Source organism: Telmatherina bonti (genome assembly GCF_933228915.1).
Source record: "Telmatherina bonti genome assembly, chromosome: 22".
In the NCBI taxonomy this organism is placed as follows: Eukaryota; Metazoa; Chordata; class Actinopteri; order Atheriniformes; family Telmatherinidae; genus Telmatherina; species Telmatherina bonti.
Genome location: NC_136631.1, coordinates 25,509,540 through 25,581,628, shown reverse-complemented (window position 1 = coordinate 25,581,628; position 72,089 = coordinate 25,509,540). Strand labels below are relative to the sequence as shown.

At 39.6% G+C, this 72,089-nt stretch overlaps 3 protein-coding genes across 9 annotated transcripts; 1 reads left to right on the top strand and 2 right to left on the bottom strand.

The window, feature by feature from the left end:
• Nucleotides 1–171: 171 nt before the first annotated feature.
• On the top strand, nucleotides 172–7,416 carry LOC306772827 (lysophosphatidylserine lipase ABHD12-like). The gene is made up of 12 exons (XM_079262458.1): nucleotides 172–599; nucleotides 1,912–2,014; nucleotides 2,225–2,344; nucleotides 2,532–2,562; nucleotides 2,656–2,701; nucleotides 4,652–4,781; nucleotides 4,886–4,923; nucleotides 5,219–5,298; nucleotides 6,630–6,712; nucleotides 6,861–6,939; nucleotides 7,036–7,169; nucleotides 7,321–7,416. Exons 1-12 carry the CDS (start codon nucleotides 497–499, stop codon nucleotides 7,346–7,348), a joined length of 975 nt encoding a protein of 324 aa, XP_079118584.1. The 5' UTR covers nucleotides 172–496; the 3' UTR covers nucleotides 7,349–7,416.
• Nucleotides 7,417–7,870: 454 nt separating this feature from the next.
• Nucleotides 7,871–19,059, bottom strand: pygl (phosphorylase, glycogen, liver; the record flags this gene model as incomplete). The annotated part of the gene is made up of 20 exons (XM_079262746.1): nucleotides 7,871–8,059; nucleotides 8,167–8,233; nucleotides 8,314–8,448; nucleotides 8,522–8,729; nucleotides 9,395–9,536; nucleotides 9,637–9,695; nucleotides 10,077–10,224; nucleotides 12,491–12,592; nucleotides 12,794–12,908; nucleotides 13,506–13,669; nucleotides 13,786–13,932; nucleotides 14,210–14,302; nucleotides 15,380–15,517; nucleotides 15,593–15,675; nucleotides 15,857–15,968; nucleotides 16,117–16,248; nucleotides 17,613–17,716; nucleotides 18,167–18,245; nucleotides 18,337–18,438; nucleotides 18,817–19,059. The coding sequence occupies 20 exons, from the start codon at nucleotides 19,057–19,059 to the stop codon at nucleotides 7,871–7,873; spliced, it is 2,562 nt and encodes an 853-aa protein (XP_079118872.1).
• A 10,299-nt stretch (nucleotides 19,060–29,358) lies between these two features.
• On the bottom strand, nucleotides 29,359–65,817 carry trim9 (tripartite motif containing 9; the record flags this gene model as incomplete). 7 transcript variants are annotated; one of them, XM_079262358.1, is made up of 11 exons in its annotated part: nucleotides 29,359–29,436; nucleotides 29,790–29,952; nucleotides 31,108–31,411; nucleotides 32,497–32,535; nucleotides 34,347–34,485; nucleotides 36,862–37,007; nucleotides 37,483–37,636; nucleotides 38,733–38,843; nucleotides 47,137–47,259; nucleotides 48,227–48,322; nucleotides 64,981–65,817. In XM_079262358.1, 11 exons carry the CDS (start codon nucleotides 65,815–65,817, stop codon nucleotides 29,359–29,361), a joined length of 2,190 nt encoding a protein of 729 aa, XP_079118484.1. The 7 variants fall into 7 exon arrangements, with proteins under 7 accessions (XP_079118484.1, XP_079118482.1, XP_079118483.1 ...); XM_079262356.1 differs by lacking the exon at nucleotides 32,497–32,535 and having other exon boundaries at nucleotides 34,290–34,485; XM_079262357.1 differs by lacking the exon at nucleotides 32,497–32,535 and having other exon boundaries at nucleotides 31,108–31,435.
• Nucleotides 65,818–72,089: the final 6,272 nt, after the last annotated feature.

Below are 72,089 nucleotides of genomic sequence, written 5' to 3'. Positions count from 1 at the left end.
CAAAAACAAACAAACAAACAACAACAAGCTTTTGTTGTTTTAAAACAGGCCAAAATGCTCAACGTTACATAAAAAAGCATTGTTCTTAAAGAACTCCACTACCCAGAATACTTTGCAGCGTAACGTCAGTAGGGGTTCCGTTTGGGCGGCTAATGTGGCGGTGAGGGCGTTTGTGTCACGCACTGCCTGTTAATGTAAACATGGTTGTGGCTCCACATGATACCGTTTTTTCTCCGTTATCTCCGCTGTCCTTGGACTTTTCATTTACAAAATTTACATTTGTTTCTCCTTGAACGTCTCCCTCACTGTGTCAAGTGTGAACAAGCAGCAGCTGAGGGTTGGTCTCAGTTGAACATTGACCTAATTTAACTGCATTTCACAATGCTCATGTTGTCAGAGCAAGTGGATTTTCCCTCAGTCTACACAGACTGAAACAAGAGGAAAGGAACACACAGATTTGGATGAGCGGATAGAAACATCTTCACCTGTAGCAGACATGTGGAGACCCCTGTTGCACCTGTTAACTCTCTATGTGTCAGTACCTGTCATCCTCTACCTGTTCCCTTGGATACTGAGCTATGCTGTGTTTGCTCACTTGTGTAAGTAATATGCTTCCCGTCCTGAGTGTCTAATCAAACAGTCAGAGCATGTTAAGATTGTTTAAATATTTAAATATGAGTTAGAACAGGCCAGAGTTTAAACACTGCAATGATCTCAATATCTAAATTCTGTTTATATACCATATCGAGCAAAAATCTGAAAATATCCCTTCTTTCTTTAAGGATTGTTAGAAAATATAAAGTAATTTATTCAAATGCATGTAATAGAAATACAGTTTTTAGGCATAATGAGGTTTGTAAAAGTCTTATCATGCTTTATTGTCAAAATTTGGTGTAAGCGTCATATTCTTAAGCAAAGCCTGACCTTTAGGAGTCTTAAATTTTCTTATAATTTTAAGACTTGTTTTTTTTTTTAAAAAGACTTTGTTTTCCAGGCTTTTTGAAGGACCGTCCAAACTTCTTTGAGATGTTGGCTGCCTTTTGTTGTGTAGTTGTGTGAGGACCTCCAGAAAGGATTAATCCCTCCATACTGATTTTCAGTCCAGTTTTGTGTCATTTGGCCCACGGCAACCTTATATCAATGTTTTCCTTTCTTAAGACTGTCTAATATACTAACAAACTAGCCAAAGATACTGTTTAACCTTGGTTTGCTGGATATCTCAACTAGTTGAGCAGGCACCTTGTCTGTAGAATCAGAAGCTCATTGATGCAGCTTGATTCTGTTCGAGCCTTGGCCTTTCGCTTTACATCTACCCTCACTTCAATATAAAAGCCACTAGCACAGAAAAACCCTTATAAGTATTCTTTTCTATGTTGTGATATGAAGACACAACCCTGGTTCAAGTCTTTAGTTCGGTGTCTGATGAACCTTCTCCTAAAGACCTCTTTATTCGGTTACAAGAAAGTTTTCCTGCTTGGGAGAAGCGTGTGAAGACATTTGGTTCTCTGCACATACTTGCACATTTAGGACACAAGGTGCCTGAATGAATGAAGACATTTTCCCATATTTGATCTTTTCATTAATTTCCTGCATATTTGCACTGACCGATTGATTAACACCGACTGATTAACACTTTGCATGGGGTCATGATACAATATAGCACAACATCAATGTGTATTTGTATAAAAAACATAGAACAGAACCATATAAGCTGATACACCACTGGATGTATCTACTCAAAACATCATAATACTATGAAATACAATATTTCTATCAAGTATAATATAATATCCCCTAAATAGTCCAACGCATTTCCACATGCTAGATGCAATAAGAAGCACTACACTGTAATAAAATATCGTATGACAAAAACAACCCCATACTGACCTTGTGTGCTCTTATCTGCCACAGTGAGGTTTCCATACTTTGTGGATCTTGGCAGTCCTCAGGACGTACTGAACCACACCTGCAACTTCTACCTCAACATAGAGGAAGGCGTCTCAGTTGGAGTCTGGTAGGCCATTTGCAGCCATTTAAATGAATCAGCACTTGAACATACACCATGCTTAGCTAGCACAGGTGGCTCCTGAGTGAATGGAGCCACGCTTATTCAGCTGCACAAAAACCCACTCAAAAAACCTGCCCTATACCCTAAAACACAAACACATTTGTTTGTGCTCTTCACTCTTTCTTTTCTCTCCCTCTCTATCTGTGTGTCTCATAGGCATACACTCCCTGCCAGCCAATGGGAGGCGTCCGCTGGGAGAAAGCCTGACTGGTACCAGGAGACACTGGGAGATGGCAATCCTGTTATTATCTATCTCCATGGCAATGTAGGGACCAGGTGGGATAAGAGTAGCAGGGTAGAGGTCTTTAAATTGATCCTAATAGGGTCTAGTGGGTATTGCATAAGTACTCAGGCCCTTGGTTTTGTCCTCTGGAACAATGCACACAAGGCTTTTTTGGTTGGAGTAAATGTGTCTAAAAGCCACATGTTTGTTTATTAATGACTCTCATTTGTTTTTCTGCAGGGCAATAAATCACAGAGTAAAACTGGTGAAGGTGCGGATTCTGTACTTAAACACAACCAGCATATTTCTGATGGATGTTTTTGTCTTTAAGCTTTGATATTAAATACTAATTCTTTTTGTGTAGATCTTAAGTGCTGCAGGGTACCATGTCTTATCTTTAGACTACAGAGGTAAGATAGTTATTGTTACTCTCAAATCTTTTCTGCTCAATTCAAAATTACATCAATGGTTGGAAATATGCAGAAAAAAATGTAAATGGCTCACTGCACAAATGAATGAAAATGAAAGAATAAAAAAAATCCTACTGGAGTAATGCAGATGTAGATCTAAAGCTTTATCACAGTGGGGTGCAACTGGTGGCCCGTTGACAATAATATCTGGGCTACCAGATTCTATTGAAAAAAGCTTATTGCATCATTTATTTGTCAATGCACAGACATGGTTCTGTTTACAGCACTGTGTTAAAAGAATGGCATAGCCCCTGTAAGAATGGTTGGGCTAGAGAGAGGAGAGAGAAATGCACAACATAGCACCTGTATTGCCAGAGCAGAGGAAGTTAGCTGCGAAAGCTTCCTGTTCTTTCTAGTTCCAGCACAGTCTTGTGTCTGCTTCACTGCTGCTGGGTAAAGGGAAGCTAGTTTACCCCAAAGCTAGCTTCAGTTTCTCCTCCACTCAGCCTTCCAAGCTCGGTTTGGAAGCGTAAAGTTTACCAGCTGTTTTATCTGAGTTTTCTGATAGAAGAGGCAACAGGCCAGAGTAGCAGGGTTACTAAACCGTCAAAGAAATGTTGCATATCAGGACCAAAATAAACCCAGACAAAAAGATAAGTAAAAGAACTGGTTTTGTTGGGGCTGAATGCTCATGTAGGTGTTTAGTTCACCTGGTAACACAGCTGCTTCTTACACGCAACCAGGTGTAAGGTTCAATTCCTACATTTCCATGACCCACTTTCTCACCTATTGCTGAACAATAAAGGACACTACAGCCCACACAATGTCAGAAATATAACAACACACAGGGTATGCAATTAACTTGTTTTATAGTTTCCAATTGAATATAATGATAAAATATAAATGAATTTGTAAATACTGTGAAAGTGTCATTTTGCCCCACAATTCAGTTGGTCAGAAAACGTTTGGACCCAGGCCAAGTCTAGTTGCTGACTCCTGTTCTTATCAGATCATAGTACAGTATGTGAACATTACCTGTGCAAAGACCAACTCTGAAACAGAAAAAGAGAAGAGAAGCCTTAGTACAGACAGTACAGGTTCAGAATGGCCTTAATTTTTTCCATATTTTTTTTATAGTACCCCAAATGGGGCAACCTCAGATTTTATAAGGTTGATAAAGAATAGTATTTACTTGAGTTTCCAATTTTGCATCTGGAAAAAGTCACCAAACATCTGGAACAATGTCCTTTCAATAGACAAGACCAAAGTAGAGGTGTTTGGTTTAAGCAGATCAGCACAAAGACCTCATACCAACAATAAAGAACGGTGGCGGAGGAGTGATTATTTGGGCTTTCAGGGAAACACAAACACAGCAGCAAAATAACAGCTGATCAGCTGAAAAAAGATGTTGAACTGACCCAAAGTCCAGACCTCAGTCTAACGAAAAGGTGGGATGTTCAGAAAGCTGTAGATAAATAAATAGATGAATAAAATAAAACCTGTGCAAACCACAATGAAATGAAGCAATAATGTTAAGCCAAGTGGCCCAGAATTGGAAAGTGGATACTTACTATTATTGCTGTTAAAGTTGGATCTTAAAACCATTAATTTGGGTGTGTATTTAGTGACTCACAAACTGCTTAGTTTTGCTGGATAAATATAAACAAGGTGTAATATTTTAAGTTTTTTTTGTGCCTTTTATGTTATCGGTATGTTAAGACCTAGCCAACCTAAAATATCTTTTCAAATGAGTATGTTTTGAGTGATAACAGTTCTTTCTTGTCATAGTAGTTGGTGATCTCTTTGTATTCAAATGAGAAAAAAAGAGACTGAGCAGTTTTGTTCTTTTAAAAAATGCAGGTCCAAGAAAGATGATGGTGTTCATTTACAGTGCAGTGTTGTCTCATTGATATAATTTCTATTAAATTCTGTGACTTGTCTTGTTATGAGGTTTTGGAGATTCCACTGGGGAGCCCAGTGAGTCTGGATTGACCAGTGATGCCCTCTACCTGTACCAGTGGGTAAAGAAACAAAGCGGAAGTAGCGTTGTCTGTCTGTGGGGACACTCTCTGGGCTCTGGGTCAGTTTCCCTTTTATGATGTTTCAAACAGTTTTGGCCACTATTCTTCATGTCCAAAACAAAAATTTAAACAGACTTTTGAAAAATTCATTTTGTTTTTGTAGGGTGGCAACCAACGCTGCACGGAAACTACAAGAGCAAGGTGGGTTTGAATACAAATTCAGTCTTGACTTCTTTTAAGCTGATTTGCTGTCATTATTTGCAGAGATGGTTTTTTAAAAAAAATTTTCTTCACCTAAATAAAAAAAAAAAACCCCCAAACAATTCCAGTCAGTCAAAAATCTACTGTAATGAGAAAAAATTAAACAATTTAAACCACAGTAAAGCCTGTATTTTTTCCAGTTTGCCCATAAAAACCTTTAAATTAAATTCTGGCATGTATTTAAGTGTATTCATTATGTTTTTATAAGTTTGTAATTAAGTGTCTTTAACATCAGGGTCTCCTGTTGAAGCTTTAATCCTTGAAGCTCCATACACAAGAATTGGAAATGTGGCGGCCATCCATCCACTAGCTAAGGTGGGATGACTGCACTATTTTACATCTGCAGGCTCTTTGGCTGGTTGTTGCTTCGGAAAAAAACAGATTTTTGATTTCGTCTTATTTCAAAACCATGATTTGACTATGTAATGGGTCACAAGCCACAATATACAATATATAATACTTTTTCAGTCAGTCTTTGATAGACTGGCAGTCCAGGTTGTACCTTGCTTCTCGCTCAGTGATGCTTGGAGAGAATAATTTTTGTGCAGCAACACGCATATCAAAATTGGAAGAGAAAAAAGGGAAGGAAAACAGAAACGATTCTCCAACTATAAAATCAGCAGATGAGAGGTAAGGGTGTCAGGATTGGATATAAAAAGGGAATCCCCCAAAGTCCCAGGTAGGCTAAAGGCATGAGGCTGAAACCACTGTGACAATCCTTTAGTACTGCATAAAAAACATGTTCTACAAGAATGTGTTACCACAGGAGTACCTTGGAAAACCATTCAGACAAGGAAGAATTGCACAGATAAAATGCAGAGCATCAGGTCATGAGCTCATTCCACGTGAAAAAAAATGTGGGGATGTGTTATGTAGTCAGATGAGTCCATATTACAGCTGCTTCTGGAAAAAACAAAGTCTTCTGGCTCCATGTGCCAAAAATTAAGTCAGAAGAAAAAAATGCACAATTTGTGATGGGAAAGGACACATTATTAGTGTCTGTGACATGGAGGACTTGAATCTATGAAGGCACCACAAAGGCAGTGGTGTATATATCAGAATAAATAGAGATTAAATGCAATCATTAAGGTGAAATAATTCCACTGGAGGCTCTGTGTTTGTCTTAAAAGTAAAAACACCCACACAACCGCCTCCCCCGGCACCAATTAGTATATTTTGTAGCCAAAATACTTAAATGCATAAATAAATTTAATGATGTAAATATGGCAATTTCTTCTAAAGTGTTGCTGACATCAGATTTATTTCTATTTTGTAGACGTCCGAAGACACTATGACGGTTTTCAGTCAGAGGAATAACAATGAGGAATCCATTATTTTCCTTTTACTCTGTTTAACCAGAGAAAATAGCATAAAACAAGTTTCTGAAATCAATTTAACACCATCTACAACTGCAGTCCACTATATTTTCTCTTGCCATACTTCTTACCCTAATTTAATATAATTTCTTCTTGCTATTGAAGTGATCACATCCTAATTTTAACCCCTGCCGTTATGTAAGGACGGATTTATCATACTTAACTTTTTGTGGTATGTAAGCTGGTGTTTTAAATGGAGCCACATCTGTTATGCAAGTTTTTATGGTATTAAGGTGCACAGGATATTGCTGCATATTTCCCTTTTTCCAGATGTACATGTTCCTCCCAGGATTTGAGAGCTTGCTTTTGAACCTACTGGAGAGGATCAACATAGTATTTGCTAATGATAAAAAGTAAGTGAGGTCAAAAGCAGATATTCAGTCTCATCTTTTAATAATTACTAAGTGAAGAGCATACCAGAAAGTATAATCTTTACTGATTCAACATTCCTTTTTCCATGAAATTTTTCTCTGATCGTTTGAAACTTTAATAAATCTGCAGCTTGAGGACGCTGACGACTCCACTCCTCATTCTGCATGCAGAGGATGACAATATTGTTCCTTATCACATGGGTCAGAAGGTACAGTGGCTGCTACTCTTCCTCACCACTGCAACCATTTCCTGCAGTAAATGTTGCTGCATCTTTGCTGAAGTACTTTTTATTTATTGTATACAGCTGTACCAGATATCACTGCAGGCTCACAGGGAATTCAACACAGGCAAGCGGGTTGAAATGGTCTCCTACAACGCCAATCTCGGATTTTCCCACAGCAGTATCTACTTGGACCCCAACTTGTCAGACGTGGTTAGGTAAAGTAGGACTTGATGTATTGGAAAGTTTTAGAATTTCTGCTGGAAAAATTGACAATATTTTGTCTTTCAGTACTTTCGTGTGTGTGTGTGTGTGTGTGTGTTTTTTTTTTTTTTAAATACCATCTCAATAGTTTTTTTTGGGTTGCAGGAAATTTCTACAAAACCTGAGCCAGTAGAGCGTGTTTTCCTTCTCTGGATGACAGATTTTTTTAACCACAGTTTTCTGGAAAAATAAAAATAAAACCCTTTAAAACCAATTTACACAGTTTTGTTTTTTGTTTTTTATTTGAAATGTAAGCACAAATTGTGTCCATTTGTCCAAAGAAATTCTACAACTCGAAGTACAGACAAGTTTATCTCTTCGAACGTCCCCCATACAGTCACAAATGTAGTAATAAACATTTATTCATCAGCTGCTGTGAAACTCGGCTCTAAACTCCTGAAACCTCTGCTCATCCTGAACCTAACATGTTAGAAATGAATAAATCCCTTGAGCTTGCTCTTCCCCAGTGAGTCACGAATGTGGTGGAACCCAACAAGTAGAGCTTTGACTCGGATGCTAACAGGAAGTAAAGGCACGTGTGTTTCTAAAAGCACCTCAGGGCCTCAGAAGTTTAATTCCATGCAGGTTACAAGCAGTAAATGGAGGCAGTTGAATGCGTTGTAAACAAAGGCAGCCTTTCAGTTTCGGAACAGCTTCACATTTTCTTCAGAGCTCTGGCCGTTTCTTCGATGGCCTCTCTGGGCTCGCTCGGGGGTGGGATCTTCAAGTCGGTGGGCTTCACGCCCCACACCTCGGTGGCGTATTCTGCGATGGTCCTGTCGCTGGAGAACTTTCCAGTGGCGGCGATGTTTTTGATCACCATCCTCGTCCACTCCACTGGATCCTGTCACATAAAACAAAGACACTTTTGTGATTATAATCCAGCCATGATTGCAGAATTATTTCACTTTCTTTGCAGGGAATTAATGGGAGACAAAGATCAGCTGTTACCTTATAGAGCTTGCTGACTTTTTCTTGACATTTCACGTAGTCCTCAAAATCTGCAAACACTTTAAACCTTAAAAATTTAAAGAGAAAGGTCAGTTAATTCTGTGAAACCATTGAGCCCGACAAAGTTAAAAAAGAAATTATCTTCACCGGTCGTGCTTGAACAACATGTCAGTGAGGTCCTTGAAAAGTTTGGGATTTTTCGGGCTGAAATATCCAGACGAGATCTGATCCATTACTTGTTTCAGCTCAGGAATTTTCTGGTAGTACTCCATGGCATCATATCTAACAAAAGGAACAACATTTAGCAACATTTAACCTGCATCTTGTGTGAAACCTACAGATGAGACTCTTTTACCCCTTTCTGTCCATTTCTGCTACATCCTCCACTCTCATGCCAAAGATGAAGAGGTTCTCCTCCCCTGCTTCTTCGGCCATCTCCACGTTGGCTCCGTCCATGGTGCCGATGGTCAGAGCTCCGTTTAGCATGAACTTCATGTTGCCTGTTCCTGAAGCCTCGGTGCCAGCAGTGGAGATCTGCTCCGACAGATCTGTGGCAGGTATTACTGAGGAGGAGCACATTAAATAAACCAGTTAATGCAAAGTATGTTTCCCTGCATACTCAATCAGTCCAGTTCTGATGTCTTTACACTGGCTGCCTGCCAATCAGAGGATAGACTTTAAAGTTCTGTTGCAGGTCTACAAGAACCTGAAAGGTTTCGGACCAAAGTACATCAGGGACCTCCTGTCCCATTATGAACCTAACAGACTGGTTTTGGTCATCTGAATCCGGTCTTTTATCAGTTCCTTGAGTCAGAACGAGACACGGAGAAGCTGCATTCAGCTTCTATGCTCAACATATCTGGAACAAACTCCCAGAAAACCTCAGATCAGCTGAAACACTCAGTTTATTTAAATCCAGGTTAAAGACCCCCCCCCCCCGTCTTCAGCTGCACTTCAGTAGTTTTTATTCAAAACCTATTTTAAATCTATTTTAAGTCCAAATCTGCACGTTTCTTTAAAGTAGGAATTGATCATGACTTTAATAGTTCTTATTTGATTTCATTTCCTTTTCCTTGCTTTGTTGTTTTAATGTTAAATTACGCTTCTTATTTTCTAATGTTTTATTTTCTCTGTAAAGCACTTTGAATCACCCTGTTGTTGAATCGTGCTTAATGAATAAACATGCCTTGCCATAAAATAAAAAACACAAGTTTGGAATAAACGGTACCTTTCTCTGCAAGGGAGACTCTATAGTTCTCCAGATAGATGACTTTCAGTTTATTTCCCACCACAGGATCATTATTCACCACATCAGCCACTGAGGTGATGAGTTTGATGATCATTTTTGCCATGTGATATCCCGGTGCAGCCTGCAGAGGGTGACAACGCAATACTCATCACTTCACCAAACCTAAGCCCGGCTGGTTTACTGCACATCACTGTTCAGGTTCGGCTGGGCTGAAACTGCACCTTTCCACCGATGATCACAGTCCGTGGTACAAAAGGTGCCGTGGGGTTCTTTCTGATGTCTGGGGAGCAAAAATACAGAAGCAATTTCAACAAATAAATGTAAACATTCAAACACACACTCATGAAGCTGACTTTGTGGATCATAAAGGACAATTTTAGAACAGTCCTAACAATAAAAAAGGATAAAAGGTTTGACATGCAGGAAAGGGAAAAAAAAAAAAAAAAAAGAATGTTGTACTGGTGAAACTGCTGCTACTGGTTACTTCAACCTTTAGACCGCATGGAAAATTCCCACAGCTGATTCAGGAGACGACATTCCTCATGTCTGTTTTAACATGACACACGGCTGGGTGTGGAATCTTCCGCACCAAGACATGTCAGATTGTGTCACGTCACTTCTGGCTCAGGTGAGCCAAAGCATTACAGTGAGCTGCACCTACGGTTGTACATGACGATGATGTGCAGGCAGTTGAGCAGCTGCCGCTTGTACTCATGGATTCTCTTGACGTGGACGTCGAACATGGAGGACGGGTTAATTTTCACCCTGTACTCCTTCTCCAGGAACTGGGCAAACTTCAGCTTGTTGTCCTGTGGGAGAGACAAACAATGAAACATGTGACTTGGCAACTAAGGAGCCACTGAGGTGAAATTGTGCTGAATCAGAGGAGAGTCCTGTCTGGACCTGTGCAGAATGGGATGTTGTAATGCAGAAATTTAATTAAACAACAACGATTCTTCCTGCTGTGATTTGTGGAAATGATGCAAAAATAGAGATGGGGATTTCATAAAGGGTGAAATTCCTGGATTCAAGGTGCAACCATGTGACCACCGTTATGCCACCATTAACACAGATCTGTCAGAAGCAGTTTTTCTGCAAAAGGCTGGATGTGCTGAAATGTTCATCTGCAGAAAAACTATCAGAGCTGGTGGAACACCACCAACTCATCTCCACACATTTGTCTTTCTCATGTGTTATCAGAAAAAATGTGAACCAATAACTAAAGTTGCTGGCTCAGTGAGTTGCTGCTCAATATAAAAGATATTTTTTTAATGTTGCAAAGTGTTACTAGAAGTTTCTGAATTAAAAGTAGCACCTCATGTAGGAAACAAACAAAAAACAAACAATTATACCGGAATAAAATGTAAATATATACAGAGTGCAACAATATTCTAATTATTTAAAGCCCATAATTAAGTTAAATTAGTGCAAAACAACATCAGATGTTAAAATATGTTTGGATTTTTTTATGTTTGTTCATTCGAAATATGATGATGGCAACAATAGATTTCATAAAGAATGCAATAAAGTCAACAAAAGACTGGAAATATCTGAATGTGTACGTTTAAATGACTGATATTTCAAGATGCAAAACTGCAAAGACTTGAGAGTTAACACATAATACTAATAAATAAATGTTTAAAGAGAAAGATTAAAGCTGAAATTCTGTGATGAGCAAGATCTGAAAGCGAAATGCTTCCAACACAACAGTAGTTTGTCTGCAGAGTGTTGAGAAACAAAGACATGATGCAACAAAGCTGTGAACACAATCCTGTCCGTACTAGTTCAAACACACAGCTGGTGTCAAATTTAAAAGATGGTACAAAAAAAAATAAAAAAATAAAAGTCCAAGTTGCACCCCATGTTGTTTTAGCAAAACTCCCAGTAAAATGGTGGGAACTACAATCGAAGAGAAGTTTGATCATTATTATTAGGGAAAAAAATATATATGTATATATAAAAATATAAATGTCACAGATATGACAGAAAACATTAGTAAAATTAAAATATATATTTTTTACATTGTTTCAAAATTAAATAATCAAACATTTAATCATGACTCAAATTTATGAACCAGAAGCGCCGAGTGCAGACCGTCGCCAAGCTATTGTCTTTTTTTCCCCCCAAATTTCTGTTTAAAAGGTTTAATGGCAAAATTATTCCTCTCCATTGTCAAGAACTATGAAAAATCCAGATCAGACACAAAATTTAATCCCTTGCTCCCTTATTTCATTTGAGATTTCCTGAAAATTTAATCAAACCATGACTTGAGTTTATGCTGCAGACAGACAGAGACCTCTGCTTGCCGCTCTGGTTTTTACACCATCCTCTGCATGTGATGAGACACACTGACTAGATGTTCTGCAATCAGGTCCCAACCTTCTCATGTAGTAGTTGACACATCAACTTCACAGGATTTCAGCTTTACTATCGACTTTTTTTTTTTAAACTTTTCCTCCATTTCCATCACAAAGTTTCAATCAGATTAAGATCCAGACGTTTCCTGGTGGGTTGGTAGGTTTCAACGCACCTTTGTTTGTTCATTAACAAAATGAAGCATCCTGAGAAGTGATCTTAGCGCCACCAAAGCTCCTTCCAGCTGATAAAATTAGGAAAGTGTCTGCGTTTTCACTGCAGATGTGCATATTTACTGTAGAGGTAATGGCCATCACCTCCGCTGGTCTTTACCTGACGTCAACCCAGATCATCACAGACTAAGATTTGGGAAATCTAGAAGCTAAATACAGATTTCTATTTAATTTCTTAGTCTATGACTGCTTGCAACCCGAGTTGTTTCCTTATGTTTAGGAGTTAATGATGGCTCCGGTTTGGCTTTTCTGGATCTATGTTTTTAATTCTTTCGGAAATGAATTTTCTATTTTAAGTCGTATTGTTTCCTACCCTGCTTTTGCCACCTACCATGGTCTACCTGCATGTCTCCCCTTACATAACCCTTCCCTTTTTGTTTGTACTTGCTCCATATACCAGACACAGTGAAGTGGACACCAACTCTTTTTACAGCCAAGTTTCTTGCCAAGTGTTGAATTGTATAAAAGTCTGGATGCGTTTCTTTACCTGTTTTACTTTTGAGACGTCACGTACGAAGGCGTCATCTTCAACAAGGCCATTCAGCTTCTGCAGCTGACTGAGGTCCTTCACATAATCCTCCCCAATGACCTAAAAAAATACCATGTCAAAGGTTACAACACCGTCTAAATAACAAGCAGACAGCGGGGCAAAAACATTTACACGGAGCCGACAGAGCTGCAGAGTTCTGCCGAGGTTTGATCGCACTGCAGATGGAGAAGATTTCTCCAAAGATTTAGCGGTGTTCAGACACTGCAGTGTCTCCTGGCATTGACTCAGCAGCAAACAGACCTCGGCTATGAGCTCAGCCAGTCCGGGGTTGCAGAGGAGCAGCCAGCGTCTGGGAGTGATGCCGTTGGTTTTGTTCTGGAACTTTTCTGGCTCCAGCTCACTGAAATCACGAAATCTGCAGAAAAGAAAAGAGGAACATTCAGGTTGATATTAACAAAAAAAAAAAGCAGACCAATATATATAGTCTCTACCTAATTGGCATCATTTTTAAGATCTTAGTGTTTTGACTGGTTTGTTCTACAAGGGACTGAATGAACTGACGTATGCCTCATGATTAAATTTTAGTTTTGTTTTACCAGTTTTACACTTCTGCAGCACATTTATGTGGTTAAAGCATAAATGGCCTTGAAGAACCTGCACTAATTGTCTCATAATGGTGATGAAACACTGGTAAAACAAAACAGGAACTGGCTAGAAACAAAAGGGAACTGGAAAAGTAAGTTTGGCGTCTGCAAAATGATCATCGTTTGTTGTAAACACTAAAACACACAGTTCAGGTTTGTTAAGGCGAGTTGCAAACTTTCTGTGGTAATTTATGAGGCCACTGTAATTTAGCAAGTACTGCTCTGACATCTGTTTCCTAATTTTCTTCCTGAGAACGATGCAATCCTCATTTGTTGTGAGAATGTTTTAATATCTGGAATATCTTGAGTTTTCAACGATTGCACTTCATAACATTTTTATGCTTTCACCTTCATCAGTGAACGCTTACACTTCTGTCTTGATGATGTTGGAGTGTATCTCGGCAACTCCGTTGACGGCGTGGGACCCCACGATGCAGAGGTGTGCCATGTTCACCCTTTTACACCCGTCCTCCTCGATCAGAGACATCTTCCTCAGCTTGTCCATGTCTTTCGGGAAGAGAGCGGCAATATTCTGCATGGTTAAAAGAGACATAGAGGACTCGTTTTTAGGCTTGTGTAGCGTCACTTTTTTGAAAAAGAGAAACAGACAAGATGAGTCTGACAGCTGGATTATGTCCAGATTCTTACATCCAAGTGGGCCTGGTTGATCTGGTATATGATCTGCAGGTGTCGGGGCAGCAGGTTCTCCAGCAGCTCCACAGGCCAGCGCTCCAGAGCCTCAGGGAGGACTGTGTGGTTGGTGTAAGCAAACGTACGCTTAGTGAGGTCCCAAGCCTGCAGGAGGAGGAATGAGATTCTTATTGAGCATGTTTAAACAACACAACAATTTCAATACAATCCCTACTTCCCCTATCAAAATTAATTATTTGCCTCTTTGAAGCCTTATCACCTGCGACACAACTCTCACCATTGCACAAATACATTACGCAACATCTAAGTGTTGGTTTCATTGCTCTTGCTTCATGCTTTTAACTGCTTTTATGCTACTGCTCTTACAATTTCCTCATTATCTGCAAGCGGTTCTAAATGAGGGGAAATGTCTTAAGCCCACCGTGTCCCAGTCGAGTTTCTCAATGTCCACAAAGATTCTCATCAGCTCGGGGATGGCCATGGCGGGATGAGTGTCATTCAGCTGGATTGCGACCTGGAAAACATGACAACCGCATGAATCTCCCTCCTGCTAAAACTGAAACAATGTACATCAACAACCTGCAGCAAATGCCATATGACAAAGTGAATTTTCTGCCTGTTCCCACTGGTATTACTTAAGAAAATAGGCAAAGAGGTTTTTTTTTTGTTTTTTTTTTTTAAATGGCAAAGTAGCAGCCAGGTGCAGGAAGTTCAAGCACCTCTATAGAACATCAGCTGGGATTTTACAGAAGCAGCCATTACTGCCCATGAATCCAGGAAAAGCTGTGAAGCCATTTCAAAACTATTTATAGTGGACATCTTGGCAAATGAACCTCAAGGCCACACAGTGCAATGATCTGGCAACAGCTCAGTTTTGCAAAGCTGCATCTGAATCAACCAGACCTGCTTTTAGCAGACGAGGCAACAGTGGAGATGTTTCACCATAATGCATAGCAGCATGTTTGATGGGAACCAAACAACAGCCAGTCAGAACAAAGTGTCGGGCTGTTGTTTTGGGCTTCTTTAGCAGAAACTGGACCTGCTTTGCAGTCACCGAGTGAACCACGAACTCCTCTGTAAGAGTGGAAAGTGAGGCCATGTGTTTGAACAGCTAAATCGTGCAACAGGAAAAGGATCCCAAGCAGAAAAGCAAATCTTCAACATGATGACTGAAAAAGAAAAGAACCAAGCTGCTGCAGTGATCCAGTCAACGTTAAGACCATAACCGGATAGAAATGTGCATAAACAAAAACCTGCAAACCTCAATGTGCTAAAAAAAAAAATAATAATTTTTTTTTAAAATGTAAAAAGACCAGAATTTCTTCAGCAAGAAACCGATGACACCATGCAGGAAATTACTTCAGCTAAGAAAAAAAGTTTTTTTTTTTGTATTTTGGCTTTTTATTTTATAATAATGACACCTAATAATATAACATGTGTTCTCCACATCTGAGGTTGTAAGACCTGATAAAAGGACCAAATAATTATTTTAAAGTATATCATATTATGTAAAAACGAGAACTTCCTCTTACATAACTGCAGAACCAGTAAAACAGACGCCACCACTGCGCCTTTTTTTCAACCAGCTTACTTTGTCTGGGAAGCTCTCGAAGGAAACACGACCTAGGCTTCCCTTCTTAGTGGTTTTAAAGCGGCGGATGATGTCTTGGAGTGTAGCCGCCACTACGAAGTACTCCTGCTTCAGACGAAGTTCTTTTCCTTCGAAGAACTGCAACACAACAACACGTGTAGTCAGGCACAAGCGACATACTCAAAAACGTGACTGCTAGGAGTCCGAACTTACGTTGTCATTTGGGTAAAGAACACGCGAGATGTTTTCTGCCAGATTTCTGTCCAGAACAGCCTGTATGTAATCTCCAACGTTAACTGCACACAGATCACATCAACACAATAACAGCGGCTGAAACTTCAAACTGCAGATTCAATGCTGCGATTGCAACGACGGCTTTAAGTCCCACAACGATTTTCTGCTGAAAATTTGAAGGAAATACTGCGGCTGTGTTGCAAAAGTTGACTTTTGAATCAAAAGCTTTCCTTCGTCACTCACAGTCTCTCAAGTTGAAGTCGTTGGGTGCACGGGCCGACCACAACCTCATAGTGTTCACCGTGTTGTTCATGTAGCCAGGAATGGGCGTGTCGTAAGGCATCGCCAAGACAACCTGCGCGCAAAGGGAACACAAAACAACACTGATCTTGGAAAAATAATATGCTGGGGAAAAAAAAAAAGGAGGTTTTAAACAAAACATTTTAAGATAACCATGTTGATCTCGGTTGTGCTTGACGTGACCAATAGCTGAGTTCACATACCTGTGTGTTGATCCATTTGGGACCATCTTTAGTCTGCTCTACGTGGCCGTAGAAGTGAACTGGCAGCGTGTACTCGGGACGAGCTTTCTCCCAGGGGTTCCCATGCCTCAGCCAGTCATCTGCCTCCTCCACCTACAGCACACCAGGACAGGGAGATAAGTTGGGACTCCTGGACCAGAGGGTAAACCAACCTCTTTATGCTGCAGCTTTAGCTAGGAAAAGAGGAAATTCGCACATTTTGAGTGTTAGAAATATGGCAGCATGTTGTGGTAGTTCTAGTTCATGGGTGTCCAAAGTCAGTCCTGGAGGGCTGATGTCCCGCAGGTTTTCGATGCATCCCGCTTCCGACACTCCTGGGTCACAATAATCGGATTGAGTTTGGTGTGTTGGAACAGGGATACATGGAAAACCTACAGGCTTGCGGAGCTGGACACCCCTCTTCCATCTGTAATCCTTTCATTTCTGAAACATTGTCTTCGCTGATTCAGACACAAATCCACTCCAGATATTAATGCTAGTACTTCTGGCACTTCTCAATATCTGTTATGATGAGTAATCCTGCAAGGGGGAAAACTAGCAACGAGGAGAAACTGAGCTTTCCAAGCAAAGCACGAAATAAGACACATGTGTACAAGTCAAAGAGAAGTCAGATTTAAATGCAAGAAGGGGGAGGAAGTTAAAAAAAAAGTTTGTTTAATTGTCACTGGGGAAGTGGACAAACCTGGAGTACTGACGAGGAGCTGCAGGAACAGATTCCTGACAACATCTCTACCAGTTTTCAGACTGACTTTAATCCTGCACGTTACTGACAAGAAGCATCTCTGCACAGATATTTAATTGTGAGTCTGCAAAGCTCAGCTCAGTCTTTGCAAAGCTCCAAAACAAAAGAAAAAAAACAACAAAAAAAAAACAAAACCCTACAGCATTCACTCTTTGATATGTTTATATTTCCCTCTCAAATAAACAACACTGCAGCAACATGGCCTCTGTTTGGGAATGCATCAAATACTATTCAGTTTTATTCTATTCAAGCAAACAGCTTGGACTTGTAGCAGGGGTAAGATGTACAGGTTCATCCACCTGCCTGCAGAATCGCTGCGCGTGTGTGCAGTTCAGAGTTCAGAGGTACATGTTTACACTGCAAATAAACAGCAGAAGTCAAAAGAGCAAAAGCCTTCAGTTTTAGGAACCGTTATCACAAGACACACAACGTTGATGCTGTTTTGTCATCCTACTCCAGCTTCTGCAAGGAACTTGCACCACTTTGGTGGAGCTGAGCAAAGCAGGCCACAATCTAAGCTTCATTAATGATTAGCTCATGATGTTTTTCAACCTAATTTACTCCTACTTTGGCCTAAATCGACTTTGACATGGGAATCCTTTTATTTTTCTTCTTCTTTTTTTAAAATTTTTTTATAGAGAACGTTAAGCACTTTTATTGGAAACTGTGGTTGAGCCGTAGCTACATCTTTCCTAATAATCCTGGATTTTGTTACCTGCCAGCCATCTCTTATCTTCTGATTAAATATCCCATATTCATATCGGATGCCGTAACCGTAGGCTGCAAGACCCAGGGTGGCCATGGAATCCAAGAAGCAAGCTGTGAGGGTTAAAAGAAGAAGAAGAATTAGACATAAATGTAGAAAAACTAAACATGAAATGAGACCTAGAAGGAAGTTTGTGGTGCAGCTTTGGGGTTGTTGGGTTTTCATTTGCTGCGTCTGTTGCAACGTTTCCACGGCTGCTAGTTGCTTCACATGTTCAATGGGCTCACAAAGTTATTTGGTGGAGAACTGCCAATATAGCCAGGAGATAACAAAAGGACCAGTGTTGTAATGAAAATGAAGTGTTTACATGCAACACGAGTGGTCTCTCGTGGGTTTGGTTCAGGACAGTTTTCTTGTGTTTTAAATATACATTTTTAAAAACATGTAGATGTTTGTCTTTCTTACAAATCATCTCTTGTAACCTATGCAATAAAAATAATTCCTCTTTTGCTCTTTTTTTTTTTTTTTTTTTAAAGAATCCTTCACATTTTGCATAATTTTACCTGCCAGCCTCCCCAGACCTCCATTTCCCAGTCCTGCGTCCTCCTCCATCTCCTCCAGCTCCTCCATGTCCAGGCCGAGCTACAGCAGACCAAGTCAAAAAGAACACAGTCATTATGTCTGCAAAATGGTGCAACTGTGGTCAGAAGCCTCTGCAGAACCAGTGCCTGACCTGGTAAATGGCCTCATCGCAGGCGTTCTGCAGACCCAGGTTGATCATGGTGTTCTGGAGCGTCCTTCCCATGTAGAACTCCAGAGACAGATAATACACCCTCTGAAGTGGACAAAACAAAACGGATTCAGCGGACATTTGGCGTCTTTGCAGAAACTGCGTGCTTTTAAAAAACATTCATAAAGTTTAAGAGTGCAGAAAGCTGCACAGAGCTGAGCAGCCAATAAATGAAACTGGAGCAGGCAGCCTTTCCAAGCATAAAACAGCCAAACAAACAGGATGCAGTGACCTGAAAATACCAGGCTTTCTTGTCAGTTTTATGCAACACAAAAGTAGTTCATGTAAAAAGGGAGGACACATATGGCAATTACTCAGCTTTAAAATCAAGATTTAAATCTTGCCACAAACAGGAAACAACAGGACGATTTTTTTTTATGATGATGCATGAAAAGTCATGACTTTGCCATGTCTTAAACTTACTTTTGGGTCTGCTTCATAGTAAAACTGCTGAGTCCGGATCCATCTCCCCACCAGGTGGTCCCTCACGGTGTGGGCCAGGGCGAAGTAGTAGTCCCTGGGCGTCGCGATGTTCCTGTCTTTGACCAAGGTGAAGTGCAGGTGGCGATTGAAACCCTTCTTCAGCTCCGCTACGTTCTCCACCCCCACGATCCCCCTGATGCTGATCTCCTTCCGCTTCTCCTGGTCGGTGAGAGGAGTCGCCATTGCTGGGTGTGCAGGTAACCAGTCCGGTCCGGGGAAGCTCTGTCTGGTCTGACTGGGAGTGAAGTCGGGGAAGAAGTTGTAGGGTGGCAGATTTCATGCAGGAGTCTCCTCCTCAGGTTGTTTCTCATTGGTGAGAGCCGGGGGGAGGGTGTGCTTTTTCTGTCGGTAACGCGAGGAGAAGCTTCTTCTACAAGTTGTTTCTGATTTAATAAAAAGCACAATAAACGTCAAATCTCCTACTGAAGAGCTCGTGGGGAGAGAAAGTTATTTTTTCTTACAGGAAACTTTGGAAAAGAAAGAGATTTCATGGTTATTGCTAACAGTCAGGGCCGGATTAAAAATGTACAGGCCCCTGGGCCCAGTGTTCCAGGGACCCCCTTCCCCACCGCAACATTGTGAAAATTGTGAACGATACACTGTGAAACAACATTTCTAACATCTCTCAGCCAATGGTACCAATTGCAATGCACCAGAATTTGTGGTGTAACCATCTGGCTTTTATGTACATTTGGTTTCATGCTGATGCCTATCCTACGTGAGCCCCACGTGGGCCCCAAGTGCAAACATTATGGGCATAGGCCCATTGGATAATCCGACCTTGCTCACAGTAGGCTACTAATAGAAAAAGAGACAATTGCTCACACTTTTTTTTTTTTTTTTAAAAAGATCTATATTCGCAGCAAAAATTTGTTTACAGATATAAAAATATAAAATATATTCAGATATCAATTATAATTTAGTGTGATAAAAATATATCAAATCAAATCAACCCTTATTTCTATAGCACTTTTCGTGCTTAAAAACAATACAAAGTGCTTTACATAATAAAACAATTTGCATCAAAATAGACACAAACACATACACCCATAGTCCCCTTTCACCCACCCTCCCACCACCCTCACCCATGCCCTATTAGCCCCTATAACAGTTAAAAGAAGATGAATGGCCAGGTACATTTGTACCAGATGTATATAAAAAAATACACACAAATACTTTCATAATATTAGAAAAAATGTATGTAAAATGCATTTTCTTTATAATTTTATCCACTTTATTTCACACCCTGGTGAGGCAGAGTTGAAAGGGCTTTGAACCCTTCATAGATTGATGATATTTTGATCAGTCAGTTGGGAAACTAAGAAAAAAATTGGTGACACTGAATTGTGTGTTGTGAGGGTGTGATCTTAATCCACTTTCCCACAATGCTGTCTGGTTGTCCCATTACAAAAAGAGACTTGTTCATCTATAGAACACTTATTGGTTCACTGTCAAGAATGAAGACAATCATCACCTGAACCTAAACCATGTGTAGACCCTATCGGCATTTACTTTGGGTTCATCTTCAAGTAGCTTTGAATCAAATGAATGAATGTATGTCAGTTAAAATAGTTCAACATTAATTTAGTAAATTTTAAAGCTGATTTATGACTGACTAATAGTATGTCATGTTCTACACATAATAAATTCCCCCACTTGAGCCTCGACAGATCCAGTTAAGTAAAACAAAGAGATGGACCTGATGAGAAGTTTACATGCAGTGTGAAGACATGAGCATGTTTACCAGACATAAAAACTTGTTTTCTATTAGTATTGTAAAGACAAACAATATGTAGATGAGGTCTTGAGGTTTTTTCTTTCATCCATTCATTATCCTAACTGCTTAGTCCGATGAAGGGTCGCAGGGTCCCAGCAGTCTTTGGGCAAAAGGCAGGGTACAGCTTGCCAGTCCATCGCAGGGCCACACAGAGACAAACAACCACTCATGCTCACACTCACTCCTATGGGCAATTTAGAGTAACCAATTAATATGCAGGTCTTTGGACGGTGGGAGGAAGCCGGAGTACCCGGAGAGAACCCACATATACACGGGGAGAACATGCAAACTCCACACAGAAAGGCCACTGTCCAAACCTCGCACCAGCCAATGATCAAACCAGTGACCCTCTTGCTGTGTGGCCACAGTGCTAACCACTATGCCACCGTGCACCCCCTGGGTTGTTGTTTTGTTTTTTTTTTTGTTTTTTTTTTTAAACATTTGCAGATTTATTTTCAGTATGGCTTAAAGTGTTGTTGTAATATTGCAACCAGAGGTCTAAATGGTTCATTTTACCTGAAGTCACCCCACTCCTTTCCTTGGTCTTATACACATCTCACCACATTTCACACTTTATTCATTACAAATCACACCTATTGTTTTGAGTATTGCCATGAAAGAGTTACAAAGCTTTGGTCTTTTTTTATAGAAAAAAAAACAAAACAAACAGAGTTAGTCATTCTGATATTGTTGTGTACATCAATAATTCATTTTTCTTTAAAAAAAAAAAAAAAAGTCAAACATTTGTCTCTTTTTCTAAAAATGTTGTGAGCAGTTGTCTGCACACCGAGAGGCAGTCGTCTACCCCGGTGGCACTGAAAGGATGACTCCTAAGAGTAACAAATATACAGTTCAAGAGAGAGAAAAGATTAACAAACACTGGAATAAACATAATAGAGAGCAAAACACTGCTCTGCACATAAAGGACAGAAAGTTTAAGTTTAAAATACAATGTGATTGTCTTCATTGCACAAATCCCTTCAGTAACCTGGTCATAAGCTACACTTAGGCTCACGCTGGGCTGGATGCTCTTATATATGCAGTGTTGGAAACATTCCTCAGAGATCTTGAATCATATTTACACGATAAACCTCCACATCCATGATGAGAATCTCATGTTCCACCGCATTCCAAAGGTGACTGGTAACTGTGAAGGTCTTTGAAGTACAGTGAAGTTAATGTCATGTTGAAGACAGCAGATGGAGATGATTTGAGCTTTGTGACATGGTGCATCTTCCTGCTGGAAGTTTCCATCAGAAGATGCTACACTGTGCTCATAACAGGATGGACATGATCAGCAGCAATCCTCAGGTAGGCTGTGGTGTTGAAACCACATAATGCATCTCCTCCTCCTCACATCATTGTTCCACCAGCAGCCTAATCTGGGGGGGATGATCCATGTTTTTATGTTGTTTACATCAAATCCATCTGAATGTTGCAGCTGCAATGGAGACTCATTTGACCAGGTAACATTTTCTTTCTTCTATTATCCAGTTTTGGCGAGTGTTATGACATCAGTTTGCTGTTCATTGCTGACAGGACTGGCACCCGGTGTGGTCATCTGCTACTGCAGACCATCTTCTTCCAGGTTCAGAGATGTTATACTGCAAACCTTGGTAGTTGGTTGAAACCATAAGGCACTTGAGTTGCGGTTGTCTTTCTGTCATCTCCAACCAGTCCCAACAAGGTGTTTATTCCAGACAACTGTTGCACATTTTTTCTTTTTATGTCTTGCCTGCAATATAGACAGTATTTTCCAGAAAATCCCCCAAATTTATTGCCCAGATATTACGGACACGTAGAGGTAACGCAACGTTACAACAGTTATTTTGCCACTTCCTGTTGAGACAGGTCAGCCTTAAATTCAATAGAAAATGCCACTTTCAGTGACCACTGCAGACTTAAAATGATCCAACCCTTTCATGACAGGCATTTTTGTGCTTAGTAGAGAATGTCTTTTGCTTTTAGGACCTGCTGCTAACGTGATGCATACCCAGACACCAGCTTTCCTGTGGAATCTTAACCCATTCCTCATTGGCAAAGGTCTCTAGTTCACTCATGTCCACTGGTTTGTGCGATGCAACTGAATATGTTTCATATTCCACCAAATATTTACAGTGGCTTTGTAGACTTTGAGGTAAATTTGGGATCATTATCCGGTTGGAATAATGATCACAGACAGCATCACATTTTCTCTCAAGATTTCTTGATAATTGATTGCATCCATTTTGCCCTCCACATGCTGTAAATACTGTGATGGACTCGTGATCTGTCCAGGGTGTACCCCACCTTTTGCCTGCAGGCTGTTGGGATAGGCCCCAGCTACCCTGCGACCATTGATCGGATTAAGCGGTTCAGATAGTGAATGAATGAATGAATGCTGTAAATAGTTCATGCATTCACACACACACACACACACACACACACACACACACACACACACACACACACACACACACACATATCTATATATATATATATATATATATATTATAAACAATATTATATATTGTATATTATATATATATATTATAAACAATGTTTATAACTGCATAAGCACAGGCACGCACGCACACACACACACACACACACACACACACACACACATATATATATGTCTGTGTGTGTGTCTGTGTGTGTGTGTGTGTATGCGTGCCTGTGCTTATGCAGTTATAAACTGAATACAATCAATTAAAATAAACCCATTCCAGATCCAGCTTAATGAACCAAGTGAAACTGGCACGACTGTTCTGGCATCAGGACACTTTTAATGAGCCAACTGTGTTTTGGTAAAGGTTTCACTATTCATTCTGCGTCAGATGTTGGGATTTTGGTCATTTTGAGAACAGACATCCAACATTTAGCATTCAGAGTCACAGAAGAACATGCGCTGTGATTTGGGAAAGCTACAAGTTTGACCAAGTTTCAACACCTAAATGTGAGCAATGCTTTGTCAGGGCCAGGTTATTCCTTTGTGCTCCCTGGATATGATTCACTATAAGGAGCCAAACCCAGTACAGATCTGATACAAAGGTACTAAAACTCAACGTCAGCTTGCTATAACAGAAAATGACTGCAGTGATGCAAAAATACACTAGTAACCCTTTAGACCTGCAGCAGATGAAGCTGCTAATTTTAACCACATTTTATAGAGTTAGGTGTCACTAGTGTAACACACCCCTTGTGGTATTTTGCAGTGGCCTTATAGATTCTAGACTTGACCACCCAGTCTCAACAAAGAAAGAAAGAACTCACACAATGAGTGTGAGCTGAAAGCTTATTCAGAATCTAATGAAAACAGACAACAGCCATCCTCTTTCATCACAATCAACCAGCCAGAAGTTGGAAAGTGTGAAACTGAGGTGGCGATGAAGCAGGTTTATCTGTCATGCTCGTTAATAAGAGGAGATCCTGAGACGATTATTGGAGGAGACAAGTAACATGTCGCTTTTGAGTTCAGTACGTTTGATTTTCTGTCCTTTGTGTTTAGAACATTTTTGATGACTGATCGTCTCAATATTCCCATTTGTGTAAGTGAGTTTGTGTGTTGCAGCCTCATTTCTTTGATTCACATCAGCTCCTCTGTCTTCTATGTAAGTTTGTTTGTTTTCTCTGTAAATATTCTTGCAGCAGCTCTTAGTCACTGTTTCCATCCACGCTAGTCTCTTTATTGCTTCCTGTAGGTTTTTTGTATTAGTTTCTTTTGTGTATTTAACCTACTTAAACTGCATGTAAACATTTGTGTAATTTTCCTGGTTTGCTAACATTATGGAAACTAATAAAAAGTCACATTTAGTTAAAATAAATTATCTAGAATTTTAGATGAAAATTATACTTTTAAATAGTTGCAATTACATGTAACTGTAACTGGTGAACAAATATAGGAGAGGTAAGTATAATATCATAGGAGAAAAATGCTCAAGAGAACCACTAAAATGTCAAAAGTTGATCGAACATGAAAATACAGGAAAACATAACACCTTGTTGACACCTATTTATTGACTATACACACATACAGGAAACACAGAGGCTCAGTAAATACTTCAAATCATCATAATGATAGTAGTAATATGATAATAATAGACATAAAGTTGTGACAATCAGTAATCATATTGTATTAAAATTATTGTAGGAACAATGTTTGTCTCATATTCAAAAAATTCTCAGATATATTTCAGTATCACTGTACAGAAAACAAGCAATGACAATCCATCTCATATCAATCAGGGCAAAATGAATAACTTTGGAGTTACAAAGAGATTATTATGAAGGTAATGCACACACGCTTATACACTCACACACACACACACACACACACGTATGTATGTACATTTGGAGATATAACACCAAAAGTCGCCCAGCGACAGGGTGTAAATTTTCAGTAAGATGGAAAAGTTTAATAAAGCCGTAAATGTGGATGTAAATCACCTGATTAATTTGAACAAAATTAAAGAGGATTTGATACTAAAACAAAGAAACAAAAAATCCAAATGCTAATATCAGACTTTTTTATATGTCAGCACCTGGTTTGGCTGTTCAGAAACACACATTTAGGTTATTTTGTTCTTACTTACCAAGAATAATTGCTGGAAACTAAAAGAGGTTTGTGCCATCACAAAGAGAACATACAGAAAATTTAATAAAAAGTGCTGAATAAAATCCATGTTGTTCATTCATCCTGGAATCTGAGGTTGTGCAGTGCTTTGATAATAGCTGCACATGTCTGTGCATGAGTCTCACTGCTAAATAGGCTGCTTTGCAGATTTATAGTTACATCTGAACAAAAAGTTTGCCCTGAAAAATAGCCAGGTAAATGTTGCAAAGATTGAATTTGGCCTTGTAGCAAAGCTGAATGCTGCAGAATTTTTTTTTTTTTTTTTTTTTTTTAAATCTGCGTGTACGGGATGTGAGGCCATTTGAGCAAAGCCTTACATTTATAATCCCTATAATACCAGGAGATGAGAAAAATGAAAAAAAAAACCAAAAAAACATTCTTGTAATATTCTAATATTCATTGATATTGTGATTGTTACAGTACATCCATAGCAACATGACTGATGTTAAAATTTGCCCTTTAACGCTAGAAAAAGTATGTAGCAGCAGGTGAAGTCATCACAGATGTTACAGTTGACTCTGCTGAAGCAGTGAATCTATATATATTTATATATATTTTAGCAAAGTTTCATAAATCTTTTGAGTACTAAAGAGGGGGAAAGGCACACCCATGAAGCTCAAACACAGGATAGCACCTTATGAGTATGCTAGACATGTACTGTATGTCTCAGGGCTACGATGCTCTAGGAAATCTTTCAGGCAACATCTCCCTTGAATTGACCATTCAACATTTTGACTTCCGTTGCTGTCGGTTACAAAAAGAGAAGAATAAAAAGAGTGCACAGAAATGGAAATGTTATGTCAGTCTTGAATGAAACAGATCTTTCTCATGGATAAAAAAATGTTCCTGCAGCAGTGCTGATAAATTAAGCCTTAAAGGTTAATGCAACTACCTATAAGAAGTCTTTGTGTAAAAACCAGGTTGACACAAGTTACTATGCATTGTTAGGGGAACACTGGTTCATGGTGTGGTGCTGCATTGGTGGCAGTAGGTGAGAATTGATGATACTGCTTTAGCAGTTCATCATATAATGACCCAAAATATTGGGACAAAAGAGCTGTTGGTTGGGTTTCACTATGCATGGTGTCCAGAGTTTGACCCCATCTTTCTGGTTTTGGACGGACTAAAGAAAAAGAATAAAAGTAAACTAACCTATAAGTAGGAACTGAATTAGTGGATTGAATCCCAATTATTTTAGCTGCTGAATGTTTCTAAAAGTAAGAATAAAACAAACGTTTATTTGTTCAATGCCTAAAAAGAGCAGTGAGCATGATTAAATGAGGTAAAAATTGCTGAGGTGAAGTTTTAGATTGCAGCAAGCTAGATACTTCCCTGCTTTGTCTTCTCATTCCAGGCATATCGGAGAAACGTGCTTGGAATTTAAGGTTTTCTCTTGAGCCAGTATTTGCTTTTTCCATTTTGGGCCAGTGTGCAAGCATCATGCTGCAACATGTCACATGCCAAAGATGACTTATGCCATCTGTAGAGATATAAAAAGGATCTTCCTGAAAAAGCCTTTAAAATTTTTGAATAAACACAATAACAAACCTGGTAGTTATTGTGCCATGAAATAAGCTGTTAAATAAAATATTCTGTAAAAATGTTCTTAAAACTGTGATCTGTTTCCAGGACTTTGGCCTCAATTTGCAGCAGCCAACTACACATTTAGGGGTTGTGGTGGGGTGTAGGCTAGAAATAATTTAGTTCTTCCATGGGCTGCTGTAAAGAACTGCTGTAATAAACTTTCTCTTAATTCTATTTGCTAGGCAAGTATTAGCACTGTTAGAATAACTTGATTTATTTTTCAGAGTGTTAACATGTTAGTTTCACCAACACACACCTGCGAAACTAATTCTCCAATCATAACCTGCTGTGCTTTGTGTTTGTCGCTAATTAGCAAATGTTAGCATGCTAATTTAGCATTTAGTCAATGTCGTTTAATATATGTGTATGGAGATAAAATGTCACTTTTAGCTCGATTTAACATAGTTAGGTTTTATCCTGTCAGCATTTTGTCCTGTTACCATGCTAATAACAAGAAGTAATCTACTAACATGTTAGCATTGTGTCATGCTAGTGTTAGCATTCAGCATGGCATCTTAAACATCATCTTGTAAGACTGAAGCTGTTATCCAAATATGATGCCCAATGGAAAAAAAAAACATTTAGTGCCTCTTCTCCTCTTATGTTCATTTAGTAAGAAATAAAACGGAAATGCCTCTTTAACTTGAGTATTTGACTACAAACTACATTTTTAAAGCAACAAAAAATGTCATTCTTCTGTATTAACTTTACATCCGCAAAAGAAACAAGGATGAACTCTCATTGTAAAAACTCTTAACATCAATAACTTATTTTACTATACACTTCTTCGCAATAGATCTTTTCAATAACAATATTACAAAACTACCAGAATTCAGTCACCTACAGTAAAAAAGAAAAAAGAAAAGCCCAAACTATGCAAGCTTTTATAGCACCTTATTCAAACATCTTCACAGTCACAATTCATTTTCAATTGCTTCTCAAAAAAACATATTGAATCAATATCCCTCCCACCAGTTTTAAGAGCTGCATTGCGAGAAAGGCTGCATGAAGGCCTCACTTCCAGTTGCCTTTTATACGGCAATGCTGCAATTTTCAAAAACGACACATATGTTTCACTTGCGCTAAGCCACAAAGAAAAGCTTCTCATTTACATGGACGAGGATGTGACAGTGACGCGCGGCTGAGAGCCGGACTATTGCTCTGGTCCTAGGATCACTGCACCTGCTGACTAGTAACCCACTCATCTCATATTTTCACACAAATGGCCACAAAAAAATCATTCTCCTCTCTCCCCAATGAGCATCTTTATGACGAAAGTTTGAAAATGGGGGATGGACATAAGGATCTACTGAAACTGTATGAAAATGGTAGACAGAGCTCCTTTTTCTCGTGAGCTCATTTACAAAACTTCCTACAAAGGAAGAGTTTTGACATTCTGGGAAACATTAACCATCTTGCGGTGAGTTATAGGAGAGGACATAATTTAAGGATATCCATTAAAATTGTATTCTTTTGGTAAAGCTGAATTAACTGAAAATGTGGACATTATAGTGTACTGATCCTCTCTTTAAAATCTCAATTTTGCAGATGAGCATATTTTCCAAAATGTCAAGATGTTATTATAATTCTGTATTATAAAAATGGATTAAACAGGATGTTTTAATCATTCAGCTGGAAGTAAAGATAACTTTATCTTTCTATATCACATCAAATTACAAGTTGTGGGTAGTAAAACCCAAGCTACGTTTACATGGAGCCAAGCATACTGACTGCAATCGATTTGAAAGCTCTATGTATACGCCTCACTCTGAATGAAATGTGTCAACCCGAAAGGATTTTCATCCAGTTTCACAGGGGTAGAATATTCCTTTTCCCAAACCGATCGTGGCGTCATGTAAACACTGAATCAGAAAGTTGTCAGGTTGTGTTCTTATAGCGCATGGCTAGAAGTAAATGCGCAACGAGTGACGTTTCCTTACTAGGGCAGATGGCGACACACAAAGGGACTGACCAGACAGCAGCAGAAAGTTAGTTTTTAATGTAATATAATGTAAACTTTGTCTCTAAGCCTTTTCCTCTTTCTTGTTTGCAGTAGGAGCGCATGAGTATCACACAACTGTGACCACAAGTTTATAAACCTTTTCATTTTTGATAAATCTTTACTGTGTATTTCAGACAGGACTGTTCTGCTTTAATGTTAGCGCATGTACCTACCAAATCGGAATAGATTAGTTCCCATATAAACAGCTGCATTGAAATCTTAAATCGGGATGATTTCAAACCGAATGGGGTGAAAGCCTCCATGTAAACGTGGCTACTGTTAATGTGGAAAGTGTTTGGCACATGGTCCATGCGTCCAAAGTTGGCATGGCAAGTTATGAAAAAGGCATGGCTCAGGACTGGATGACGCCTCTCTCATGGTGTAATTCGATCAGGGAGCAGGAGGAGGTGAGAACAAGAAGGTGAGGGTTGTGAGTTGTTGATTGGCAGGATGAGAGGTGGGTAATCCTCGAGACGTTCCCTTGATTTGTGCAGCTGTGAGTGTCTAACACACAGAACTGTTTGGATCTGCTTCCCCAGGGGTGTAAAAATCAGGGATGGGTAGACCAGTGTGCAGTGTGACCTGGAGAGAGACACATTTAAACACAAGTTAAAATGCAAAAGGTTTTTTTTTTTCCCTCCTGCAGATGGAGCCATTGATCTATTCCTTCATTGACTGAAGCTTTTTATTTTCTTTTGTATTCATCCAAACACAAAACTAGGAACAACAAGAAACTGGCAAAAGCAGTAACTGCTGTATGGTCGCTTTAACTCAAATCTGATTGTAGGTGGGACACTAAAAAAGTTGATTTCATGCCTACCTAGCAAAAGCTTTCAGTTCAGTTGCAAGTCGCTATAAGTTACTTTTCCATGAAGATATTTAACCAGTTTGGTTGAAATGAATGGGCCCGGTTTGTTACCAGCGTAATTTCCTACCTGGACATTTCTATTGAGGCTGATAGCGGGGTAGTAGGTGCCTTCTAGGCCTTCGAAGGCAACTGGACCCTGCTGCTCGTCATTGATGAGGAAGATGAGGATCCCACGTGTGAAATCCAGCAGTACTCCTATTGTGGCTCCTTTAGTGATGCCACCATCCGTCCTGCACAATCACAGCAGAAAATGATCTGAAGGAATGAAGTGTTGCTTGTTGCAACATCATGCATCCTAATTAGGACTTCCCAGTAAAACTGTGCCAGAAAGCAGAAAATATTGTCTAAAAACGGACTAAAGTACCATCATTAACTTTTTTAAATTTGAAGTCCCACAACTTGGGAACATTGAGAATTTTGGAGACCTCGCCTAAGCTATCTTTACAAAAACGTTTCTATTTTGTTTTGCTTCACCTTTTTGTTTGCAGATATAATGCTTACATGCTGTAGTGCAAAATTAAAGAGGTTAAGAGCGACATCTAAATCATTCTATGAGGATATTCATTAAATTATTAGCCTTTTTTTAAAATTTTTTTTATTTTTTTAAGCAAGCCTGATTTTTTTTTTCCATTTGTGCCATCATCATTTTTTTTTTCTCCACAGTAAAATATAATCTTATATTTACTTAAATTTCACAATTCTCACTATGATTCCGACAGTCTCTAAATAGACCTTGTGGTTTTTAGTGATGTGCTTATTTTATTTTGGGTAATTATGGGTTGGTAATTTTTGAGCAGAGGCCTAAAAAAACAGGCAAAGGACAAGTATTTGTACTTGCTGCTTTACAACTGCAACAAACTACTTGTAATTAGATGTTTCCAATGCTTTACGTTTCAACCATTTATACACATAAAAAAACAACAGATTTGTCTTTGTGATGGCTCTTTGATGGACTAGTAAACTATCCAGGGTGTACCCCACCCCATGCTTAGTAGTAACTGGGTAACTAGGATAGGCTCCAGACCCCCTGTGACCCTGAATTGGATTAAGTGTGTATAGAAAGTGGATGCATGAATGCATAACCACAATGGCTTTAAAGTTTCTCAAAACTTTTTTTTTGGTCCTTTTTTGTCTTTTGGAGACGCAGCGTCTCATTGGGACTTTTTGTTCCTTTAAAAAACTCCAAGAGAAAATAAATGGGGGTTGGGAGGGGGTGGCAACATGTTGCTGCAATATTTCTTTTTAAGTCAAGAAGATAGAGCTAGTATTAAAAGTTATTTTAAAACACACAAATCTCAATACTTTACTATGTAGTCTTCCCAAAAACAACAAATAAAAATGTCTGCAATACGACTTGAACAATCATTTCCCTGTCTCTCTGTTACCTGTTGGTGTGTGAGTTGTTGTGCATGAACCAGGAGCGATTGTTGTCCACATACATCGCCCAGGCTTTGTCATCCTTCCCCAGCATCACATCCTTCAGGACGTCACCTCGAGCGATGCCGAAAGCTGGGTCTGGGTGGTTGTCATAGCGATCGACTGTCATTTCCCAGTAATGAACTCCACGGGAGAAAGCAGAGTTACCCATAACCACCCGGTCATCGTAGCTGTTGCACGACACAGTCAAGTTGTCGTTGGAGAAGACGATGTCGGGGTGAGCAGACGCTGGGTCGAAGGTGAACCAAGCAACTGTGCAGTTGAAAGGAAGAGCGGATAATCAATAATGACAGCATAAATGGCAAGAGATCATGCAATGATCATGACTTCACAAACATGACGTGAATCTGGAAGCTGACGGTTAGATGAGAGGAGCCACACCAGAAAAATATCTTAATGGAAGGAACAATAATAACAGAGATGAGAGGAAGATTATTTACCACTATCATGTTTAAACAAGGTTAGTAATCCTTATAATCACACTATCTTACTTTTTATACTTACTAATACACTATAATACTTATATTTATTATGCTTAACATTTTTACAATATTAAACAGAGTCAGACAGTCCACAAATTTAAACAGGCACCTGCTTAAAACAGCAAGTGTGGTTTTGATATTTACATACTGTATATTATACCTCTGCATAGATACTTTTAAGAACACAATTATGGTGTCTAGTAAAGTATCATTAATAAACAATGATATATAATAACATAATATAATAATATCATGAGATAATAGTATAATAAAATCTATAATAAAGTAAATTTTATTAAATTTAATGTCATTAAGGTTCAGCTAATCCAAAATGCAATTAGCAAAAAGGAGTCAGTTTGGTTGTGTAAATGCTGAAATCTCAGCAAATATAAAGCAAATTATCTGCAGTTTGATGCCTTTCTAAACTGGTTTATATGCTTTCATGTCATTTAAGTGTACTGTTTTGAGCTCTTTAATCCTATTACATCAAATGCTAAATTTGCAAAAACTGTTTGACTCTGTGTTGAAAAATACAGTAGTATTGTCTATCTATGCAGAAAAATGTGGGAGTTAAACAGGTGAGCTTTTGTGGTTTTTATGGGCTCCACTGGACTTTCTTGTCGGCCGCTTTTACTGGTGACACCATGTGCAGTGTCGTTTCATTACATGGTTTTATTTCCCAAAGGAAATAAAACAAAGAAAACCATTAGAGGCTTGCATTGAGTGTTTAATATGTGGAGCCCACAGAGCAGCAAACTGCCCCCCTGCTGGTTTGTGACGACTTTACTGATGAAACAGGCGATGGCCTGGAGGTGGGGATTCAAGTGGAAACTGTGCAATGAGAGCCGCCCATACCTGTGCCTATAGACTGAATATCGCATGGAGGAAGGCCAGCTGAAAGGTGAAGAAGAGGAGTAGAAAAGGGAGGAGGAAGAAGGGAGGTGAGGGGGACCAAGTGAAGCAGTGGAGCAGACAGTGTGGAGGGGTCAGGAGGGAAGGTGGGGAGGGCAAAAAGCAGATTTGATCAGGGAAGCTGGTTCACCTCAGTGGCCAAAAGACCAGAGGCAATCCCCAATAAATAAATCAAACGAGAACCTAGAAATAAAACATCCAAGACCTGAAAAGAATAATGATGAAAACAATTAAAAGGTCTGTTCAGACTGAGAAGTAAAACTGGCTGAATAAAGAGCGGTCTGGTCAGAGTGAAGGCTGCAAAAAAACAGAAAACATCTTAGAGGTTAGATCACTTTGTACAACCCCGACAGATGCTGAGAGCTCACAGTGGCAAGCTGGGAGGCGGTCTGGTCCTTTCAGCTCCACAGCTGGATGACAAGCTTCCCCATCTATGCAGAGCAGCATTTAACAAATGGGAAAGCAAGCTCATGAGTGGATTATATATAAACCAGCCACTGCTGGTTTATATATAATCCAAGGGTTTGAGCTCCTATTTGAAGCTCAAACCCATGAACAGAATTCATGTCCTGATGCAGCTGTTGGACTAAACTCTTGTATCATTCTTTTACTCTGTGACTTTAACAGATATTATTATGAAGAAAAAATAGAAATATGAAAGTCTTAAGATGAATAAACATCTTTGAACTTCCTCTGAGACTCATTGGTAAAAAAATATTAAATATGTTTTGTGTTGTAAAAACAGCAAAGAAAGCTGGTCTTTTTTGTGAAGATTTATAAAAAAAATCACTAAAGATACAAGACTTTAGTCTCCCACCAATGACATATTTTTTTTTATATATATCTGGGATTTGCTTGCTAGACAATTAGAACGTCAATCCCCAAAGTATAATGAAACTAAGCCAGGACTCTACTTTGCGATGGCATAAATTATATCACACCTATAATGAAGCATTTGCCAGTGTTTTTTGTCAAAACACACTCCTCAATAGTCACCAGCACAGTGCTGACTACTCTTATATGATCTAATATATTTTTGCAAAACTGTGTTTTCTAACGTATTTGTGAACTTTAACAATGTTAAAAGGCTACTAGGAGACAAAAAAACCAAACCATAGTCCACGTAAAATAATTATGCAAAAAATTCAAGCTAAATGTGTTTGTTTTTTCTTTTTATCTCAAATATTACCCTTCTTTATCATGGCTAAAACCAGCTCTTAACACAGTTATAAACTGCTACTGGTTTTATCTACCATGTTCAGCTGCACACTCTAGTCACTAGTATGCTACATTAGCATCATTTGCTTTCTTGCTTCTAGTCACACCTGATTCTGAATCCATTTGGAAATGTGAAAGTACATCTTTGAAGACAATCAGGCTTTAGTTCTGCCCTGTGGGAGAAAATGGTGACTCAACTTCCATATTTATTTCCAGACTATGGTAATTGTCTGCTCTCTGGTGGATAAATTATGCAATTAAGGCAGTACAGTTTGTTGTTCTCAGGCTAATAGTGGTTTTTGCATTAGCCCGAGCAATTAATGATATAGCATTCATTTAAAAAGTGCAATGTACTGAAAATAAAGTTAGCTTATTTAATTGCTTAATATGAAGGTGGTTAATCCATCTGAGTTCAGGACGGTGTGTCTTTTTGCCAGCACAAATATGAGTCTTGGCTCTTTCTGGGTTACAGCTTTGAGGGGCAAATCACTTGACTCACTATCCAGGATAAGAGAAATTTATAAGATTTAAATTTATATCTATTGAGAAGAAGTAGGAGACGATGGTCAACATACTCTCAGAGGTCTGCATGATCAACGTCTTGCTGTACTGGCCCACTCCGCTGGAATTGAAAGCCTTCACTCTGGACTTGTATGTGCTGTTGAAGTGGAGCCCGTCGACTGTGCAGATGGTCTCCGTCCCCACATACACCTCCTGCGAGGACACACAGCACTTCCCGTTAAGTTGCCAGAAACACTGAGTGCGTAATTATGACACTGAATTTCCTGCTCAGCCTCTCAAGGAGTGTCCCATTTGGATTTGATAGAGAAGGTAAGAAGGTTTGATTTAGTACAACTGAGCGTGGGTGAGGTAGCCCACGCTCAGTTGTATAAATAGACATGGGGACACCACACGCCAAGCTCAGCATGGTGCAGTGTTGTTGAGACTCAATGAGTCAGAGAGGAGAGGAGGATGAAAAAAAACTTCTTATAATATATAAGAAATATTTTTCTGACTTGAATTTCAATGATGGAAATGAGCTGATTGGCAAGCACTTAAAACACACAAGAAATGTGACTTGACAGTCATTTTAATTGTCATAGCAGCTGCAAAATATGCTCTAAGATGCTGTTTGTGACATATTTCTGCTGTAAATCACAGACGTGAAGTGAAAAATCTTGCAGGAACTCTCTAAGCAGTCACACAATCTGGCATTGACTGCCCACCAATTAGCAGCCAGCAGATAGTTAGTGAATCTGTTGGCAGATTGGATGTAAATGATCCTCTTCTTATGTAACACCAGTAATTAAGACAGAAGGAAGAAGCAGATAGAGAATGAAGGGCTTCAATGAGCTGGTTTTTGGCAGCAGGTTGCAGAGAAAATAGTGAGATTGGCTGACATAACACAAGAAGCCTAAGACAGAAGATTTCTTCAATGTGTTTAGAATCAGTTCAGTAAAATCTGCCACCTTTTATGAAACAAATTTGTGACTGTGGCATCATTAAGGTATCAAACTGGATCCTGAAGTCCTGATAACCACAAGATCATTGTTTGACACTGACAGCCGAAAAATGAATAAATATCATCGTGTTGTCAAACTAGTTAGCAAGTATTAGCATGTTCTTTGATCAGTATTAACAACACGGACATTTTACTGAACAAATGCACTGAAGTAAATGACTTTCTGATGAGTTTGCTCAAAATATTATGAAGTTTTTTAAAGTTTGTTTGGTTTTAGATAACAAAAATTAGCTGTTCTAGCAAAAGCTGTTAGCTTAGCTCGCCCATTAGCCATCCTTGTTGAGAGCACTTAGACTGCTGCGCCCTGCAGCAACAACACTGACTACTCATACGTACAAAACAGAACCATACTTTACCTGCATTTCTGCCAAATTAAAGTGTTCTTGATAAACAAGGTGGTATATTTCTTGACACTTTGTGTCTTCACAGGAAGATTTAACTATAGATGTTGGTTACAACTCTATGAAACCATTTTAAAAACACACCCACCCCCTTTAGGTGATAAGAGCTTTGTTAGATTAAGAGGTCTTTCATTGTGTACGTTTAAAAACATGAAATGTAAACTTTTCTTTTTATCTGTACAAAAAACCCTAGATGCCTTCTTTGAAGGCAAGAAGGATACAAAAAGTACCAGGTCAAATTTCCTTCCAGAGTTTGCTTTTAGCAAAGAAGAAAGCCATCAGATCTTGTAGCAGTATTGCTAAATTAGACAACATAAGACTTTTTCCTTCTTTACGGTGAAGCATTAATTTCGTCCTCCCTCTGCGTGAGTCTGTAAAGTCTCAGCCTCAGGGAATTTACTGGATTTGAAGACTAAAACCACATTTTCCCCAAAATACAAGGACATGACTCATTTGTTTCCCACTTAGCAAGTACTAATAAAAGATTATTTTCGATTCTTGGCTGGGGGCTTAATCCGAAATGTTAACATCACTTTTAGAAAGTGGAAAAACTTCAAACACAGATTGCTACAAGAGTCAGATAGCTAACTATCATATGGAGGTTAGACACTGGAGTTACGACACCGATACCACCGTCATTGTACTGGGCGAGTTTTTCAGGAGGTATAAGTTGCCACTGCAATAAAGCAGGGACCTCAGACTATAGAAAAGTGGGGCGTATTATGAGGATGGATTACATTGTGGACCTCCATGACGATACAGAGACTGCTTTGATCCCAGATCACACTTCCTGCAGGATCATTCAGCTGACAGCTGCACTACAGGCGCATTCTCCATACTGTGTGTTATTCAATGCTTTGTCACGCCATGTCACATGACCTTTGCGCTCAGCTTGAAGGCTATGGCCACCACTCAATCCTCAGGGGACTTTAACTACAAAATGTTTCTTTCAACATTCCTCTGGCTGAGCTGGTGTTCTTGCTGGCACCAAGTGAACGAGTCTTTGTTATCAAACAGGGAAGAAGTATCCTGTAAAGGTGAGTTATGACTCCAACTGGACCTGTTTTTTTATTTTCCTGTTCCCATTTAAAGGAAAAGTAATGCTATCGTCCATTAAAGTGCACAGATGAATCCCAGCAAAAAAGGTACCTGCAAAGGGTAGCCTACCCTGAAAGGTCCCCCGTTTCCATCGTCCAGCTCCAAGATGTATCCTTCCACAGCGATGGTGGAGAGCGGGGGCTGTTTCCATGACAACGTGGCGCTGTTGTTTTGAGTGCAGCATTCCTCTAGCTGGAGCATGGGAGCAGCTGGGACTGAGGAGAGGAGAAAAATCAGGCCAGATTATAGCCAACTGAGATATGTAAAGACATTCACACACACAAACCCAAACTGGGCATGACTGCAGTGCACAAAGATGCATTCAATAGTTACAAAACTATAACACGTTTATCAGTAGCTTGTCATTTATGATCCAAAAAAATTAAATATTCAGGACTTTTAGAGTATTTTTCAGAATGTTTTATCACATCTGGTGTGCAGTGGCACGGTGTGTGAAGCAGGTGCACACAGGCATCAAAAGCAAAACAGGACATATGCGGGGAAGAGCAGTATTTAAATCCAGGGCTCTGCTGTCACAGATAAAGTAGAACAATCTTTTACTGATCAGAACTTCAGATACTGCAGTGAACACATAAACATCATCATGCATGAGTCAGCAGAGCAGTGACAAACTCGCAGAGGGGCATGAGTTGACCTCTACGAGTCCTGATAGAGCCTCTCTGCCTTTACCTTTCATCTGAACAAAGTCCAGCTGGTGGATGGTCTGTAGGAGGGGTCCAGAGTCCAAAGTGAGGTCAAAGTCACTCGTCATCCTTGGGGTGAGGGTCCCCTTCCCCCACTGACCCTCTGTCATGTGGACCCTCCGGATCAAAGCATCGGATATCTGACAGAAGCACAAGACAAATGAGTCCATTGTTAAACCTGCAACTACAAACATCTAAAAGAAGCTAAAAGAAATACATTTTTCATATAACTGAGACCATTTTCAGAGGGGACATCTCTACTGAGAAATCCACAGTTTCATATCAAATCAGTATTCAGCACCATATTTTTGAAGTTCTAGTTTAAGAAGAGTGGTTTTCCAAAATGCACGCCTCTACCTGGACACTTCAAAGTGAACCATCATGAAATTTCAGACACTTCAAAGGATGAAAATAAACAGCAAAACTGGATTCACCCTCATGAATATTTCATGATAAAGTGTAAATAAATTTTGCACCTTGTTATATGAGACGTGTTGCTAAGTATAAATATATTCATGCAGGGCTGCACACACACAACACCTATCATGGTACAGCTCTACAGGTACCAAGCATAGGTAATGAGACGGTGGGCTTACTCTGTGGCTCATCTCCTTTCATACAAGGAGCATCACCAGAAAAATCACATCTCACCACACCCATTTCCCTCTACTTCATTTCCTTATCCACCCTTATGTCTGTTTATCCTTCGTCTTCGTCTGCATCCCTAACAGCCGCTCGTAATACCATTTTATTCTCAGATACCATTTAAACCAGGGGCGGGCAACTCCGGTCCTTGAGGGCCATAGTCCTGCAAGTGTTAGGAGTTTCCCTGCTGCAACACATCTGACTCAGATCAATGGCTTATTATCAGACTGGTGCAGAATTTGAAGTCAAGCTCTGCACCAGTCTGCAAATTTAGTCTGATGTGTGTCAGTTGTGTTGCAGCAGGGAAACTCCTAACACTTACAGGATGACTGGAGTTGCCCGCCCCTGATCTTAAACCTGAGTTGAAATCCTTGGATGGTTCTGCGACTTCTGGGACATAAGGTTCCCGAAAGAATGGGCAAGAAAAATTTGAGAACTTACCCATAAATCTTTAACATTTCTTTGTAAATTTAGACAATTTTTTTTAGTTATTCCGATATAACAAGAGTACAAATATTGGCCACTAAAGATAAACATATGCAAAGATGAGTAGTGTAAATATTGCTCCTCTTTATTATTTCATTATCATACCTGCAGGAAACCACTGGGGTCATTTTCCTTGATGACCTCCAGACAGTACTCCATCAGCCCTGTGGTCTGGCGCAGCTTCACCGTGCAGTGGGAGATCTGATCCCGAACCACCTGGAAGAACAGAGAATGCAGGATGATGCAGGATTACAGAAAAATTAAACAACAGGTGATGAAGTTTTACAAAACAAAAAGGATGCAGATCAAGTTGCCTTTTTCTCTGATCACAGTGGAGTGGAGCATGAATGAAAGGAAAGTGCATTTGATAAAGTGAGGAGGTGGGAGTTTAGATATAGAAGAACAGTGGAGAGAGGGAAGGTGAAAGACTGCGATGAAATGAAAATGGAGTACTTGGACAGGAGAGAAGCAAAACAGAGGATTGGTTTAAAAAAGAAAGGCCAGACGCAGAAGGAACAAGTGCAGAGGGGGAGGAGAAGGCCGCAAAAACAGATTAAACAAAGCTGTTAATGGACGAGGAGGAGATGAATGAGACGAGCAGGAGGAATACCAATAATGAGATTAGCAGCAGGGTTGTCCAAGTGATTGATTGAGTAATTTTTTTTTCTCATGGGACACAGAGTGAAGGAGGAAGAGGAGGCTGAAGAAACGCTGGCAGCAGATCCTGTTATTGACGTTAACAGAAGGAAAGTGACTTTTTTCACGCACATGCTGTGAGAACAGTCATCACCAGTTGCATCAGGGACCAGGACGACATAAAGACGCTCCAAAAAGTCTTTCTTAGTGACGGCATTTAACTCTAAAAAGCACAAGAATGATGACATTTAGAAGATTTGGATTTTTCTGCACATCCTCATAGATTTTTTTCCGTTAAAAAACTTAAATATTAGAGAAATCTCAACATAGATGGGAACCGTCTTCTGCTAATGACAGAGCCTCTTTTTATTCCATGCACAGCTGTTTGATGGGAATTTTTTGATAGATATAATGTGGGAGATTCCCCTGTCTCCCTGACAGTGCTGATGTCCTCAGCCTCTTTGCAACAGTGTGAAATAAATGGAGGTACTGGACTGAGGGTTGCTAGGAAACAGAAACTTCACTGCTGCTATCTGAGGAGCTCTGAGGTTGAATAAGAAGGAAAATCCTTCCTGCAGCTGCATGGAGACCGACAGTTTGCACTAAAATGATTTGCTGTATGCAAGTTCTGAATCAAAAGCTTCCAGTGAAGACGGTATCTTAATTATTTGGCCTCCCACTGAGTGAGTCCACTCGGGAGACAAACATTTGCATATTATTTATTGTGATCAGTTGAAGCAGATACTTTCCGCACTGCAAAATGTTACAGCTGTAATCTCTTCAAATTTTGTCCTCCAGTCACACCAAGAAGGTACAACACAGATAAAATCCAATGTTTTTCTGAAAATATGACATTTTATGGAAAACTCAACTACGGCTGGAGGCTTCGACCTCCATCACTCCTAAACAAGAGACCTGCCTGTTCGCCAATAATGATGATGGCGGGGATGGCGAAAGCATCAATACCATGTGAATAAATGGTAAATGGACTGTACTTATTTTACACTTTTCTAATCATCTTGACCACTCAAAGCACTTTGACTCTACATGTCACATTCACCCATACTCATACAGCACTTCTGCATTTTATGTACTAAGTGCTTTTCTCTATTACACACATTTATACCCCCATACACACATCTGGAAGCAACGTGGGGTTCAGTGTATGGCCAAAGGACACTTCGGCACGTAGTCGGAGGACGCCTAGAGTCAAACCACCAACTTTCAGGCTGGCAGACAACTGCTCTTTCTACTTTTCCTCCTGAGCTCCAGCCATCCAGAATATGAAAGAATCAAGTTTTTAAATTACTTCTCTTCCTTGTGGTTAATGATGGGACATATTAGCACATAGATAGAGGATCAATCAGAAACACAGTGAAAAGGTGTTTTATGGTACTGTGGTTATATCAAATCAATTCAGTGACTCATCATGACTCTTTATATGATGTGAAGATAAAAACAAGACAGTTACAGGTGGATACATCATCAACAAGGCCCATAGCTGCAGCTCTGGTGCCCTTATTTCATATTCAGCATGTAAATGCAGAAGAATAATAATTCTATTTTGACTAAATTGACTAAAAAAAAGGGCTTATTGCTTTAAATATGTGTTTTCTTTGGCTGCAAATACCAGGGAAGGTAAATTTCAGCAAAGTCTGCATTTAAGCCACACATGTTTAGCTGAAGTTACAGGCTGTTTTGCATCCCTCCATGGAGATGTAACACAAAAAGAACTGAACTTTCATTTCTTTTATTTGTGTGAATATAAATAATCCACATAAAAACATTTTACAATTTTATTGTCTGAGCTTTAAGCAAATGAAGTCTGTCTGGTAGTAATTTATTTGAGTAAATTAATATCCACGGTCGTGCCTCTAATCATGTTAAAATAACTCCTCCTTTTATTGCTGAAATCAATCAGCTAGAGGAGGTTTAACCCTTTTCTAACCCTTCACATCTATTTCTGCACATCATTTATTCCAAACTTTGCTCATAAAATCTAATATAAGATGTCAACCATTTTAAATGCGTCCTCTCCCTGTTTTGTCAGATTTGACCCAAACTGCTTACTGAACAGCTACTCTTAGCATTCTGGTCATTCCTCCAAAAATCTGGTTTAAATCTGCTTTCCAATAAGATAAGAAAAAAAAAAGCCCCTGGCCGCTCTGCCAGATGATCGCTGGAAAATCAGCGTGAGGAAGACTAATTCATCTGAATTTAAGTGAGAATGCAGCAGCTCAAGGTGCAGCGATGTGCAGGAAATTCGGCATCTTGATGAGACTTGTGAGAAATTATTTGAGAAACTTCAGAGAGCAGAGCGACAGCGGATGGAGGGACATAAATAACGGGCGAAACAAACTCCATCAGCTGTTGTCTCTGGCTGTCATGGTGACGGAGCACAGAGTCGCAGCAGATCAGCACAGCTGCTAAAAGAAAGGAGGGGTAGAAATAAAAGAGGCTGATAACTACAGACACACACAGCAACATGTCCTCTCATTCTTACCATTCATGCTCACTGTTGCAGGTTTACCTGTCTTAACAGCAGAATCCTTGTGAGAACCTCACTCCTTTTACACAGCCTCATGGAAAAACAGCAAAGTCAGAACATATTGACCGCTATTGTTGCTTCACATCTACATCCAGGAATCTAATGAGGCAAATGTTGCTTCACTTTCCCACCAACTCTTCACACCACAGCATCTCTCATGCGTAGCTCACTCTACGGCTCTTTCTGCCTCGTTCTTCTAGATGTAATTACTAGGCCACTGCGGCACTTTTGGCCTTAGAAGATACCCTGGCTGCAGCCAAGATGATGCAGATATACAGTCAAATGCTCTGAGAGCAGTTTGAAATGAACATTTAGAGAAGATGGAGAAGGGGTTTGAGAGACTGTAGGAAGGCGGGTCATTAAAAAAACAAACCATGGAAATGTGAAACTGTGAAAGGATGAATGGATAATTATCCTGACATGCTGCACGGTGAAGTGATGGTCAGAGAAAGTGACAGATATAATTTCCTCTGACACTCAGCTGTCAGTAAAGACCTACTTCTTATCACGGCAATTACGTTAACAGATGTAAGGCAAGTGTAACGTGAGGTTAAAAGGCAGATGTTAAAAGGAAGAGGTAGGTCCATATTGTTTTTATTTATCTGTTTATTATTCCAACATATCTCCCCACTTGAGAAGCTGGAACAAAGGACGTGAAATGATTTAGCAAAACTGATCTATTTGCATATCACCAGTGACAGCCTCTGAACGATGATTATTTCATGTTTTTCTACATTTTATATAATTTCAAATGAAGACATTGTGTAATATTGGTCTACAAACACAGAATACTGGCCATATTTATTCCTATGTTTTAGTTAAAAAGTCTAAAAACTTTAACAAAAGTAACAAAACTGACAGTGAATTCAGCAGAAGTCTTAATAATTAATGTTCTTTTTTCCCAAAATCTCATCGAAATTCAGCTTCTGCTGCAAATCCCACAATAAAAAGCTTTTGTTCAGTGTAAGAGAATTTATTATTATTTATTATTCATATCTGTTCCTACTGTGCTTTATATTTCCTTAGTTCTTCCCTTGGCCTCTTTTTAATCTAAACTTACTTAGTCCTGTTTGAAAAAAATATCCTCCTGTGCCATCCTTCACAAACCAACACAAACTGGGTGGCCAGTGGATGAGGCAATGGTGACAAACGTTACAGTGAGCAGGAGATGCAGACTGACATAGTTACTGATTCACTTTGCTTTAGTCAGACATCATCTGTCGTCTGCTGAGTCTGTGAACTCGCGCATTCATGCAGTGAAAGAGACTTGCAGCGTGCCTCCGTGTGTTCATACTGAAGACATGTTCAGACACATTTAGCATGAAAACTTTCAAAGTAATAGACTTCCTTTCATTCCAACAGCACAGACGATAGATGTTGGCGTGATAAACTTCAAGTTTCAACCCCAATCTTTGCTTCACACAGAGATTGAAAAAACTCACTCGTCCAAAGTTTATGTTAACAGTTTAAAAAAAAAGTCTTGTCACTGTGATGCCAGCGGTCAACAAATAGAGATAGAAGAGAATAAACTCACCAGGTAATAAATTAAACAACTATATATATATATATATATATATATATATATATATATATATATATATATATATATATATATATATATATATATATATATATATATATATATATATACACATATGTATATATATATATATACATATGTATATATATATATATATATGTTAACAAATAGTCATTTTTGAAAGCTGAACCAACAGTTTACAGACTAAAGCGCTGCAAGTCATGATGATAAATCAGATCATAATATTGATCAGGGGTTTGCCTTGTTGATGCATTTAAGATCTTAGACTCAGATGTGTGAGACTTTATAGTCACCAATTTGATCTATTTATCCATTTTCTGTGTCAGTTTATTCCAATGAGTGAGCTGGAGTCAATCCCGCCTGCTACCAGGCGAGATGCAGGGTTAAAAAACAGTCCAGCTCAGCCCTGTTGGCTGTCTATTGATCTTATATCCATGTCTTTTTAATTACAGAGCTTGAGAATCATCTGTTAATGTGAAATTGACGAAGAAAAAATTTAATACATGTATCATGTTAGATTTTTAGCAAATAAGAAAATTTGTGTTTGCTTGGTTATTTCTTCTCTTTAATAACACCAACTGGTTTTGTATTATAGAAAGTTAGAAAGCCCAATTTATCATCTTTACAACAATGTATAACTTGTAATGATTCTTCCTTTGTAGGGTGAACCAACACAGAACCTCACATGGTACACAGGGGATCCCATGTCAGAGAAATAACAGTTCCTAAATTTGGGAGTGTAAAGCAGCAACAGTCCTGGTCCTCAAAGAACCGGAGTCCTGCAGGTTTTCCAAGTGTCCCTGCTGCACCACATCTGATTCAAATCAATCAGCATTTAGCAGACATGTGCAGAGCTTGTCTGAGTCTGAGTCAGGTGTTTTCCAGCGGGAACACTTGGAAAACCTGCAGGACACCGGTCCAGGGTTGGGAATCCCTGGTGTAAAGGATGGAACAGCCTCCTGTGAGTCCAGACCTCGACTCAGCTGAACATATACGAGATCCGTTTGGTTTGCTTGAGGTGCCGGTGGACCAACACAACCACACTGGTTTGAGGCTGACCTTTAACAACTCCTGGTTGAGGAATGGGATGCCATCTCACTGCAAAATGTGACCAGGCTGGTGACTAATGAGGTCCCTGACAGTGTAAAATGAATAAAGTGTAAAAATGGTCAAAATGTGTTGTTTTTCTTTCTCATTGCTGTGTGGGAGTGCAATCATACAATCCACCAAGGAACTCAGATTTAACCAGATAGAACCTCCTGAAATCATAGCCAGCAACACATGAAACAATAAACAGCTAAATGAATGTATAATTCGTAAGTATTGATAATTAGCAGACAAAAGAAACATTATTATTAAGTTAAAATCACAGGAATGAATATGAGAGTATACCAAAATGAGAATACTGCAGGGGATAATGGCATGTTTAGCTGTGTTGCTCATTTAACAGATGTATGTTCCTTATAAATTATATCTTGTTAGAAATATGATGAATCAGGCTTGTCAATCATTTACAACATAACACTAGATAATATTATTAAAGGGGAGAAATAACTAACAAAATACTCATTTTCTTGTATTCTGTGTGAAGTTGAAGTCTGAGAAAAATGGAGGAAGCATGAAAACCAACAATGCAACTCTTAATGGTATGAAGACCATCTGCTCACATCCTTATTGTATTTGGGAATTTGGGGTTTCAGGACCAGAACAGGAGTTTGCACCACTGTTCCGGTTGACTGATGCTCTTGACGCTATGTGCATTTTAAAAGGACCCCTTAGAACTATGCATGGCTGGTAAACATCTATATTTTCATGAGCTGCACTAAATCCTTGGAGAGTTTCTTTTTCATTTCATGGCAAATCCAAGCAATGAGGCAGCAACACATGAGTGTGTGGGTGTGTGAGATTCAGTTGAAGAGCTTTTGTAACCTCTCCATGTGACAAACCTTCATGAAACAACCCTCCGCCTCTGCTGTCTCTCTAAACAAACACATGGGTCAATCTGCCTGATGTGCAGCAACAGATAAAAAAAAAAAAAAAGAAAAAAGGGTCTGACTAATGCAATGAAGGACTACTTTTCGCCTCCTAGGCTTGCAACAACAAGCTTAACATGCCCCGGTCTCCATGGTGACAAGTGGGCTTTATTGTTAGCAGCCATGACCACAGGAGAGCGGCAGGAAGCTGTGTCACAGATGCAATGTCATCTGCAGGAGCATCCTTGGTTTAGACAGGCTTTATGTTTTCTAAGCTTTTGAGGACTTTTTTTTAAACGTTGAGCTTCATGTGACTTGATCGGCACAATGGCGTTTTCCCAGGACTACATTGTCATTGGCAAACCATTGGGTGGAACATGTCTCATTCAATTACAGCTACAGGCTGACCTTCGTCAGATGCTAATGAAGCAGAAAACATCCCGTTGACAGCCGGTATGTTTGTGTTGAACACACACACTGCAGAAAAGCTGCCATTTTTCCTTTAAACCCTTCTTTATGGCGCCTGGTGTCTACCTGAAGCGCTCCTACAGGACAAAATAACTAATAAAAATCTCTCAAACACAAAGCTTTCTGGCATCAGGGAATGGAGACGACACATGTAAATACACCGGAAACAGAATATTAATGACAATTCCTGTAAAACATTTTATTTTTCCAAAGTGCTGCATCATCCCAGTCAAAAAAATCTTCTATTTTTCTCATGTCAGGAAGGTATACCTGGAAGAAAAATGTGTGCTTGTCAGTGCAGCGTGTGAGTATGCTCACATGCCGCCGTGCACCGGCTGTGCTCCTCAGCCCACCTACACGTGTGAAACTTTGATTCTACACAGCAACCAAGCATAAAATTGGATGCTGTACAGCACCGATGCATCTCCCTCCTCTCCTCTCGCTAATATCCCACATCCAATGTTTAGTAAACGCTTTTAAAAATGAAGCCATTTATATGTTTCAAATCAACATAACTGAGTTTGAGTTTAATGAATCTATATAAAATCTAGGGGTGGGAAAATCGAAACGAAAAATTGAAAATCGGGATTTTTTTGCTTCACAATTTTAAAATCGTGAAAAAAATCTTTTTCTTTTTCAAATAAATAAATATAATCCATTGCAAAATTTTTGTCATTTTTATTGTTTTTATTGATCTTTCAACTAATTTAATTGCTGCATTATAGCAGCAGAATGATGGTCTGGCCACTCCGTTGTTTTTTCCTAACTGAAATCATGAAAATAGATGAGCAAAAAAAAAAAAGTTTTACACATTTTTTTTTATTTAATCTACAAAAATTAGCAATATCAGAGAATTGTGAGAATCGCAATTTAAATCAAATCGGCCCCCCAAAAATTCAGAATTGAATCGGGACAAAAGTATATCGTCACAGCCCTAATAAAATCCATTTGATCACTTTTTAGAAGAAAAAAATATTTCTTCTGAGTTAAACTCTTCCAGATAAAAAGAAACATTTAAAATAATCTGTCCATTTTATTTTATACAGCCGAATAAGACCTAAGCATTGTGTAGTGGAGCCGAGATTGATCAGCCTATTTTTAAGGAAGGTATGGCTCCAGTTTTTGTCAGCGTAATCAGATTTTCTGACCCATGTGGGATGCTCCAGTTCCAGTTTGTCCACTAGATCCATCAGTCACAATCACATCCTCCATTTAGCTCCAAAACAGTAACTTTAAATGGAGAAACAACATTTCTGTTGCTTTCTTTTTGCACTTATGCTCACTTCTAGGTCTGCAGAAAGGATTCTGGTCATGCTCACTGACCTTCAGCTTGTGTTCGTGCTCCTTGTTTACTTGCGCCAGCAGCTGGGCCTTGCGTCGATTCAGGGCATCTATGAGAGCGTCACACTGCGCCACCAAGCAGGCTTCAAACTCCACGCCATTTTCCTACAGGGTGAGCAAATGCACATAGAGACTCACAGGGCGGGTACAGTAAAAAGCATCAGAAGATGAGAAATATCCAGTTGTTTTTAGCTGCAGATCGTAAGGACAGGGAGGAACACAGGATGCATAGTTATTAGCCAGGTGTTTAGAATAAAACGCGTTAAAGATTTATAGTTAAAATGAAAAAGGGAAATGTCAGCCTGAATGCAGATGTTTTTTCCATTTTATCATCAATCAGACATAATGTTTAAGTGACAAAATCATGAAAAATCAGTGTAATTTTCCTACAGCACCATCATGTACTTTTCATTTTTACACATCTGACATATTTCCTCCTCTTTGGCACCTCTTCTAACAGTGTTTTCCACCCTCATGTCTCCAGGTCTGTATGATGATGATCAACAGGGCTATTTAATCTCACCTTCCTCCTCTAATCGCCCCCATTACGCTGACCACAGCTTTGTGTCCACACAAGCGTCTAAATTTAGTCCGGGTGTTTGCGGTATATTAGATCTTAGTAGATTATATTGCTGCGTGTGGATGAAGTGTCAGTTCCACTTAAATCAGCTCCACAGGTACAGCAGGGAAGCATTCTGCTACCAGGCATCAGGTTGGGTGGCCAGAACTCTCATCACTGATTTCAGCCTCTCTTGCAAGATGGGAGTTTTTATGTGTAGTGAGATGAATATGTCTGGATGCATCGATTAGTACTGTGTAGCTTAGCTTTAATGTGTGATAAAATCCTCTGTGGGAGGACAAAGGAGGCAAGAGGGGAGCTGTGGAGCTAAGAGGGGCCAGGGAGTGATCACTTTATAGTCCAAACCAGGGATTACAGAACGTGTCCAGTAACAGGACTGGGATCTCACAGGGTGGAGAATGAGGACAAACAAAATGCAGACACAGATAAGAATTTGAGTGCTTGAAATAAAAAGAAAGTATAATTTCTGTATTCTGTGGTGTGTTTAGGTACCTGGATGTGCTGCACCATGTTTCTCAGCTGGACCAGGAACTCCTTGGCCTCAGTGGCTCGGTCTGACAGGCCGTTTAGAGCCTGGGACAGCTGACCCTGTGGAGAGAGAAGACATTAAGTACACCAAAGCAGGAGTACTAATACACTATTCACAAAAAGTTAGGGATATTCAGCTTTTGGGTGAAATTTCACAACAAGCCTAAAATGCATTCAAACCTGTACAGGTGAACTTAATGTGATCTTCTCTAAGCTTTTAAATGCACATGTCCAACTGTTAAATGTTTCAATAAATTTTGCACAAGTTGCTGTTCTCTAACAAGGAGCTTAACGGCAAAAATCACGGCAGGTGTGTGATCCTTGAATTGACCAATAAATGTCCTGGTTCAATTAGAGCTGGTGTTTAAACAGTTGTCCTCATCATGCTGTTCACATTTTGACATCATGAGACCAAGACGACACCTAACAATGGAACAACAGTCCCTTGCCATTGCGATGCTTCAAACAGGACGTTCTCAGACAGAAGTGGCCACTGAGCTTGGAGTGTCACAGAGTGTCATCAGCAGGTTGCAACAGAGATATGGAGAGACTGAAAGAGTCACAGAAAGGCCTAGAAGTGGACGTCCTTTGGCCACATCCCGTGCTGATGACCGCTACATTGTGAACACTGCCCTGAGAAACCAGATGATGAATGCCACTCAACTCCAGGCACGTTTAAGAGAGGTGAGAGGCACCCAAGTGTCACGTCAGACCATTCGAAACCGTTTCCATCAGCGTGGTCTGCGTGCTAGACGACCTGCACGGGTACCTGACCACACCACCAGGCACAGACATCATCGTCTTGCATGGGCCAGGGAGCATTTACGCTGGACGAGGAACCAGCGGGCCTCAGTGCTGTTCTCTGATGAAAGTCGATTCACACTGAGCAGAAACGATGGCCGGCAACGATGTTGGAGACGTCAGGGAGAGCGCTATGCATCAGCCACTGTTGTCACCAGGCCAGCTTTTGGTGGTGGCGGTGTTACAGTGTGGGCAGGGGTGTCCACTTGGTACAGAACTGCCCTACACTTTGTGAATGGTACAGTGACAAGCCCATACTACCTGAATAACATCATTAATCCAGTGATTGTGCCCCTACATGAACAGCACAGGCCTAATTTCATCTTCATGGACGACAATGCTCCTGCTCATCGAGGCCGCATCATCAGGGAACGGCTGTTGGAGACTGGTGTACCTCAAATGGAACGGCCTGCACTCTCTCCAGACCTGAATCCCATTGAAAACCTGTGGGATCAGCTGAGGCGTCGTGTAGAGGCTCGAGACCCTGCACCCCAGAACCTCAATGACCTGAGGGCTGCCCTTCAAGAAGAGTGGGATGCCATGCCTCAGCAGACAATAAGTTGCCTTGTGAACAGCATGAGACGTCGTTGTCAAGCTGTAATTGATGCTCAAGGGCACATGACCAGATATTGAGACGTTCAAATTTTTTGTTGTGGTGTAACTACCATTGTTGTTACCTTTTGTGTTGAATGAATTTTTTGAGATGAGGAAATCAGTAGTGCATCCTTCTACTTAAATGTCTTACTTTTATGATATTATATCACTGTAGCATGAACATATTGCATTTTCCATCAATTTCACCTGAAAGCCAAATATCCCTAACTTTTTGTGAGTAGTGTATGAGTTTATATTGCACTAAAATGACAACAGACTCCAGTATTTATACTTAGAGAACATGCTTATCCAGCTGGTGTGACTGTGGAACTAATAAAAGTAAGTTTTTACCAACTTTATTTACAGTATTGATCCCAAATTTACAGTATTCAGGTTCAATACATCAACACAAGAACACAAATGCATCATTGTGCAGGAAACAAACTAAAATAAATCTTTACATATAACTTTTCTATGTTTTATGCTCAATTTGGTTTAGTTCTTTTAATGTTCATAGGGGTTTAAAAAGGACGACATGGGCAATAAGCTTAAAGTGTCACGATAAATTGATCAGCTTACCTTGATTATAATTAGTATGATTTTATCTTTATCTCACTGATACGTTTTGTAGCAAATGTTTTCATAATAGAAGAGCAAATATTGATAATAAGTGTTAATAATAATAATAAGCAGTTTAATATCCACTACCAGTTTAAAGTTTGGAGACACTTTCCTGTTAAATCCACTGGGAATGTGTCCAAACGTTTGACTGATATTGTATAAGGTAATTTAATGAATATTTTTTACATACATTTAATAGAAATTCAAATGTCCAAACAACTTAAATGATTGACATGAGCAAGATTACATTACTGGTATTGAATGTTGGTTTTGATTAATTGCCCAGTTCTTGTTATTATTAATAATAATAATAATAATAATAATATTATTATTAATAATAATAATAATAATAACAACAACAATAATAATAATAATAATAATAATAATAATAATAATAATAATGATGATGATGATGATGATGATGATGATGATGATGATGATGATGATGATGATAATAATAATAATAATGATGATGATGATGATGATGATAATAATAATAATGATGATGATAATAATAATAATAATAATGATAATAATAATAATAATAATAATAATAATAATAATAATAATAATAATAATAATAATAATAATAATAATAATAATAATAATAATAACAGTGGATTGGGTGTATACAGCACTTTTAAAGGCACCCAGGACTGTTTTACACTGAATGCATTGTTCATTCACTGCACAGTCTCACACTGGTGTTGTTAAGCTGTGCATGAAGACGCAGCTGCGCTGGGACTCATGGCTGCCAGTCTGTGCCAATGACCTTTTCGACTACACTTATCGCATTTTTATAGTCACATTCACAGTGATAAACCAGGGATGCAGACAAATAAATATCTGCTTTTGTACATCTTCTGGAACCACGCAGCTTGCACAGAATGCAGCCCTGATTCAGCTGAGATGAGCATCATCCAGCAATGACATTGCACATCACATGCTCTCATAATATTAAGCAGCCCTAAGCTCATTTTTTCATGCTGGGAAATTAGTCATTACATAAAATGACATACTTATTGTCATTTTTTAACCAAAGATTTGTAAGACATTGTGCCAACTTCAAAATTAGTTCCTGCTGTTCTTTGTCTTGCCTGCCAGTAAACTCAACTATCTGGATTGTTGTATTTCTGGTGAAGAAGCTACAACTGTGCAGGCTTGTGGGTTTGCATCCTATAATTAAACTCTCCTGTTTGCAGATCAATAAAAGTCACAAGTTATGCAGGTTTCACAATTTATCTCCAATTCGACTTTTCTACAAGTTTTCCGTCACTGTTTATGGAGAAGCTAAAGACTGAAGCAACATCATGAGAACTGCACATTAACAGGAAATACGCGTGGAGGCAGCTCAACGTGAGTCATCCTACACGCGGATTCTCATCCATGTGTCGCTCAACATCCGCTACACGAAAGTTCAGCATCCAAAGTCATTGTGTGCTGCTGTTATCCCGTGATGGCGTTTGGAGACTCAGAAAGGCTCCAAACAAAAAACAAAGCAGCTTTTCAATGCTGCTGAGAATCTGACATTTTCAAGTGTCAAAGTTTCACCCCTGAGACAAAATGCACTGTCAGCATAAATCTACACACAAAATGCCGTTTCCAGCGCAAACTGCGGGGATGGAGACATACGCAGGCACTTAGCAGTGTTATTATTGGATTATAGGTCCTATGTATGAAGAGCTGAGGGCAGCACATGTGACAGGAAATGCCATCGTTGTGGATATGTGCGATGACACAGAAGGTTCCTGTTTGGACAGCAGGAGAAGAGACCAGTAGTTCATGTGTGTGAAGCGAGGACTATGTGAACAAGGAGGTGACAAAGGGGAATAAGACGAGGGCCTGACCCTGTGGGAAACCCGTTCAGCTGAATGAACAAGTGCCAAGATGGGGGTCATGTTGTCTTCTGGGTTTTTTTTTTTGGATGTAATCCAACTGAAGAAAGAAAAATAATCATCTTTTTAGCTGCGGAAGAGAGCAATAAAAACAGCAGCTCACTGATAAGAGGAAAACGCTGTGAAAACAACCCATCGCATACAGAGCGCTCCTCTGCGTCAGCCCAGGTTCTGGTATGCTAGTAAACCAAATGGGAATCAGTCTGCGGGGGTTGACAGCTGACCTCTGACCTCAGCGTTTGGGAAACCATGGCAGCTGCCACTAACACGAGTCCGCAGCGATGAGGACTGTCTGAGCTGGCGGCAGCTGAGCAAAGAGCTAAATGTAAACTTTCCAGGAGTGTTTAAGACTTCTTTTTGTTAACTAGGGCCTCATATTTCAGTCTCTGCAGAGGGTCAGCATGACAGCCAGGAATTCCGTGTAAGATTAAAACTGAACCATGAAAAACACTTAAACTTTTAGTAAATGCTACATGTACTGTAACCTGCTTACACCTTTGGTATCTGAAACATCAATGTGAACACTAAACTATAAGTTCTAGACTATTTTAGTTGAGCTAAGCCAGAAGTCCATTTTATGCAGTTTGTTTGGTGCATAATTGCAAAAACAAGATGAGCCTTAGAGGTGCTGGTGGGCAGATTTCTTCTTTTAAATGCAGCATTAAAGGTGGAATATGTAAGATTTTCAATATTTTCAAAATAAATTAACTAAAAAAATAACTACAATCATAAATACTTTTTTTTTCTTTTAAACATGTAGGTTCCAGTCTGTCCATATTTGTTATTAAATTACAAGTTTAATTAATGACAAAGACCCTTCTTAAATGTTTGCCTACCAGTAAAAAAAAAAAAGTGCTTTTTGTCATTTGTCATTAATTAAACTTGTAATTTAATAACACATCAAATATGGACAGACTGGAACCTACATGTTCAAAAAAACTATCTAATTATGATTGTAGTTATTTTATTAGTTAATTTATTTTGAAAATCTTGAAAATCTTACATACGCCACCTTTAAGCTAACTCTTCTGGCTCCACTTTCATTAACAGACTTCTGAGTAAACTTAGAGTTCAACTGAAATCTACAGGACAAAGCTGACATGTTGCCTCCTGGCGTTAGAGGACGAACACTGCTCCCATCAGCCTGACTCCCTCAGCTGCCTCCATCATTTCAAGATCCTGTCAATCACACTCAAGCTGTCCGAAGTTTTCATTCACACTCTGCTGGTTTCGTTCCAGATCAACCAGGTCAGTCACACCTGACCGTCCTTTCATCTGTTCTCAATTGAAGTAACTTTTCTTGTCCAGCTTTCTCATTTTCTCTGCTTGACACAATGATGGACGCTGAGGGAGCGCCTGCCTCGCCCAGTTTACAGTCAGAGTGCGTTCAGTGACTGAGCACACGAAATGAAAAGCACTCGATTGTCTGGAGGTGGTTTTTTCTTTCTTTGTGCACTGTCTGTTCCAGAGCCTGCAGAGCTCAGTCCTAAAAAGCAGGTCAAAGCAAAGTGGGGACGGTTTTATTTCTGCATAGCTCACGGCTACTTCCTGCTCTGCAACGATCACGCTGCCAAGGCCGGCAGGTCGGCATATGGGAGGACAGACTTCAGCAACAAATAGGTTGGAAAGCAAGATGGGATTTAGATTCAGACTTCAAAGATTAAGACTGTTGAAAGAAAAGGGAAAAAAAAAATAGATTTTATTGCACTTTGTTGCACCATTTCTAAAAGGGCTTAAAAAAGTTGCCCAGATCAAATGTGAGAAACATGATCAGGTTTCCGCCGTTCTTATGATGATTGATGAGAACTATTAGAGATAACTTATGCATGATATTTACATCTCATCATCCCTGCATTTGCATTTTCATTTCATGCCAAGGCAATAGATTTCCCTGTCACGGCTTCAGCTGTGGCTTTTAGAAATGGCGGGTGGTGGCCGCCTTTTTGAGCAGAAAATGCTTTTTCAAGTTTTCAGGGAGAACAATTCTCCACTTACATCGATGCAAAGCGACACGAAGCTGTCCCCGAGGTTAAAATACATCTTGTTCAGTCACAGTCCAAGCAGAAGCATCATGCAACCACACAGCAGTGAAGGTGGTACTTTGGATTTGGTTCGGGCGGTTTGCAGAGGCAGCTGGAGGGGAAGGTGGGGGGGGGGGGAGTTAAAACTATCCCTGCATTTTGGGATTAATAAGCATTTCAGTAATTAAATAGAGTGGGACCACGTGTATGGCATGAATTATTAATTCAGTGGCTCTGGGACCATTTTGTCACAGTCTGTCACAGGGAAGCATGACTGTCGGAGGGGCTTCAGAAGCAGTTTGGATTAAAGCTCCCACTTAGAAGTGGGAAGTGCAAAGACAGGACGGGGTAGGTATAATGTCACCGTTAAGCTCTTAAAGTCGCAGAAGCAGAAAAGTAACGACACACCTCTTTAAGTTAATTAAAAAAAAACACAGTTATTACTTCAACAGCTTCAGATTTTCCAAAACCTGATTTCATACATTTTAAGCATCCGACTCGTTCTTCATGCTTAAGGTTAAATACTTTGTTAAACAGTTTCTTCACCTCCACTGACTGTCATCGTCAGCTGGTTGCTTGCTGTAGACCAGGGGTGTCCAGCTCTAGTCCTCGAGGGCCACAAACCTGCAGGTTTTCCATGCATCTCTGCTCCAACACCTGACTCAAACTAAACAGTCTGTTGGAGCCATTTAATGGAAGCAAGGTGTGTTGGAACCAGGATACATGGAAAACCAGCAGGACAGGGGTCCTCGAGGACAGACTTTGGACACCCCTGCTCTAGACCTTTCCATCAGAAGCTGATAGAAAGGTCAATATTTGATCAAAGAAAATACCAAAGAAGCTAAGATAAAGGCATTTTCTCCCTTTAGATGAAAGAAAACAGAAATTAAAGTTATTTTGAACAACTTGATTAATGATTAAACCCCTTCTGCAGAGTAACGAGAGGCGATAACATGGTTGTTTATTAGAGCTGCTGCAGTCTTTAGAGAATCCTGTCTGAAATATTAAGCAGGCGACTTCATTATATTCACTGTCTCGGGAACGTTTGTAGTTAAAAATTAAGATTTAAGATTTGGCCAGACTGTGAATCGGATTTTTCGTGTTCAACATGATCCCATATGAGACAATCTTCCAGGAGCAGCACCTAAGTGGCTGGTGCATAATTCAAGACTTATCTGCCATCATCAATAATGCACAAGAAGTCGTTAACAATCCACACAGAAATAAAGATGGAGCTTCAGTGATCATTACACTGATAAAGGGTTTAGAAAGTTGCCATACTTACTTCATGTCAGAAATAAAACCTACATTTTGCTGCCGAGGAAACGCTTTTTTCTTTTTTGTAGTTTTAAAAAAATACTTGTTCACACTTTCTAAAAGTCTAACAATGATTTTTTTTTTTTTTTTTACATTATTCCCCCGTTTAAGCTCATTAACCCAAGTATCATTCAAGCTAAAAAGAAGTTAACTTAAGGGATGTACCAACAACTTAGCAAAACAAATCACTTTGCCCTGCAAATGACAGGTGGTTCAATATCTTTGGATAGAAGAGTGTGTGATATTAAGCAATTATAAACCATTAAATAACATGAGTTCTTTGTTAATTATTGTATGTTTAATATGAACATTATTATCAGGCCATTACTGTGGAACATGAGCAATGGATTAAACCAGTGCAAATAAGCTTTTCATAGCTGTTTTAATAAAAAAAAAAAAAAAATGCTGCATGACACAAAAATGCCCACAAGACAGTGTTACCGCCACATCTTTATAATTCAGGAAAAAAATGGAAAAATTAGAATCACCTAAATTACTAATTAAGTTTTTAATTAGGCACTTAAAAGGTTTAATGTAATTACTATTTGCTTGTCAGTTTTTGTGTTGCTTTTCCCTTTTTTTTTATTTGCTCTGTCATGCGATCCCTCTTTAACCTCTTTATTTGGGTTTTCTATTACACTTTAGAGCTTATTTTACAGGTAAAATTAGGTGAAATTATGCATATGAGCCAAAATCAAAGTGCAGAAATGGTGACGATGATGAAATCAGGGTTACTTCAGGTTTTAACCTTCCCTCAGCTTCTCCAGATTTCAGCTTTAGCTCACTTTCTTATGCAACAGCTGTCCTCATTTCTGGGTTGAAATAAGTTCAAACATCTGACTGGATTTAGGTAAGGACTTCTCTTTTTTGCTTTCCCAGTTCAACCTCAAAGGAGCACCAGCCCAGTGGAGATTTCAGGCATTTATCTGTCTTGAGTTTGTTGCCCAGATGCTACAATATGTCCGATTTCCCATCTCACAGTTGCTGCAACATCTGCTGTTTTCTGTGTGGACTAAAAAGGAAGACTCATTGCCACCATAATGAATCATCTTTTCAGTCAATGCTTCATCTCCTCTCTCCAGGCATTTAAGGGTCACTCAGTCATTTTCATTTTCCTGTTCTTTATCTCCCTCTTTCATTAACATTTGCACAGTTAATCTCTTTACATGCAGCTGGAGGGGTGAGTGTTACCTCCTGTAATGGAGCGGCGTCAAACTAAACAACGACTGGGAAATTTTCTTTGTCTAGAAGCTTCTGTCCTGATTTAGTCCCCTTGTCTCATGGCATTGGTGCGCCTGATATCACAAACAGCTCAGCGACCTGCATCTTGTATCTGTACAGCATCACTTCTAACAGTGATGACACACTTGATGATTTAATCCATGTTATCACAACAAGTTGATGGACCTCTTTTGATTTGCCATTAAAGACTAAGCCATGGACAAAAATAATCAGATAAGCCCTTTTTTTCTTTTTTTAATGAGGTCTTCATTTGTCTCCATGTGTAAAATAAAAAAGAACCAAAGATTTTTAGGGATATTTACCATTAATCACCATGTGAAAGTTCAAAACTTTAACAGTGTAATTTTCTGCTTTCTGGTGTCCATTAAGGGGCAGAGGCAAGCGGTGGAAAAAAAGTGAAGCCTATGCGGAAGTGCATAAAACTGCAGTTCCCCCCTCATCCACTAGGGGCTGGCTCCAAAACAGAGCAAATCTCTGTGACTCCCATGTTATAACCAACTTTACAGCAGAAATAAACATGTTTACACCCTGGTACAAAAATCCATCTTCAGTTTAATAGGTCAGGTTTAACTTCATGACAACTGTGGGGGGAGTGAATTTTTTTCTGACGCCTCAGTTTAAAAGTAATTTAATCCCAAAATTTGGCATCTTTAGGGATGTGTCCTTTTGATTTACAGGTACCAATCTCCCGCTTTAAGTAAGAAGAACGCAGAAAAACCACTGTTTTTAGTCAGTTAACAATGTGACTTAGCTTTAGCCCATTTACCCCCATTTGCTGGTTAGCTCATGTTATCTCTAAGTTATCATGGTTAGCTCTTAACTACAGGCAGGTCGGAGTTTACTGATGTCAATCATCCAACCCCACGCTCACAGCCCCCCCTCTCAGCTCCATCTTTTTGCCCATTTTTGTATTTTCTGAGATGACACGCATGACCCTACTAAGATGGCGATGGTAGGAACCGCTGACCGAGCTTCAATTCAGCTCTTCAGAAACCTATTGGTGAAGTCACGGAGGTTACGTCCATCTTTTTATATACAGTCTATGGGCAGAACAATAAAATCAGATCGTGTTTGACAGAATTTTGAGTAAAGTTTGTACCATCAGGTGATGCCACAACGTTCAAAAATGTATATGTCATGCTGGGTTGCTATAGGTTAACAATGTAGGGCTCAGGTGAGAGCTTGGACATGTCTGCTCTGAAACTAATAATTTCTTAAGAGGTTGGAAGATGATGATGATGATGATGATGATATTGGGATATTTTTCCAATAAACATGAGGTAAATTAAAATTAAATTTTGCAATGCATCACCTCTGACGTGCAGAAGCCACATTTGAAGCACAATGTTCTCATTAAATGTTTTTCTAGAAAGATATGTATATTTTTTAAGATTTATGAGCTAAACAGTCTCATCTTTCTAATATTAGGATCTTTGAATGACTTTGTTATGTTAACTGAGGCTTCAGTGACGAATAAAATAGTTAAGCTGAAAGGATACTGGTGCTAAATGAAGAAGGGTCCAGATGGAGGTGGATTTTAGTGAAGAGGTTGCTGCCACTGAGGACAAAAAGCAAGACAGCTCTTCAGGTGATCCTGCTTGTTGTTACCGCTCTGTTCATCGCCTTTGTTACAGTAAAAAAAGAGGGATGGTTGGTCCTGCCAACAGTGAAATCCTCACATCACTTTTCAGTCATAGGAAGTGTTTAATGTTGATAAAAATGTGATGATTCTATGCAAATTATGGGAAAATTCTAACATCACTGTGATGTACTTTCTCTTAAAATAAACAAGCCACATTGTTTTTTTCTGGGCTGAATTTAATTCCTTTTACAGCACTGTTGTGATATACAGAGGAAGTAGCCTAAAACATCAAGCGAGGCAGAGTAGTTTAAAATCTCATCATGAAGCAACTTGCAGAAACAACACACAAAAAAGCCACCAGTCTAAAATGGAAATGCAAGGAGACGATAAGAACAGTCTCCCAAGGTGAAGCTAATTAAAAAACAAAACACGATTTCACTTGAAGGTAAATTTAGTATCCTCTGGTTTGGGGTTGTATTACTTATTCCACCATTTGCACAGTTCTAACGAAGGTTTGCCGCTGCTTGATGAGACGTGCACTTTCATTGAGATTGCATTAGAGATCTACTGATATTATTGGAAGATATCGGCATTAAAATGTAAAATCTTAACTCATCTGTAATGGTTTTTTACTGTTTTATGGACAACTTTTACACAATATGCAGCTTTATTGAACTCTTCAGCTACATTTCCTCCAGCTCAAAATGGCAAAGTTTAAGAGATGTCGTGTACATTTTTCCAGATAAGTTTGTTTGGAACAAATTGCTTAAAAAAAATCAGTTTCGGTTGATATAGCCATTGGAAATTAAGAGTTGGACAAAATCAGTATATTGAATATCAGTAAAAGATCCAGTATTGAACATCTCAAGATGGCATACAAGGTATTGCACAACTAGGATAAAAAGCAAAAACAACCACCTTCAGTATGAAGAGTGCATGTACTTAATCAGTGTGCAGAAAAGAGTCTTTGGGTCACAATATATTCCAGTCAAATGAAGACTGAACTCATTTCCTCCATTTCCTGCATCAAATTTACTATTCTGGACATGCTTACTGATTCATTTTGGTCTTGTTTATAACTATATATGGCTGCTCTGTTGTGTGGAAGCCCTGAGTGTTGATCAACACCACAGCAGGGCTGTTTGTGAACACAAAGGATGCAGACTGACAGTCGGCCTCTTTCCTAGAAGCGGTTGGTGGTCAAATCAGGGGAAAAAGACAGGAATCCTGCAGACAATGTCCGACTTTTGAAGGCTTTCCCTTCGCTCCCGCTGGCTTCACAGAGGCAGCAGGTATCTCATTCAGACACAAACAAACTGCTGCTGACAACATCAGCCCAAAGATTGCGACAGGACTTTTAATAGTCATCCTCGCACCAGCGCTGTCTGCCCTCATTAGCTTGCTTTTTCAGGCTTCAAGGATGAGAGCTTGCAGAGCATCTGTCGTCATGTCAGTTTTTGTTAGACCTGCTTTTTCTTCAAGAGCAGCTTCGGATCAAACACATGCTGACATTAAAGAGAAGCACATATACACACCAGAAGAGGAAAAACTCCCTTAAAGCTCTTGGAAATTACTCCAGTCATACAAAGGGAGATTTTCATCGCCTGGGTTAAAATCTCCACCTGCAGCCAACGATTTATCTCTTCTTGTAACGCACCAGGAAAAACTCATTTTCTGCTTCAATCTGCTACTTATATTCTCTACGCCCACTGAGCTTCTTGTCCTTAAGCCTCTGTCTGATTAGTTGCCTTTAATTGCGTCTGAGGCAACAGAGTATGACCTACAGGCGGCATTTGGTGCCCTCTTATGACACCTGAGAAGAATAAGTACAACTCAGAACGTAGAGATCGGACACTGTCCATACCTCTCTGCTCTCTGTAATGTGATTAACACTGGCATCCCACTCGGACGCAAACATGAAGAGGCAGACGAGCCTTGGGTGAGTCACAACATGCAGTTTGATGCACTGTTGTGTTACTGAAATTGACTTTGGGTAGATTACATGCAACGCAAGTGGGATTTAGACACTGACACAAACCGAAGACAGGGGAAGGGGTCCTTAGAGATAAATCACAAGTTTGCATTGCTTGAGAGACTAGATGAGAGGCCGGGAGTGGGAGCAAATGGAGGAAGAGGAGCGCGAAGAGCACAAGTAGTTTCAGAGTGTGATGACAGATACAGTTAAAGCAGGAGGACAACGCTGTAAAGCATCAGGGATATTGAGTCCTTGTTGGGTCAAGTATCTTAGCGACCTCTGTAGCTCTACACAACATCAAAAGGGATTTGGTTGCCATGGCAGCAGCTTGTGCAAGACTTTTCCCCACAAACTGGGAAATGCTGCTCAAAGATAGAGAGAGGACAGTTTTTCCCCAACCAGGACTATGATGCTGCAGATTAAAAACCTTCAAGGAAACCTCAGCAGGGGAATAGAAACAATGTTATCAGATGATGGAGCCGTGTAAAAGGTGAGTCTATATGCTGCGGTTTCATGGTGCTGCAACATTAGACATCACTAATGAAAAATGCAGCAACCCACTCAGAAAAACTCAAAGATCAAGCAATAAAAAGCTTTGATATCAGTATTATGATTTATGTTTTATGATTAGCCGAGGATCGTTCACGGTTGGATCAGTCTCATCACAGCAAACATGGATGACAGAGGTGTCCGACGTCGATCACGCATGTTTTCCTGATCCAACACACTTGACTCAAACTGAATGGATCTAACAGCTGATGAATTTCTGCACAATAGCTGTGTTTCTGTGACAGTTTCTTGTTAAATAGCAGTGATATTTCTAAAATTTCGACAAACTGAGGTTGAAATTCGCAGGTGTGTCCACTGAATGGTGTTTAACGCATAAGCTGAGGATGAGACTTTACGAACGTTGCGGTTTTGCTTGGTAGCCATGCAGCATTACTGCAGGGTTTTCCACGAGCCACAGAGAATTTGCCACGAAGCCCTTCTCCCTTGTTTATCTTTCTAATTCATTGTAAAACTCTGCATGTTTTGATGTCATTTGGATGGGGGTGACATTTTTCTCTTTAATCATTTGTGAACAGATTTCTGTCTCCTCTATCCATGTATATTGCTCATAGACCGTATATGAAAGATGGACGGAGCCTTCGGTGGTTAAAAGTGAAGCCTATGCAGAAGTGCATAAAACTGCAGTTCCCCCCTCATCCACTAGGGGCTGGGTCCAAAATAGAGCAAATCTCCATAGACTCCCATGTTAAAAAGGCCAACTTCACAGCAGAAATAAACATGTTTACACCCTGGTAAAAAAATCCATTTTAGGTTTAATAGGTCAGGTTTACCTTCTTGACAACTGTGGGGGGAGTGAATTTTTTTCTAACTCGCCCGTTTAAAAGTAATTTAATCTTGAAGTTCGGCATATTTAGGGGTGTGTCCTTTTGATTGACAGGTCCCCGACCTCACTCTTCAAGTAAGAAGAACGTAGAACAACCGTGGTTTTTAGCCGGTTAACAACGTGACTTAGCTTTAGCCCGCTTACCTCCGTTAGCTGGTTAGCTCCTGTTATGTTATATCCGGGTTAGCTCGGTTAGCTCTTAGCTACACAAAGCTTGGAGTTTGCTCGATGTCAATCATCCATGACAACCATGACACTCACATCCCCCCTCTCACCTCCACCTCTTTGCCATATTTGTATTTTCTGGGCGAGACGACACGCATGCCTCCGCCAAGATGGCGATTGTAGGAACCGCCCACCGAGCTTCAATTCAGCTCTTCAGAAACCTATGGGTGATGTCACGGAGGTTACGTCCATCTTTTTCTATACAGTCTATGATATTGCTCCATCTTTACCTGAAATGAACTGGTCACATGACTCCCGTCATGTTTGGGAACGTGTAAATATGGAAAAAGGGCTTCCATCACCTTTTTGCAATATACTTTGTCATGTAAACTTCTGAAAAACCACTTTCTTAGAGGATTAAAACGTTTCAGGGAAATTTGAGAGGTTTTTCAAAATGTAAATGTTTCCATTCCTAGTTAAAATGGAAACAGGGCCCCCACGGCCTCTTATCAGTATTGTGCTTAGTACTTCCTCTCATGTGATCATGATCAATACCTCTGCGCTGTCTTTCAAGCTAGTCTTCTCTAACATCTCTTGATGTCAGCTCTTCAGTTTGTTGGTGGTACTAAGTTTCCACACAAGAGTTTATCCCCCTGTGATAGTCCCAGCTTTCCTCCCCCCCATGCTACATTTCAGCTGCCTGAGGCATTCACTTAGAGGTTCATCACTGGGGGGCACCTTCCTGATGTACTCCTGGATCTTTGTTGTTTCATCATAGATAGGTGCTGTGATGCTAACTGGCTACTGACCTCCCTCCCATCTGCTTGGAGTCTCCACGCGCCGGACTTGGAGTTAAATCATCCATGCATCGAGGAGCTTCATATTCTTGATATTAGTGTTTTCCAGCTCATTATTTTGGCCAGACCATTTGACCAGCTAGGTATCTGATGACTGTTGATAGTTTGGACTTTAGCTAATGCTTCAGGACTGACTTTAAACCACTCTAAATGCAATTATAGGCACATTCTACAAGCTGAATTTTTATATAACCTTCAGAGAATCCGTTTGAGGGTAAAGTTTAACACTTTATATTGTGTACATTTTGTATAAATCATGGTAATTATAAATAACAAGACACAAGAATCTTCATTACTGTCTCTGCAGGATATAAAGATTTTTTTTTCTGATGAGCAAAGTGATGAATACCTAGCGCTCAAAATATAATACCTTTCCTAAGCTGTGCCAGCCCCCAAATCTCAGCCATCTGTTACAACTCTGTGGGTCAGAAATAACCAGGTGCTGCAATGAAGACCAAAAACAGGGCAACTCTACTGGATATTTGTACCAGTATCCCAGTTCCCATTGATTGGTTTCTAAAAATACTCCTTTCATATTTTAGATCCTAGGAGAAAAATAAGCTCGTAAGGATGCCAATTTTTCCAGTGATGGAAGTTGTGAGTGAAGCGTTGAACCCCCTGACTCTTCCATCAATTTCTACAATTGACACACACATCTGAGGTGACATGCTATCGCAGCATCATCGCCAGGAGACGATTGGACTGGGACCCGGCTAAATGATGCTGTCTGGGAGACATGCAGCACCAGTTGTGAATGTAAATTATGCAGATAACTGATCAGCTGGGAGGTAAAAGTGTGTGTGTGCAGGTTTGTGCAGAGAGCCTGAATGCCTTTTTCACTTTTTAAAGTTTTTCTTTTATTATGGAAACGAGATGACACTATCCATCTCCTTCTCCTTGTGTATGAGTGGATGTGGGTGGATGTGTGTGAGTATTGCAGGGCTATTTCTAGCTCTATAGTCCCTCTTCACTACAAGCTGCATTGTGATGGTGAAGGTTGCTGGTGCAGAGGTGTAGATAAACTTGGCTTCAGAAACAACTCAGCATCCAAAATAGCATCCTGATCCACATTAAAGGGCTGCATGTGGTTCACTGGCTCTTATTAAAGCATAGCTCCCACATTAGCAATGCCTAATGATCTCTAGGGCGCCCGTGGGCAGTCAAAGCACAGAAGGGGGGAAAACATATATAGAGTGAAGGAATCCGAAGGATTGAGCCTCAGTAGGCAAATGGTGAAGGGCTGAAAGTGTGAGAGAAGCTTTTCAAATTAAGTTTGTCATAAAAGGAGAGGCTGAGATGTCATGTGACACAAGTTAATGTAGACTAGGGGTGGGAAAATCGAATCGAAAAATCGGAAATCTGGATTTTTTTTTCTTCACAAATTTAAAATAATTTTTTTTGTTAAAAAAATCTTTTTTTTTTTTTTTTCAAATAAATAAAATGAATCCACTAGAAAATTTTTGTCATTTTCATTGGTTTTATTGATCTTTTTACTTGTCTTCTTGGGCATTATAGCAGCAGAATGATGATCTGGCTACTGTGTTGTTATTTCTGAAATCAAGAAAAATTACTAGCAAAAAATAGTTAAAAAAAAAAAAATTGTTTTAAATTACAAAAATCATCAATATTGAAGAATTTTGAGAATCACAATTTAAATCGAATCGGCACCCAAAAAAAATCAGAGTTTAATCGGAGTTTTAAGCACAGCCCTATCGTAGACCACTGTTTTTCAACCTTTTTTTGAGCCAAAGCACACTTTTTTTCACTGAAAACTCACAAGGCACACCACAAACCAAAAGGTTTTGTTTGTTTGCTTTTCGCTGACAAAAAAGGCCATATTATTAATATAAAGTCTATCTTGTCAAAGTGGCCTTCAACAGAAATAAGATAACCTGAAAGATAACCTTTCACCTGGGCCCTGGATGAACACAGAGCTGCTTTTTAGACCAATCAGGTGATATTGAATTTGGCTCATTTCTCATGGCACACCTGATGATCTCTCATGGCACAGTGGTTGAAAAACACTGATGTAGATAAACCTGGCCTCACATTAAAACATAATCTCAAGTTTGCGGACAAAATGCAAAATGTTCCCAATGTGGAGATACCCGCAGTTCTCCAAGCTGCCTGAAATAGAAAGTAGTTGCTTTTCCAGAAATGAAGAGACATAGCTTGGCATTCATTTGACACAGAATAGACATCCCTAAGGAACTGACCGGACAATGAATGAGGAATTAACATTTTCTTGCACGTACCTTGTGCAGTTTCCACATTGCACCTAAAGCTTTGACTTCATGCGTGCCGTGTTTCCCCTCCTCCAAACACTGGTAACACACGGGCATCTTGCACTGCACGCAGTACATGCTGAGATTCTCCAGCTCGTGCTCCGTGCATGTGGAGATTTTGCGAGGACTTGCGCGGCGGCTTATCCGGCCCTGCGCTGGCGGCACCAAGCGGTGCTTGGCGAGGGGACCGCGGGGTGGATGGCAGCGCAGGCGGCACGGGTCGCAGTAGAACACGTCGCACTGCTCGCACATGACGGTGGCCTCCTTTGGACTTTTCTCGCACAGTTGACATTTCAGAGCGGCCGCTTTGCTCTGCTGGTACCTATCCACCACCCCCTCCAGCACCCGGTTCTTGGGGAATCCGCGGAGTCCCCGGTCGTCCAGGATGAGGCTGCGGTGACATTGCGGACAAGTGATGCAAGAGTTGCGCGGGATCGGCGGTAGGGAGCCGGGATGCGGTAGAAGGTGCTGCTGCGGGGTTGGCTGAGGGGCAGTCGGGGGGAAAACACGGACCCCGTTTGGTGATTTTTGGCAAGGGGTGGTGGGAGCGCTGACAAACCCCCCGTAGGAACCATAGCCGCTGTCCGCCTCGCTGTACAAACTCATTTTATCCAAATCCAGATAATCATAATCTGAGACGCCGGATCCAGAGGCTCGGCTGCTCTGTGGAGACTCAGCCTCGGGGGTCTGCACAAGAATATTCCGCGCGCATGCCAGGCAAATGTTGTGGGAGCACGGCAGTATGATGGGCTCCCTGTAAAACGAGCCGCAAACAGGGCATTTTAACTCTTCCTCCATCTCATCCATGGCTGTTTCTGTAAGGTGGGAGATTCCTCTGTAGGTTTGAGACGCAGACTGAAGTAACAGCGGAGCCTGATCTGGTTACTCTCCGTGCGTAAGCGGAGCTCCGGCTGCTACAACTGCAGGCGCAACCTTGACCAGAGGAAAGGCATCGGCACCAGGGGAGGCAGAGACATCCTGCACCAATAGGCAAACAGCATCACCGTCGGACTGGGCTGCTATTGGGCAACCAGTGGATTCCACATGACTATTGGACAAGCCATCTGTCCGATAATAAGCTTTAGGTGGAGATACGCAGTGGATACGTCTCTGAAGCACTAATTCCAAGCAAACACTTCAACAGGTTAAAGGAAAACAGGAAAACATATATAAAACAAGTGGATAAAATAGTACATGAAACTTAAGGAGGGGTGATTCTCGATTTTTTTCAAATGCAAATTCTCCTTCATATTTCCACGAGGAAAATCAAAGCAAAGGAACAATTTTGCATTGTGTCTCTGTTTTTTTTTTAGTAAATTCTGCCTTAAGCCGATTAGTTTGGTCGTGGAGTGAAATAACAGCACCATAATAACAATTTAATTACCTTTATAAATCCTGCATAATTACTGTGAGAATGAAAATAATTATGATAAGGTTTATGGTATATGAGATAATATTAGTAATTTTTTTTTGTTGTTTTGAGGCTGTATTTAATGATTCAGTTACGTTTGATTCAGCAGTGGATTGCTCCTTGTGTCAAACTAGTAAAAGCCATGTCAACAACTTACATGTTGAAATAATGAAAAGTAAAATATCTATTTAATTTGACTGTTTTGCAAATTAATAAACAAATAAAGAAATGCCCCCAAAAACCAGCAGTCATGGTTGTAAACTGTCTTTTTTTGTGTGTTGGACATCTGGTAGTTTCTGGTGCTCACTGTTTATAATTAAAGTTTTTTTTCTTTTGTTTAAAAAGTTTCCATGAGACTTTTTGTCAAATTTCAGTTGTGATCAAGTGGTTTCACATTTCAGATGGATCGTTAATTTTCCTGCTAACAGACTCCAAGATGTTCACTTTAAAGTATAGTTTCATGGCATTGGGATGTGGTACTGGTATTCGCTGGTAATATTCAGTCCAGCTAAGTTTGCAACTGGACTTGGCCTTTTAACAGGGCTGCTGTCCTTATCCCGAACCGGGGAGGATTGATTTATTGATCAAATGCCTGACTCTTTCCACATGCCATCCTTCAGTTTGCAACAGTAGTATTGGGTTTTTTCCAGCTGACCTATTACAACACAGAATATAATAATTGACAATTTAACTGGTGACAAATTGCTTTTGAATTGGACAGTTTTATTGCTCTTTGCACGCACACACACACACATGCATATATATATGTATGTATTCATTTGCCTGCTATCCTTTGGGGTCATTGTCTGCTAATAACATAATTTCTGTGTATTAACTGCTTCTATTTTTTTTCCAGCTCGAAGCCCTAAACTGTTAAAAACTGTGCCAGTCTGAGTACAACTGGATATATATACAAGCAGGGGCATTTTGACTTCCAACCTATCATCTTTACAAGTCAGGTTTGATCATATCTTTTCGTCTTTTTTAAACTGGCATGCTCTGAGTTTTTACTTCTGTTAGATCTAGTTAGTCAAATCTCTTTTAAAACAAACACACTGTATTTAAAGAGTTGTACTTTAAAAGTGTATTGGCTCACATCATTCTTGCATTTTGTTTCTTTCTTGCCTTTGTGGTTTCCTAATTGCTGGATTTTGCTCTGGGCAGCCTTGATAATGCAGCACAAGACACAGACTGACATGGCAGCCTGAAACCGTTTAGGCTGTCCTGGAGCTCCAGCTGACTTCCTAAAGCTAAAATCTATTGAGGATCTTTGGAAGTTGTAGTCTGCGAAATATTTTCTTGTATTTTTGTTATTTTACCTGCAGATGAAAGAAGAAGAAAGGAAGAAAACATCATTCATTTGATAACTGGAGAATATGCAAACAAAGAACAGGACTACATCAAAATACAACATCAAAAATAACTTAAAAAAACTAAAAAAGGCTGCAAATGTTTTTTAGTTGTGCTGCACGGGGTTTGGGTTGTTCGTTATTTGAAAAGCCAGGAGGGCAAAGATCTGTCCAGGAACAGATTACAAACATGGAAACTGACACCTTGTGAGATGAGATAAAGCACTCGAGTACCTCGAGTCTTCTCGTTTCTATGGCTAAATTCCTCTCAGTCATTCCTGAGACGTCCATGGCAACGTGAACTCCCATATGGTCCTCAGCGAGTCCGTTGATATGGAAATGAAAAGGAACAATCCTATTTAAAGGAATGCTTATTTCTTAGACCACTCAGTGAAATCACATTTACATATTTTAATGCATTGAAAGAAAAGGACACATAAGTATGGAGATTTTATTTAATAAAGATAATCAATAAGCATTTGATGGAGTGTCCCGGCCTCTGAACATATCAAAGTTTAAGTGGGAATAATCTGGAGATGTTTCTTTTCTTCTCAAGCTTCCACAATGATAATGTTTCAGCTCATTACCCTCTTAAGATTTGTGAAAATATATAACAAATGGCGAGCTCATCCATGTGCATACATCTTCAGATGAAACCAAATCCAATGTTGACTCAGACCAAATGTTTGCAACAAAAGTCTATCAGCTATTTTTGGATGCGAGCTTGCAGACGCCTCCAGCACGGTGACATTGTTTTCTGTGTAATCTCCTCAGTTTGGGGCCAAACTGCAGCTTCCTGTTTGTTACCTCTGACTATGCCGCTAAATCTCTATTTCATCTCTTTTTTTCATTTTAAAAAAAAATCTGTTCTTCACTGCCAATACTCTCCTACTGCCAACACACACAAACACACACACACACACACACACACACACACACACCAAACACGCACACAGAAGGCAGCTCTGAGAGAAAACCACAGATGTATTTATTCTCTTTCCTCTGGTTGCATCCCACCATCAGTGTCATTTAAACGCTGCTGTCGGTGAATTCATGTACTGTAGAAAAGTAATAATAGCCTACTGGAAATGCAAAAATATCAACAAACACAAATAGTTAATGGAGTACATTGGTATTTTTTTTACATGACCAAAATGCTTTAATCGACTCAGTCTGTTAATGACATGACTTTCATTTCTATGTTAACTTGTTTATATCAACCTGTAAATAAAGACTTAATGTTTTTTAGAAAACATAGACTTGTCATTTCTTGAAAACTATTGATTTTCCTGGATAAAGTCACAACTTTTACTCAAAGGTTACTTGTCCTCAGAGGCTCAGAAGGGGTTATGGGGTAGAGAATGGGGAGGGGTAAATCACAAACACCAACGCTGTCATGGTTTGTACATTTTGTGTCTTTTTAGTTCCAGTTTTCTGTTTTATTTTGTAGTTTTCCTTGTTTTGTGTCTTGTTTCTTGTTTTGCTTTCCTGTTCATTAGATTCACCTGGACTCAGTGAGTTAAGTCCTTACACCTGTGTCTTGTTCTGTTTCTGTCTGTATTTATACTCCTTGGTTTCAGTTCTGTTTGCTGGTTTGTTTAGTTAGTTTTACTTGTTAGCGCCATGTGTTTTTGTTAGCTTCATGTTTTTTTGCTTCATTATGTTAGTTTGTAGTCGCCTGTGTTTTCTCCGTCCCGTTTTCTGTTCCATTTGGTTTAAAGATTAAACCTTTTTCCTGCATATGTTCTGCCTGCTGCCTCTCTGTCCTGCAACTGGGTCAAAACCAATAGAATCTACTGGTTTGAGAGTCAACTTGCACTTTCTTCAACCTTTGAAGATTGGCAAATCTGCATAAAATTTGATGAATTTCTTTAAAAAGAAATGTGGAAATAAACCTGCCTGAGCATCTCCTAAATCGTTGGGTATGTAAAACCCAAACTAAGTGTTTGCTATAACACTACTGTTTCACATTTCAACCATTTCACATTATTAACATTTTCTCTTAACTAATTTTCTCTTTTGTGTGTTAATTCTTGTCCAAAACAAGTGAAAAATACAGAAAAACATTTTTTCTGGCCTTTTTATTAGTGTGAATGTTAAAGGGTTGTTACTTCCCATAAAGGGAAAGTCACCCTGTTTTTCACCCACAAATCCAATTCAGTCTTCATAACAAATCACATTTAAAACAACAGAATAAAACCAAAGTGCTTCACTGTGAAATACATCAAACATTTACACCTGCTGATACACATACTTGTACATAATTTCATGTACATCAGTAGGCAAGTGCAAAAAGATCAGTAAAAACATCTATTGTTGAAAGGCAGATTTTTTATTTTGATTTCGTTTTGATTTGATTGCTGATTTGATTTGATTTGATTTTTGATGTGAATCAAAGTCTGATCCCGTCTTAGCTTCACCCCGGTTGCCTTGCAGCACCAATGTCAGCTGATCAGTGGATCTCAGAGACTGAAAAGGGTGAAAAGGATGAAGCAGGTAAGAGAGGTAGAGTCGAGCAACACTATTCAGTCATTTATCTGCTAGAAGGAGAATTTTAAAACTATTTCTGTCTGAGGCAATAAATGGAGGCCAATCAACCCAGCTAACAGATGAGCAGCAGCGTTTAGTCCAGGCTGTAGGCGTAGCAGGGAAGCTTGGCTAAACCCCAACATGGAGAGCGTTGCAGAAATCCAGACTGGTTGTGATGAAAGTCTTGCTCTGCCAGAACAGACTTTAATGCAGTTTTTTACCACAAAGTTGATGTGATTAAGTTTTAAATCTTAATCCATATTTACCACCTGAGTTAGTAACAAATGTTTATGTTAAGCATGGGAAGTACACAGAGGTGAAATATGATTTGCTGAAATGATTCTGGCGTCAGACAGTAAACATATGCAGCCATTTACTCTGGAGATTCCTCGTCTTTCTCTTGATTGGTCTAAAAACTCGTTTCTGTCTCTATTTTTTGCATATTTTGCGAATTTGTTTCTCACTGCAGGTGAAAATGGACATGTGGTATCAGAGCAGGAAAAACATGGATTTTTTTCAGCTAGTCTCGTGATCGATGTCTGACATTTCAGCGACCTTCATTTTCACCCAGTCTGACCCCTGTGACTCAAATTAAACTATGAAAGACTCCATGGAGCTGAACATTTTGACTGTACCAGCTACATGCTGTAAAAATCAGCCATGATTAATCCCTTTCTGAAGCTTGACTGTCATTTTTATTGGAGGCAGTTATATATATATATATATATAAAAAAAAAAAAAAAGAAGTGCAAGAGAAGGTGCCAGAAACAGCCATGAGACTCATCTCCAGTGGCTTCACTCCAACGCTGCAATTTTAATCTATTCAGTGCAGGCAGCCTTTTAGCTACACAAAACTATACATTTTCAGATGCTCTTGCTTGATATTTAGCAGGATCTTATGGAGGCTAATGAGCATAACCTTTATCCTGATAAACAGCCCATCTGTGCTTTAGCTTGTGGTGATATAGCAGGAATCCATTGTACCAAAAGAGGAAATAAAAGTAATCTTAAATACTAAGAAGAACAAAAAGATTTTTTTTCCAATCTTGTGCTTCCTTTTTTACAGGATAAAGTTTATTTTGTGCATTTCTGAGTGTGATAGCTGTATGCTGAGCCACAGACGGCCTGTGTTGCTCCAGACACGTCTGTGTAAAGAAGTTCACAGACTGCAGGAGCTTTACAGTAAACAAGTCATGCTTCATATAAATCTCTCTGGGATGGAGTTTTTAATTTGTTTAGAGGTCAACCTCCAGCAGCCAGTGATTTCACGACACTTTAGAACAACAACATTACTACAGTTTTGCATATTGGATGCAGAATAACACATCACAGCTTTGTTTTCATTTGTGGATAAGAAATCTGACTCAGATTTAATCAAGTAAAGTAGATAAAAAGTTTCCATAAAAGAATGGATGTAAATCTTTTTATTCAAAAAGACACACGTTGGTCAAACTGGACAAGATGTGGCTGAAAAAATAAAATTTACATTGAAGAGAAATTCATACCAGAAGCAAAATCTAAATGTTTTTCCAGGAAAGTAAAATCCCTGTGCAAAATGCGGCGCAAAATTCTATGATTTGCAATTAGTTTAAACTTTATATGGAGAATTTTTTTTTTTTTAAAAAAAAAGGATTTTATTTTTGTTTTCACTCCAGCTCTCTCCTCATTGGGGTCCTCTTCACCAAGGGCTGCCCCTGCTCTGACTGCTTGGGTGTTGCAGTGGGGGCTGTCCCTGTCTGGTGGGTTTGGATCCAGCGCTGCAGCCTTACGGTTGTGGCGTGGGTCCTGTC

Coding starts and splice junctions, on each gene's coding strand:
- LOC306772827 (XM_079262458.1), top strand. CDS start 497: ATGTGGAGACCCCTGTTGCACCTGTTAACTCTCTATGTGTCAGTACCT. Junction 2,015..2,224: donor GGCGTCTCAGTTGGAGTCTG/GTAGGCCATTTG, acceptor TGTGTCTCATAG/GCATACACTCCCTGCCAGCC. Junction 2,345..2,531: donor CATGGCAATGTAGGGACCAG/GTGGGATAAGAG, acceptor GTTTTTCTGCAG/GGCAATAAATCACAGAGTAA.